Genomic DNA, 72,089 nt, shown 5'->3' on the forward strand with positions numbered 1-72,089 from the left:
ACCAAATCAAACCAACAAAAATCAGATTTTTCTGTCTGGATATTTTTGGGTTCTTCAGGTTGGTTCAATTTTCTCGGGGCTTTTTCATGATAAGGTCTTCATCGCACATAACATGTACTAGTGCTTCAAGTATCCTTTTAAAGATAAAATAATTATAGCTCAACAAAGTATTTATTTCATCAAATATCAAAAGAGAAGAGTCTTACAATGATCGCGAAATAGTGAAAAAGGTTATTGATATTCGGCTTAAAATATGTGTATTTATATGCATGTCGCCTCGCATTTTACTCGTATTTTGTGGAATTTGGATATATAATGTAATGATTTATGCTAATTAGTAGTATTTTTATGTATAGAAATCATCTGGAGGCAATTCGGGACAAAGATGCGTGAATTGAAGCGAAGAGGGGAAGAAATGAGAAAAAACCACAAAGTAGCGCCACAGGTAGCATGGGGCGCTACCTTTAGTGCAGTTTCCAGAAGTGCAAAATTTCTAGCGCCAGGGCTAGCGCCCCACGCTACCCTAGGCGCCGGTGACAGGAACTTGTCCTATTTCGTCCGGGACTTGGTTATTTCGATCCAAGATGGTCCCAACTCGTATAAAAGGGGTCCTAAATCTATTTTGGAGGGGGGAGGACCTTTTTGAGAGGAACTTTGGACCAAGGGAAAGCACAGAGCTGCCGTGGAGGTCGGGTTTCATCTTTTCTTCCACCAACCTTATTAATTTTTATATTTCTTTGTATGATTTATTGTTTTGCTACCATATTTATGTGGAGCTAAACTTCACGTTCTAAGGTTGTGGTTCTTTCATGACTATTTCTATTCGAATAGTGATTTCTTAATTTATCGTATTGATTTATTTATTCAATCTTGAGCTTAATTATTTGATTGCGTGATCACCAATAAAATAATATCTACAAAATCTAGAGTTGAACTCGAAAGTAGAAATTCTAGATTGCATATAGGATTGAGTAGAGCAAATTCTTGAACCTGGGCATCGGAAAATAGATTTGTGGTTAGGATAAGCATATGCTAATTACCTTGCTTGGTTATTATACGGGAATCATAAATGCATTCTTGTTGATTCTGCTTCTATAGATATATAGGTATTAAGTTAACTTGAATAGACGAGGAAAAACTCAATAGATTCTTCTGAGCAATATGAACTTCGTCAACCAATAAACTAGATAAATTATTAATTAGCCAGTTCAATTGAAGAATACAATAGGATTGTTAGATAGCCCATGACCCGAGATCATTTTCATCACATTGATATCATAAAAATTTGCTCTTTCTTTGTCCAGAATTTATATTTATTTTCTTTATTTTAATTAGCTTAGAATCAAATACTTCTCGGTTTAATTCTTGTTGAGATAATTAGTACAGTCTAACTTAGTTAATAGTTAATCACAAGTCGTCGTGGGTTTGACACCCGACTTTTAGTCACTTTATTACTTGACATCCGCGTATACTTGCGTGTGCGTTTGGCCGCAACAGTTAGTCTTCAACCGGTTAGAGCTACTGGAGTTTAGAGCTAAGTGAGCACTATCCCAAAGCAAGAAGCAAAATCTTTGACAAAGTTGGAAAAATGAATATTTTCCAGTAGTGACAGTCAGGCACCTCCCTCGGACTGGCTCAGACCACAACATGCTATTAATGCAATGCAATACTGTAGAAGCTCCCTCCATCAAGTACTTCAAATTTTTGAACTTTTGGATACATCAACCTGGTTTTCAGAACTTTGTCAAGACAACTTGGGAGGAAGATTTTACTGCAATGCAATGTGGATCCTCCAACAAAAACAAAAAAAACTTACTAAATAGTTAAGTGTTTGGTCCAAATATACAATTGGCAATGTTTTGACAAAGTGAAGAGTCTGGAAGTCCGGGTTGAAACAATGTAAGCTATCTATGAAGCTGATGACAATGAGCACAATAGAATCAACCTTCACAGCCTCTATGCCGAGTAGATTTACTGGACTAAGGTCCAAACTAACATCTTAAAGTAAAAGGCTAAAGTTAAGTGGGAGGAGGAAGGTGATACTAATTCAAAATTCTTCCATAGTGCTATTAGACAGAGGAGAAAGAGAGCCTATTTACACAGAATCAAGGACAATCAAGACCACTGGCCATGGGTCCAAGGGATCGATCAGATCTCAAATGAAGCTATCAATTACTTCAGTAAAATCTTCACTCAGCCTGACACTACATCTAATATGGATATTATTCACAGAATTGAGAAGACAATTTCTACTGAGGATAACTACTGGATTACCTCTCTTCCTACTATTGAGGAAGTTAAAGATGTTATTTTTGGCATGGATCCTAATTTCGCTGCAGGACCGGATGGTTTTAATGGTTTTTTCTATCAGAACTGTTGGGATGTCATATCATCAGAGGTGGTGGACATGGTTCATGAATTTTTTGCAGGCAAGAGGTTAACCAAATACTATAGTCACACTTGTCTTGTACTGATCCCAAAGGTTGAATCTCCCTCTAATTTTTCACAACGGCCTATAAGCCTTAGCAATTTCTCTAACAAGATTTTCTCCAGAATCATAACTAATAGGCTCTCTAGCATGCTTCCTAAACTGGTTTCACAAAATTAATCTGGCTTTATGGAAGTGAGATTGATCGCTGAGAATATGCTGTTAACACATGAAATTGTTCATAACATAAAAAGAACAATCCAGGGGGAAATTTTGTTATCAAAGTAGGCATGCCTAAGGCATATGATAAGGTTTCTTGGAGCTTCATCACAACAATTTTGAAGCAAATGGGCTTGTCAGACATGTTTGTTGGCATTATATCTAGGCTAATCTCTGATGTGTGGTATTCTATCCTTATTAATGGAACTAGACAAGGCTTTTTCCACTCTACCAGAGGTCTTAAACAAGGGGACCCCTCTCCCCGACCTTAATTCATCTTAGCTGCTAAAACCTTAACCAAGGCTCTTAACAGTCTCCATGATAGAGAAGGTTATATTGGCTTCTTAATGAACCAGAATGGCCCACAGATCAACTACCTCTGTTATGCTCATCTTCTTCAAGGAATAAGAGATCAATCAAGATGATCATGAATACACTTCACCAATATGAAGAAGTTTCAGGTTAGGAGATTAGCAAGTATCTAGGTTGCCCTATCTATTGTGGGAGAACAAAAAATTCTACTTCAATGATATGGTTACTAAGGTTCAGAACAAGATCAAAGGTTGGCAAGATAACCAATTATCTGTTGGGGGGTAGAGCCACACTCATCAAGCATGTTCTTCAATCCCAATCTCTTCAAATCTTGGCTGCAATATCACCTCCCAAAACTATTCTCAAGCAATTAGTAAAATATTTTGCAGATTTTTTTTTCTTGGGATACAATGACACAAAAAAGAAGTATTAGGATCTACTCGAGGTGGTTCGTCTATGCCTTCTTCTTGTTCTGGTCCCTCTTCTAGAACCAGAGGTTCCCTTTCTCACAAATCTTCTTCTAGGAGTAAAGAACCTTCTGAACCATTACGCGAACCTTTAGTAGAAGAGATAGTCCCTACAGAATTATCTTTTTACCATGATAGGGAATCTCTTAGAAACCAGACTGCCGCTTTAGATCGTGTCGATACTTACCCCACTCAAATTACAGAAGTTTTGACTTCTGTGGTTCGTAAGGACTGTCATTGGAGTAACAATTTTCCCATTATTATCCCTAATCCGAATCAGAGGATAACTTCTTATTTAACTGGGTTTTCTTTTGTTTACACATACCTTTTTACTTTAGGGTTCAGACCAGCGATTGACCCAGTCATTCTCGAATTTTGCCATTTCTTCAACATCTGTTTGGGCCAAATTGGTCTAATCATATGGAGGGTTGCTGCCTGTTTAAGGCATTTAGCCACTAAAGCCGAAGTTCCTTTTACTTTTCCCCACTTGATTCATCTTTACTCACCTAGGCTTTTTCGCAATGGTGTTTTTACACTAGTAGCCAGGAGTAAGAGGGTTTTGGTGAGTCCCGAAGATGACAAAGACTGCGGTTGGTATGCCCGATTTGTTGCTGCCCACACTGTTGGTTTAGTGGGTGAGGATAATGTTCCTTTCCCTGAGAAGTGGAATTTTGCATGTAAGTCTTTTAACCTTCTCGTACCTTTTTCCTTCAAGTTTGTCAACTTCTCTAATTTTGCTTTTGTTGTTTTTTAGCTACCATGGGAGTTGTGGGGGATGTTCCCAACTTCCGTGGTTGGGTAGATAAATTGCTGAAGATCGCACCGATGGACGGTAGGTCTTGGAAAACACTTTCTAACTGTTTTGATTGGAAGATAAAGACTCATGGTAAGAATTTATATTTTGTGCCTTTCGTATCTATATTCTCTTTTATTGCTCTAATTTCTATCCTTTTTTTTCGCCAGGATTTGCTACTCAAGGAGTTACTGCTGAAGCAGTTGCGGCTTCTCGTGTTTCTTCGGGAACCCGTACTCCTTCAGGAACCCGTATCTCTCTAGAAAGAGCCCGGGAAATAGTTTTGGGTTCTTCTTCTGCAAAAAGGAAAGTTGCAGAAGAGGAAGACTCTGAAGAAGAGGGAGATGAGGGCTCCCTGGTGACAAGGCCTTGAGTTAGGAGATGCATCGTATCTGATGACGAAGCTGAAGTGTCGGTTTCTCTTACCGAACTTGTTGAAACTCTAATAATAATTCCTGACGATGACGTCACTCCCCATGATACTCGTGAGTCTATTGACCAACTTTTCATCAGCGGATTTGGCCGTGAAGATGTAGGACCTGTTTTAGACGAAGTACCCTTATATTCTTTTCCAACTCCCGTGCTTGTGGTTCCTTCCTTACCGGCCTCAGCTATTTCCGTTCCTTCTTCTACTGCTTCACCTCTTCTCCGGCTCCTCCTTTGACTATTCCCCCTCATATCGTTCATCATACAGAAGCGGGATCTTCCAGTAGAAGTGCCCCTATGAGGTGGGTAACTATTGAAGTTCCTACCAAAAGCAGCCTTTTGAGAAAGTCAGGTCAGGCAGATGCATGGTTGGAGCCTTTAATCAACCCAATTGAAAAAGCCAAGTTGGAGAGTCATAGTTCCCTGACTTTAATGAATGATATCGTACATTCTACTTTGAAGGTACTTTCCTTCTCTTCCTTTTTTGCTTTATAATTCGACTATCTTTGAGGATTCCTTTCCCCTTTTCAGGCCAACCTTATTGGCACAAAAATGATGAAAAGAATCGCCTCCTTGGAGAAGATAGCACGTGACTCTCATTCGAAAGAAATCAATTGGAAGGAGCAATTTGAGAGTGCACAGATTGATATAGAAGACTTACAAGAGAGCAAGAGTACCTTAGAGCAGCGAGTGCGGGCTTTAACTTCAGAATTGGCGGTTGCAAAAGCTTCTTCAAGCCAAGCAGAAAAAGACAAAGAACGTCTCGAGTCCTCCTTCTCAGAGCAACTATCTAAAGCTAGTGAAGAAATCAGAGAGTTAAAAGCTCTTTTGGACCGAAAGGAAGTTTACGCTGGGGAGCTCGTGCAAAACTTGACTCAAGCACAAGAGGATCTCAGAATCTCTGCTGATAAAATGCGTGTTTTAGAATGCTTCCATGCCTCTCTTCAAGCTTCCCACAACTTCGCTTTGGCTGAAAATGAAGAGCTAAAGAATGAGATCGCTGCTTGGGAAAAGGATTATGAGATCCTTGAAGAAAAATCTGCAGTCGAGACAAGTTGGGCATTTTTGAATTCTCGTCGTGATACCCTACTTGAAGCTGGTCAAGAAAACTTCAACCTGGAGTTGGATTTAGCTAAGATCGACGAAACCATTGAAAAGGCTCAACAAACTCAGGACTTCCCTTCTCCCGTGGCTGAAGCTCCCGTGAATGTTGAAGCTGATATGGGTATCCCAATTCTTTCAAGCCCAATCGAATCTGTTGCTACAAGCCAAATTGAAACCGCATATGTTGATGTAGCTGCCCAAATTGAACCCACTGCTATTGATGCTCCTGCTTCGGTTCCTCAAACTTCTCACTGACCAGTTTTGAACATTCTAGTGATTTTGCTTTTGTTTTGGAAAACTATAATCAGACCCTTAACTTTATTTGAGGGTTGATTTTGAAGTCGTAAGTCCCCAAGTCTTTTATGGGGCAATATATATAGACAATCTCGTAGTTTTATGACTAAGTTTGTCCTTAGTCTTAGATTTTTACATATTAAGAAGTTCTTCGTGTTATTATTATAAACTTCTGTTTTCTTTATTCTTGCCTTAATTTTTAAGGACTTATAGAATAATTTGCATTTTTATTCTTCGAAAATGCTTCTGTTATCCTCATGACTAATTAATTTGAACATAAGTTTTATAAAAGAGGGCCCTTTTATATTTCGACACTTAATGGAGTAGACGTCTTAACTTCATAATGATGTTAATATACGATAAAAGAAATAGGAACACACATATTTTTTTGAAATAACTTTGACAAGTTGTTATTGGAACTTATAATACTTTACATGTATTTGAAGTACATCTATAACTTTCTCGTAACTATTTTTCTTGTAACAGATTTTTACAAAAGAAGAGTAATAGGTACGAGGTTTTTCCTTATAACCCGTTTTAGTAAATGGCCTTTACCCTAATACCCTAACTATAATGAGGTTTTTGTTTCTCTTTAGCCTCAACTCGTGGCTCCATCTCGTAACTTTTACTCTGCACTTGACTCTTTTAGGCTTGATTTTCCCTCAATCTTCTTTTCCTTCTTTATACACATGTCTGTGTATATTATGTAGTCCCCCAAGTGTTTGAGTGTTGTAGTATGAAGCCTCGAGCACTTGATAGTTCCTCTCATTTGGTCCTTTTCCTGAAAAGGAAAAACACACGGGACTCGGAGGGGCGATTATAGATGAAGACTGCATACCCCGTATTTATTTCTATCAGAATAGTTGTAACCCTAGGCCAGGAATTTTAGGCTACTCCGTGTGCCTTACAGGTCGTGACTCATCATTTAGTACGGGATAGCTTTTTGCCTATCATCTAAAATCGTTAGTAAAATTTTAACAATTCAAAAATGAAATATAAAATGGTTATACCTGACTGTGGTTTTCCCTTAGAAATAGTATCTCTTCAAATGAACAACATTCCAATGTGGTACTTTGCCATCCATTGTTTCTAGTTCATATGCTCCTTTTCCTGCAACATCACGAACTCTGTAGGGTCCTTCCCATGTTGGACTTAATTTTCCTGCGTTAGTTGTTTTTGTAGATTGAAAAACCTTTTTAAGCACGAAGTCCCCAATTTTGAAGAACCTGAGGCGTGCTTTTCTATTGTAGTATCGTTCTATGACCTGCTTTTGTGCTTCCATTCTTATTAGTGTAGCTTCTCTCCTTGCTTCGAGTAAATCTAGGTTGACCCGCATCTCCTCGTCATTAGATTCTTGTGTCGCCTGCGTGAATCGGGTACTCGGTTCTCCTATCTCGACTAGAATCAAAGCTTCAGTTCCAAAAACCAATAAAAATGGTGTTTTTCCCGTACTAGTTTTCGCCATTGTACGATATGCCTATAAAACACCAGGTAGCACTTCTGGCCAATTCCCTTTTGACTCTTCTAATCATTTCTTCAAATTGTTGATAATGACTTTATTTGTGGATTCTGCTTGCCCATTACCCACTGGATAATAAGGCGTAGGCGTTATTCTTTTAATTTGCCAACTTTGATGAATTTTGTGATCTGAGCTCCTATAAATTGAGGGCCATTATCACATACGATCTCCTTTGGTACGCCGAATCGACATATGATATTCCGCCAAATAAAATCTCGAACTTCCTTTTCTTGCACCTATTTGAATGCACCTGCCTCCACCCATTTAGTAAAATAATCAGTGAGAACAAGCAAAAACTTTACTTGTCCTTTTGCTTGTGGTAATGGACCCACGATATCCATTCCCCATTTCATAAATGGCCATGGCGCAATGACCGGGTGTAATAGTTCCGCAGGTCTATGCATATTGTTACCGTATCTTTGGCATTTATCACATTTGGCCACGAAACCTTCCGCTTCTTCTTCCATTTTAGGCTAGTAATAACCTGCCCTAATTAAGGTTCTTACCAGTGATCTTTCACCTGCGTGATTCCCGCAATGTCCCTCATGTATTTCTCTCATTACATACTCTGTTTGCGAAGGTCCAAGGCATCTTGCCAAGGGACCTTCGAACATTTTACGATATAGATTGCCTTGTTTTAAGCAATACCGAGCAGCCTTTCTTCGCAGCACATAAGCCTTTTTCTTGTCATCAGGGACGGTTCCATACTGCAAAAAGCAACAATTTCGTTCCTCCAATCCCATGTTAAGTTATTACAATTTACCTAATTCACATCAGGATCAAGAACTGAATGAAATAAATGTATCACTGAGGCATTTGCATCATTTGCCACGTCGGCTGCAGATGCGAGATTAGCTAGGGCGTCTGCTTCAAGATTTTTGTCCTTGGGTATTTGTCTAACTTTCCAATTTTGAAATTGTTTTATCAATTCCCGTACCAAGTACTGCTGCACCTTTGCTTCCCTGGCTGTATAAGTCCCCGGCATCTGATTAACTACGAGTTGTGAATCACTCTTGATTATAATCTGATTTATGCCAAGTTCCCGTGCCAGTTCTAAACCTGCAATCATAGCCTCATATTCTGCCTCATTGTTAGTTATGGAATGACATTTGATAGCTTGCCGAATGGTTTCACCCGTAGGTGGTACCAATACGACCCCTAAACCTGCTCCTTTTACATTAGACGAGCCGTTAGTGAATAAAGTCCAAGTTCCTGGGTTAGCTCCATTGAATACCTATAATTCTTTTTCTGCTTCTAACTGCATTCCCTGGCTAAAATCAGCCACGAAATTAGCTAATACTTGTGATTTTATAGTAGTTCTAGGTTGGTAAGCAATTTCGTATTCACTTAACTCTATTGCCCACTTAGCTAACCTACCTGATAACTCATGCTTATGTAATATGTTATGTAAAGGGAAGGCAGTTACTACAACGATAGGATGACACTTAAAGTAAGGTCTTAACTTTCTAGATGCCATGATTAACGCAAGTGCAAGTTTTTCTAACTGAGGATACCTCGTCTTCGCACCTAAGAAAGATTTACTTACGTAATAGATAGGGGATTGTTTACCTTGTTCTTCTCGGACCAAAACAGCGCTTACCGCCACTTCGAAACAGCAAGGTAAATGAGTAGTTTTTCCCCAGCCTTTGGTTTTGCCAGCAAAGGTGGATTTGATAAGTACGTTTTCAAATTCCGAAGTGCCTGTTGACATTCCTCATTCCATTCAAATGATCCTGCTTCTTAAGGGCTGAGAAGAATTTGAAACACTTCTCTGACGATCTAGAAATGAATCTTCCCAAGGCTGCAATTCTTCCTGTTAATCTTTGAACTTCTTTCTTGTTTGAAAGTATGTCAGGAATTTCCTCAATTGCTTTAATCTGTATAGGATTCACTTCAATACCACGGTTAGAAATAAGAAAACCCAAAAACTTACCTGAAGCAACGCCAAATGCACATTTTTTAGGATTTGGTTTCATATTAAATTTGCGCAAAATCGAAAATGTGTCAGATAAGTGTGATATGTTATCTTTTGAGTACTGAGTTTTAACAAGCATATCATCTATATATACCTCCATTGTGTTTCCTAAATGCTCTTGAAAACTGACCTATGATACGTTGCACCTGCATTCTTTAGGCCAAAGGGCATTACCTTATAACAGTAAGTCCCCCTTTCTGTTATGAATAAAGTTTTTTCTTCATCTCCTGGATCCATTTTAATCTGATTATAACCTGAATATGCATCTAAAAAACTTAACAGCTCGTGACCTGCAGTTGCATCAATCAATTGATCTATATGCGGTAGTGAAAAAGAATCTTTAGGGTAGGCTTTGTTAAGATCAGTGTAATCTACACAAACCCGCCACTTACCGTTCTTCTTCGGAACCACAACATTGTTAGCTAACTAGTTAGGATACTTTACCTCTCGAATGGAACCAATTTTTAGCAATTTTTGGACTTCTTCTTGAATAACCTAATTCTTGAAAGTCCCTTGCTTTCTTTTCTTTTGCTTCACAGGGGGGTATGATGGATCTTCATTTAGTTTATGAGTCATCACTTCTGGTGGTATTCCTGTCACGTCAGAGTGGGACCAAGCAAAGCAGTCCATGTTAGTTTTTAAAAATTCAATTAACTTACCTTTCATCCCTTGGTCAAGATTGGCTCCTACATAGACTTTTTTATCAGGCCATTGAGCAAATAACACGACAGGCTCTAATTCCTCTATCGTTGTTTTGATATTTTCATTCTCTTCTGGTTTTTGAATGGTATCAAGCCTTGAGTCTACGTCTATTTGCCTTTGTTCAGTCGAGGCTTGTGCTGTGAAGTCCTCAACTGCCTTCTGTGATTGCTATTTACCTTCACTTCTCATGCTTGTATTTGCAACGGAGTTGATAGCCCTGGATATATGTTGATCTCCACGAATTTGACAGATTCCCTATGGCGATGGAAATTTAATAAGTTGATGCAAGGTTGAAGGAACAACATCCATTTCGTGGATCCAAGGTCTCCCAAGAATCATGTTGTAAGCCATCTCCATGTCTACTACCTAGAACTTTGTATCTTTGACGACCCCTTCAGCAAATGTGGTAAGTATTACCTCTCCTTTCGTGACAACACTGGAATTATCAAATCCAGATAGAGTATGCGCCTTTGGTATTACTCTATCTTCAGCTTGCATCTCACGTAATACTCTTAGCAAAATAATGTTGACGGAACTACCTAGATCAATCAAAACTCGTTTCACATTAGTATCATGTACAATTAAAGATATTGCCAGTACATCGTTATGAGAGGTTAATACGCCATCTGTATCTGCATCATTGAATGTAATACTGTCTTCCTCTAAAACATGTCGCACCCGTTTTCCTTGGGTAATTGTTACTTTGGAAATTTTGTTAGCTGCAGTATATGATATACCATTGACGTCTTCACCCCCACTTATAACGTTAACAGTTCTTTTGGGAGAAGATGGTTTTGGAGGCTCCTGCCTGTTCTTCATGTAAGCCTGCTTGCCTTTCTCACTGAACAACTCAGTAAGATATCCTTGTTTTAATAAATGATCAACTTCACTTTGTAAGAATCTGCAATCTGCTGTTTTGTGCCCGTGGTCATTATGAAACTCGCACCAATGGTCAGGGTTGCACCTGTTTTGATTCGATCTCATTTCCTTTGGCCACCAAACCTTATCTCCCATGCTTCTCAAACAGCCACGAGCTCAGAGGTGCTGACGTTGAAGTTATAACCACTGAATCTTGCTTTTACATTTCTATCGTCATCTCGTGACTCTCTGTTGTTTCGCTCGTTCCTGAATTTTGATGAAGAACCTAATTCCCTATTTCTTGATCTATGATCGTACCTTTGATTATCCTTCTTTGACCGTGAGTCTTTTCTCGAAGGTCCCATATAAGGCTCGTACCTGTTTTTACCGGACCTTTTTTCGGTCTCCGCCCGTCTCGAACTTATCTTTTCATCTTTTTGGAATTGCGGAACAATATCTTCCTCAATCCTCAACTTCGTGCTATACATGTTATAAACATCATTCCACGTTGTAGTTGGGAATTCTCGAAGGCTTTCCTTAAGTCTCCTCGTAGCTTCCGAACTCTTTTCATTCAAATTACTTGTGAAAGCTATCGCTGCCCAGTTGTCAGGTACGCGTGGCAATGTCATTCTTTCACATTGAAATCTGTCCACAAATTCTCTAAGCAGTTCAGAGTCCCCTTGCTTGATTTTAAAAATATCCTCCATTCTTTTCTCTACCTTTTGAGCTCCCGAGTGTGCTTTGATGAAAGAATCTGCAAGCTCAGCAAAAGAATTTATAGAATTTTTGGGTAAAAGAGAATACCATGTTAATGCTCCTTTGGTGAGTGTTTCACTAAATGTTTTGACTTAGACTGATTCAATCTCCTGCTTAGTCAAATCGTTGCCTTTTACACCCGTTGTGAACGCAGTCACATGATCTCGTGGGTCTGTTGTTCCATCATACTTTGAAATATCAGGCATTTTAAAATTTTTTGGTATTGGGAGTGGAGCAGCACTTGGCTTCCAGGGTTGTTGCGAATATCTATCCATATCTACCCTTTTGATTATGGGCGGCACCCCGGGTATCTGCTCTATGCGCTCACTTTGCTACTTGAGCTATTTCTGCAAGGTTAGTACTAAATTTTCCATATCAGAATTAATTACATTACCTGGTTCTCTCTCCTGTGACTAACTGGGAGTTCCACCGCTACCTGAATTAACAAGTCCAGAATGAGGGTTTTCTATAGTGTTATTATTTGGAGTAGGTGTGGGTGTTGCAACAGGTAAGTGGTTAACGAGTGCCTCAACAACTTTGTTGACCTAAGCAACAATTAATTTCTGCAAAGCTTCATCAACAGTTTTAGCATTTTCAAATTGAGCATACTCGTTTATTTGAGACCCATGAGGAGTACCCTCACGAGATTGCCGTGGAGAGTCTTGCGGAGTAGGAACTTGAATGTTAATATTCTGTGGACCTCCCTGACTTTGTTGGTTCTCTTGGTTTCCTGGGGTGTTGTCATTGTTATTCGACATAATTGATGCAACAAGGAAGGTAAAGTGAAAAGAAAATAGATTATCATATTCCCGGTAACAGAACCAATTTGTTTAACCAAAAAATAGAATTTCAGTCAAAGCTAGAATTTAGAAGAACACGGGTTATTGATAATCAAAAGAATATTCAAAGGAAGGTAATTTGAGGTAATTAGAGTGTAATCAAGAGAAAAAACAAGTAAATCAAAGTATATTCCGATAATATCTCTTGTCCCCACAATTGATCAGATACCTCCCTTTTATAGGTATCTTGAAATATACGTTTTTCCCAAATCATAATGAGGCTATTATGAATAATTAAAAACATTGAATGCTACATTACATAATTATTATAATCAATACAAATTCTCTAACGTATCCAGTATTTAATGCCTGTCAAATTCTGTATTTGCGCTCTTTACTATGGTCAGATCCATTCCTTTTGATTCTCTGATATAAATGACTTAAACAGGTACGACCACCCGTGCCTCTTCCTTTGTCCTTGCTCATTTCTATTGCTGCTCGTGCCTCTTGATTAATTGTAATTCTTTGAGTATTTGACCAGTCCACGTGTCTCGACACGTCATCTTTATATAAATGTAATTTTTCCCAATACAAGAATTCTATCGAAACTCTATCATCAAATCAAAGACATGCAAGGCATGATTATTTAACCAAAAAATAGGATTTCGGTCAAAGCTTTAATTTAGAAGAACTCAGATTACTGATAATCAAAAGAATATATAAAAGAAAGTAATTTGGCTAGCAACAAGATAATCAGAAGAAAAACAAGTAAATCGGTATGTTCAGATAATATTTTGTGTCTCTACAATTGATCTGTTCTCTCCCTTTTATAGCTATTTTGGGGATATGCGCTTTGCCTTTGTCATAATAAAGCCATTATGGACAATTAAATGCTATGTTACATAATCATTGCATTTAATATAGATTCTCTAACATTTTTAATATTTAAGGCTCAATAAATACTGTATCTATATTCCCATGTAGTGTCAGATTCATTCCCCTGATTCTTGGACTTAAATAAGTACGAGCGCTGAGTCTTTTAGATAACCGCTCGTGCCTCTTCCTTTGCCTCTGCTCGTATCTGCTGCAACTCGTGCCTCTTTGCCAGTTGTAACTCTTTGACCAGTCTATGTGTCATGACACGTCATCTTTACACCACTTTAATATAGAAACTCAATTTTTCCCAATACAGATAGTCCCCCCCACTTGCCATTTATTCATCGATTGAATATTTAGGAAGTGGATTCATTAAAAATGAGGATTTTTGTCACCATTAATGCTATGACAAAATCGATGCTTTAATTGTCACTTCTATTTAATGCTCTTCACAGTCACCTTTTCATTAGTTCTGCAGTTTTGCAGCACTTTTTAAGGCTTTTTCACGGCTTCACTATTCATGAAGCGTCAGTTATCATTATTATGGTCCTTCCATCATTGTACCTTTTCCTTTGGCTGTTGCTTATCAGTATAAATATAACTTCCTTCTTTGTCTTTACCACATAAAGTTTTCTGAACATCTAATTTTCTCAAATCTCTATTTGCTTCTTCATTGTATCACCATGTCTTCATCAAACCCTAACCCTAGAAGGGTTCCCATTGTGGATACCTTCCTAATGCCCCCAGTAGGAGCAGAAGAGGAGGTAGGCTCCGTAGTTTAGGATCTGCACGTGGTTCTTCTATTTCTTCACCTAGTTCTGGCCCTTCTTCTAGAACTAGAGGTTCTTTTTTACAAAGATCTTCTTCTAGGGGTAAAGAACCTTCTGAAACTCTTCGTGAGCCTTCAGTAGAAGAGATAGTTCCTGCGAAATGTCTTTTTATCATGACAGAGAGTCTCTTAGAAACCAAGTATCTTATTTAGATCGTGCTGATATCTATCCCACTCAAATTACTGAAGGTTTGATTTCTATAGTTCGTAGAGACTGCCATTGGAGTCATGATTTTCCTATTATCATTCCCAATCCGAATTAAAGAATTACTTCCTACTTAATCGGATTTTCCTTTGTTTATACATACCCTTTCACTTTAGGATTTAAACCAGCTATTGACCCTATTATCCTTGAGTTCTGTCATTTCTTTGATGTTTGCTTAGATCAAATTGGCCCAATAATATGGAGGGTTGTTGCCTGTTTGAGCCATTTGACCAACACAGCCGGTATGCCTTTTACTTTCCCACATCTGATCCACCTTTACTCCCCTAGACTCTTTCACAATGGTGTTTTTACACTAGTAGCTAGGAGCAAAAGAGTTTTGGTGAACCCTGAAGATGATAAAGACCGTGGTTGGTATGCCAGGTTTGTTGCTGCCCCCACTGTTAGTTTAGTGGGTGATGAGAACGTTCCCTTCCCTGAGAAGTGGAATTTTGCACGTGAGTCTTCCGACTTTTTCGTTCCTTTTTCTTCAAGTTTGTTGATTTTTCTTCTAAGTTTGCTTTTCTTTTTCAGCAACCATGGAAGTTGTGGAAGATGTTCCCAATTTCCGTGATTGGGTAGATAAGCTATTGAAGATTGCTCCAATGGATGGTAGATCTTGGAAGACCCTTTCCCAACAATTTGGTTGGAAAGTAAAAACTCATGGTAAGACCCTTTCATCGAAGAGAAAAACCGTTGATGAACAAGATTCTGAAGAAGAGGAAGATGGAGTCTCTTTGGTAACAAGGCCACGGGCTCGAAGACGCATCATTTCTGATGATGAAGAAGAAGCATCCCCCCGCCGTTCTATTCCCCTTACCGAGTCTGTTGAGGCTCCGATAGTGATTCTTGATGATGATGTTGCTCCCGCTGCTGCTCATGACTCTGTTGAGCAGCTTTTTATCAGCGGGTTTGGTGGTGAAGGCTTAGGCCCAGTTTTGGATGAAGCACCTCTGGCTTCTTTTTCTACACCCGTGTCTATGACTCCTTCTTTTCCGATCTCGGCTGTTTCCGTTCCTCCCCAGACTGTCTTTACTACTTCTATTGTCCCTCCTTTAACAATTCCTCCCCCAATCATTCACCGTGCTGAAGTTGGCTCCTCAAGTAGGAGTGGTGCTATGAGGCAAGTGATCATTGAAGTCCCCGAGGGTGATGTATGGCTAAAGCCCTTAGTTGGACCAATTGAAAGAGCCAAGCTAGAGAGCCATAGCTCCTTGACTTTGATGAATGATATTGTGCACACTTCTTTAAAGGTATTCCTCTTCTCTTTTTTCCTTTGTTGTGCTTTAAAATTTTTCTATCTTTGAGATTCTCATTTCCCTTCCTTTTCTCTTTTTTTATAGGCCAATCTTATCGGCACGGAGATGATGAAAAGGGTTGCCCTCTCAGAGCAATTAGTGCGTGATTCTCAATTAGAGACGTGCAATTGGAAGGAACAGTATAAAAGCCTTCAGATTGATGTGGAGTACTTAGAAGAAAGTAAGAGTACCTTGGAGCAGCAGGTACGGGCCTTGACTTCAACGTTGGCAGTTGAAAAGGCTTCCTCAAGTCAAGCAGATAAAGAAAAGGCTCATCTTGAAACCTCTTTCTACGAGTAGTTGTCCAAGGCAAGTGAAGAGATTAGAGAGTTGAAGGCTCTCTTGGGTGAGAAAGAAGATTATGTTGGAGAGCTCGTGCAGAATTTGACTCAAGCACAAGAAGACCTCCGAGCTTCTTCTGATAAGGTTTGTGCCTTGGAAAGTTCCCATGCCTCTCTTCAAGCTTCTTACACTTCTGCCTTGGCTGAAAATGAGAAATTAAAGAATAAAATTGTTGACTGATAAAGGGATAATGAAATCCTTAAGGATAAATCTGCCATTGAAGTGAGTTGGGCGTTTTTAAATTCTCGCCGTGATACCCTAGTTGAAGCTAGCCAAGAGACTTTTAACTTGGAATCTGAGTTAGCTAAAATCAATTAAATTATTAAGAAGGCTCAGCAAACTCAAGATTTTCCTTCTCCCGTGGCCGAAGCTTCCGTAAATATTGAATTGATATAGGTATCTCAACTCCTTCAAGCTCAGTTGAGCCCGCTGCTGTAAACCAAGTTGAGCCCGTTGCTGTTGATGCACCTATTTCAGTTCCTACATCTTCTTAGTGATAAGTTTAAGTCATTTGAATTTCTTTGTGTTGTTTTGTTTTTTTGGGAAAATTGTTGTAAAACCCTTGGTATCATTTGAGGGTTTGTTTTGGAAATTCAAGTCCCCGGACCTTTCATGGGGCAATTTGTATAAACAATTCGCAGTTTATGACTAAGTTCGTACTTAGTCTTAAGCTTTTTAATATTAAGAAGTTTTCTCGTTACTATCTTGAACTTCCGTTTAGTTTATTCTTGCCTTTATTTCTAAGGACTTATAGAATAATTTGCATTTTTATTCTTTAAAAATGCTTCTATTAACTTCATGAATATTTACATTAATCATGAATTTTATAAAAGAAGGCCCTTTTATATTCGACACTTAATAAAGAAGACGTCTCAACTTCATAATGGTGTTAACATACGATAAAAGAAATAGGAATACACATGTTTCTTTGAAATAACTTTGACAAGTTTTTATTTGAACTTTGTCTAGTTTTAAATAACACTTTACACGTATTTGAATTACATCTATAACTTTCTCGTAACTGTTTTTCTTGTAACAAATTTTAAAAAAATAACCACGAGGTTTTTATCTATAACCCGTTTCAGTACATAGCCTTTACCCTAACTATGGTAAGGTTTTTCTTTGGCCTTAGCTCGTGACTTTGCTCTGCACTTGACTCATTCAATGAGTGAACTTTTCAGGGCTTGATATTCTTTGCCTTCCTTATACACATGCCCGTGTATATTATGTAGTCCCCCAAGTGTTTGAGCATTGAAGTATGAAGCCTCGAGCACTTGATTGTTCCTCTCATTTGGTCCTTTCCCTGTAAAGAAAAACATACGATACTCGGAGGTACGATTATAGATGAAGACTGCTTAACCCATATGAATTTCTATCAGAATAATTGTAACCCTAGGCCAGGAAGTTTAATTTATTCCACGTGCCTTGCAGGTCGTGACTCATCATTTAATACGGGTTAGCATTTTGCCTATCATCTAAAATCGTTAGTAAAATTTTAACAATTCAAAAATTAAATTTTAAAATATGGATACCTGGCCGTGGGTATTCTTCAGAAATAATATCTCTTCAGATGAACAACATTTGAATGTGACGGTAGTATCTTGCTATCCATTGTTTCCAGCTCGTATACTCTTTTACCTGCAATATCATGAATTCTATAGGGTCCTTCCCATGTTGGACTTAATTTCCCCGAGTTAGCTGCCTTCGTAGATTGAAAAATCATTTTGAGCACGAAGTCCCCAATTTTAAAGAATCTGAGGCGTGCTTTTCAGTTGTAGTATCGTTCTATGACCTGCTTCTGTGCTGCCATTCTTATTAGTGCAGCTTCTCTTCTTCCTTCAAGTAAATCAAGATTTACACGCATTTCCTCGTCATTAGATTCTTCTGTCACCTGTGTGAATCGTGTACTCAGCTCTACTATCTCAACTGGAATTAAAGCTTCAGCTCCATAAACCAATGAAAATGACGTTTCTCTTGTACTTGTTTTTGTTGTTGTGCGATATGCCCATAAAACACCAGGTAACACTTCTGGCCAATTACCTTTGGATTCCTCTAAATGCTTCTTTAAATTGTTGATAATGACTTTATTTGTTGACTCAGCTGGCCCATTAACCACCGGATAATAAGGTGTAGACGTAATCCTTTTAATCTGCTAACTTTGAAAGAATTCTGTGATTTGAGTGCCTAAAAACTGAGGACCATTATCACACACGATATCCTTTGGCACACCGAATCGACATATGATATTCCGCCAAATGAAATCTTTAACTTCCTTTTCTCGCACCTGTTTAAATGCTCATGCCTCTACCCATTTAGTAAAATAATCAGTGAGTACGAGCAAAAATTTTACCTGTCCTTTTCCTTGCGGTAGTGAACCCACGATATCCATCCCCCATTTCATAAATGGCCACGGTGCAATGACAGGATGTAATAACTCAGCGGGCCTATGCATATTATTACCGTACCTTTGGTATTTATCACATTTAGCCATGAACTTTCTGCTTCTTCTTCCATTTTGGGCCAATAATAACCTTCCCTAATTAAGGTTCTTACCAATGACCTTCCTCCTGCGTGATTCCCACAATGCCCCTCGTGTATTTCTCTCATTATGTATTCCATCTAAGAAGGTCCGAGGCATCTTACCACCGAAAATTTTTCGGTAAAGATTGCCTTGCTTTAAGCAATACCGAGCAACCTTTTTTCGAAGCGCATGAGTTTTTTTCTTATCATTAGGGACGATATCATACTGCAAAAAAGCAGCAATCTCGTTCCTCCAATCCCAAGTTAAGTTATTAAAATTTACCTCATTCTTATCGAGGTCGAGAACTGAATGAAACAAATGAATAATTGAAGCATTTTCATTGCTTGCCACATCTGCCGCAGATGCAAGATTAGCTAGGGCGTCGACTTCAACATTTTCATCCCTTGGTATTTGTGTTACTTTCCAGGTTTGAAATTGCTTTATCAAATCCCGTACCTTCTCTAAGTATTGTTGAATCCTTGCTTCCCTAGCCATATAAGTCCCCATCATTTGATTAACTACGAGCTGTAAATCGCTTTTAATTATAATCTGATTTATGCCAAGTTCTCATGCCAGTTCTAAACCTACAATCACAGCTTCATACTCTGCCTCATTGTTAGTTATAGAATGACATTTTATGGCTTGTCGAATGGTTTCGCCCGTAGGTGATACCAAAACAATCCCTAAATCAGCACCCTTTATGTTAGATGAACCATCAGTAAACAAGGTCCAAGTTCCTGGGTTAGTTCCATTGAACACCTGTAACTTTTTTTCTGCTTCTAATTGTATCCCTTGGCTAAAATCAGCCACGAAATTAGCTAACACTTGAGATTTTATAGTAGTTCTAGGTTGGTAGGTGATATCATATTCACTTAATTCTATAGCCCATTTAGCTAACCTACCTAACAATTCATGCTTATGTAATATATTGCGTAATGGATAAGCAGTTACTACAACAATAGGATGACATTGAAAATAATGCCTTAATTTTCTAGATGCCATGATTAATGCAAGTGCAAGCTTTTCCAATTGAGGGTACGGTGTCTCCGCATCTAACAAAGATTTGCTAACATAATAGATCGGAGATTGTTTACCTTGTTCCTTACGGATTAAAACAGCACTTACCGCTACTTCTGAAACAGCAAGGTAGATGAGCAGTCTTTCCCCAGCCTTTTGGTTTTGCGAGCAATGGTGGATTTGATAAGTATGTCTTCAAATTTTTGAGTGTCTGCTGACATTCCTCGTTCCATTCAAAGTGATCTTACTTTTTAAGAGCTGAAAAGAATTTAAAGCACTTTTCTGATGATTTAGAAATGAATCTTCCCAAGGCTGTTCTTCCTATCAACCTTTGCACTTCTTTTTTGCTTGAACACATATCAGGAATTTCTCCAATGGCCTTAATCTGTGCGGGATTCACTTTAATACCACTGTTAGAAATAAGAAAACCCAAAAACTTACCTGACGCGACACCAAATGCACATTTCTCCAGATTTAATTTCATATTAAATTTGCGCAAAATTTGAAATGTATCAGACAAGTGTGATATATGATCTCTCGAATGCTGAGTTTTAACGAGCATATCGTCTATATAAACCTCCATGGTTTTTCCCAGATGTTCTTGAAACATTTTAGTAACCAGCCTTTGATATGTTGCACCAGCATTTTTGATACCAGAAGGCATTACTTTATAACAGTAAGTCCCCCTGTCTGTTATGAATGAAATTTTTTCCTCATCTACCAGATCCATTTTGATCTGATTGTACCCTGAATATGCATCTAAAAAACTTAATAGTTCATGCCCTACAGTAGCATAAATTAGCTGATCTATATGTGGTAGTGGAAAAGAATCTTTAGGACAAGCTTTATTAAGGTCTGTGTAATCCACACAAACTCGCCACTTACCATTCTTCTTTGGAACTATAACAGTATTGGCTAACCAATTAGGATACTTTACCTCGTGGATAGATCCAATCTTTAGCAATTTTTGAACCTCTTCTTGAAAGTTCCCTGCTTTCTTTTATTTTGTTTGACATGAGGGTACGTTGGATCTTCATTCAATTTGTGAGTCATTACCTCCGGTGGTATTCCTGTCATGTCAGAGTGGGACCAAGAAAAACAGTCCACGTTAGTTTTCAAAAATTCAATTAACTTACCTCTCATGCCTTGGCTTAGATTGGCCCCTACGTAGACTTTCTTATCAGGCCATTGTTCAAATAACATCACAGCCTCCAGTTCTTCAATTGTTGTTTTGATATTTTCGTTTTCTTATGGTTCTTGAATGGTATCAGGCCTTGAATCTATATCTGTCCGCCCTTGTTCAGTTGAGGTTTGTGTTGTGGTGCCCTCAACTGTCTTCTGTGATTGCTATTTTTCTTCTTTTTTCGTACTTGAATCTGCTACAGAGTTGATGCTCTTGGATGTAAGTTGATCCCCGCGGATTTGACATATTCCCCATGGTGATGGAAATTTAATAACTTGATGCAAGGTTGAAGGAACGACATCCATTTCATGGATCCATGGTCTCCCAAGGATCATATTGTATGCCATCTCCATATCTACTACTAACTTTGTATCTTTGACAAATCCTTCTGCGAATGTGGTGAGTGTTACCTCTCCTTTCGTCACAACACTAGAATTGTCAAATCCAGATAAAGTATGCGCCTTTGGTATTAATTTATCCTCAGTTTGCATCTCACGTAATACTCTTAGCAAACTAATGTTCACGGAACTACCTGGATCAATCAAAACTCGTTTCACATTAGTATCATGTACAATTAAAGATATTACCAAGGCATTATTATGAGGAGATAATACACCATCCGCATCAACATCATCAAATGTAATGCTGTCTTCCTCTAATACATGTTGCACATATTTCCCTTGGGTAATTGTGACTTTGGAAATTTTATTAGTTGCAGTGTACGTTATGCCATTGATGTCTTCTCCCCCGCTTATAACTTTGACGGTCTTTTTGGGAGAAGGTGGTTTAGGGGGTTCCTACCTATTCTTTGTGTAAGCTTGCTTACCTTTCTCACTGAATAACTCGGTGAGATACCCTTGTTTTAATAAATGATCAACTTCACATTGTAAAAATCTACAGTCTGCTGTTTTATGCCCGTGATCATTATGAAACTCACACCAATGATCAGGGTTGCGCCTGTTTGGATTCGATCTCATCACTTTTGGCCACCTTACCTTGTCACCCATGCTTCTCAAAACAGCTATGAGCTCGGAAGTGCTCACATTGAAATTGTAACCGCCAAATCTCGCCTTCAAATTTCTATAATCATCTCGTGACTCATGGGTGTTTCGATCATTCCTAAATCTTGACGAAGAGCATAACTCTCTATTCCTTGATCTGTGATCATGCCTTTGATTGTCCTGTTTTGACCGTGAATCTTTTCCCGCAGATCCCATGTATGGCTCGTACCTATTTTTACCGGAACATTTTTCGGTTTCCACCCGTCGCGAACTTATTTTTTCTTCTTTTTGGAATCGTGGAACAATATCTTCTTCTATCCTTAGCTTCGTGCTATACCTGTTGTAAACATCATTCTATGTTGTAGCTGGGAATTCATGAAGACTTTTCTTGAGTCGCCTCGTAGCTTCTGAGCTCTTTTCATTCAAATTACTTGTGAAAGCTATAGCTTCCCAATTATCAGGTACACGTGGTAATGTCATTCTTTCACGTTGGAATCTGTCCACGAACTCCCTAAGCAATTCTGAGTCCCTTGCTTGATCTTGAAAATATCTTCCATTCTTTTTTCGAACTTTTGAGCTCCCGAGTGTGCTTTGATGAAAGAATCTGCAAGCTCAGCAAAAGAATTTATATAATTTTCAGGTAAAAGAGAATACCATGTTAATGCACCCTTGGTGAGTGTTTCACCGAATTTTTTGACTAATAGTGATTCAATCTCCTGCTTGGTCAAGTCGTTGCCTTTTGCGCCTGTTGTGAATGCAGTCACGTGGTCTCGTGGGTCTATTGTTCTATCGTATTTTGGAATATCAGGCATTTTGAATTTCTTTGGAATTGGGAGGGGAGCAACACTTGTCTTCCAGGGTTGTTGCGAGTATTTATCCGTATCTATCCCTTTGATTACGGGAGGCACCCCGGGTATTTGCTCTATGCGGTCACTTTGCTCCTTGAGCTATTTCTGCAATGTTAGTACTAAATTTTGTAAATCAGAATTGACTAAGTTACCTGGTTCTCCCTCCTGTGATTCGTTGGGGGTTCCATCGCTACCTGAATTAACAAGCTCGGAACGATGGTTCTCCAAAGTGTTGTTATTTGGAGTGGGTGTGGGTGGTGCAGCAGGTAACTAGCTAGCAAAAGCCTCAAGAGCTTTATTGACCTGTGCAACAATTAGTTTCTGCAAAGCTTCATCGATAGCTTCAACATTTTCAAATTGAGCGTTTCCATTTGTATGAGATCCATCAGGAGAGCCTTCACGAGACCGCCGAGGACAGCCTTGTGGAGAAGGGACCGAGGTTTGATTACCTTATGGATTTCCCTGAAGTTGTTGGTTTTCTTGAATGTTGTCATTGTTGTTTGACATGGTTGATGCAACAAGGAAAGTTAAGCTAAAAGAGGATAGATTATCAGATTTCCGGTAACGGAACCAATTTGTTTAACCAAAAAATGGGATTTCGGTCAAAGCTTTAATTTAGAAGAACTCGGGTTACTGATAATCAAAAGAATATATGAAAGAAAGTAATTTGGCTAGCAATAAGATAATCAGAAGAAAAACAAGTAATCGGTATGTTCAGATAATATTTTGTGTCCCTACAATTGATCCGTTCTCTCCCTTTATAGCTATTTTAGGGATACGCGTTTTGCCTTTGTTATAATAAGGCCATTATGGACAATTAAATGCTATGTTACATAATCATTGCATTTAATACAGATTCTCTAACGTTTTTAGTATTTAAGGTTCAATAAATACTGTATCTATACTCCCGTGTAGTGTCAGATTCATTCCTCTTGATTCTTGGACTTAAATAAGTACGAGCGATGAGTCTTTTAGATAACCGCTCATGCCTCTTCCTTTGCCTCTACTCGTATCTGCTACAACTCGTGCCTCTTTGCCAGTTGTAACTCTTTGACCAGTCTATGTGTCATGACACATCATCTTTACACCACTTTAATATGTAAACTCAATTTTTCCCAATACAATGATTCAATCCCTTTAAGTTACAGTCCAACATTATTATAGAGAAGCTAACTGTAACGACCAGGCCGATCGGTTTGAGAGTTGTAGTCTCGTTTCCCCATTTACTTCTTATTTTGTACTTTATAGACGTTATGAGACTTGTCGGGGTAGTCAGTTCGGGTCTGGAAGGATTTCAAAATGAATGGAGACACTTAGTCTCAAGATTGGAAGCTTAAGTTGAAATGGTTTGATCGGATATTGACTTATATGTGAACAACTCTAGAATGGAGTTTTGATAGTTCCGTTAGCTCCTTTGGATGATTTTGGACTTAGGAGCGTGTCCGGATTGTGATTTGGAGGTCCGTAGTATAATTAGGCTTGAAATGGCAAAAATAAAAAATTTAGAAGTTTGACCGAGAGAGGACTTTGTGGTTACCAAGCTCGGATTAGAGTTCCGAGAGTTAAAGTAGGTCTGTGGTGTCATTTGTGACTTGTGTGCAAAATTTGGGATCAATCGGACGTGATTTGATAGGTTTCGACATCGTTTGTAGAAGTTGGAATTTCCTTAGTTTTAATAGGCTTGAATTGGGGTGCGATTCGTGTTTTTATTATTGTTTGATGTGATTTGAAGGTTGGACTAAGTTAGTATTGTGTTTGAGAACTTGTTGGTATATTTGATAGAGGCCCGGGTGCCTCGGGTTAATTACGGATGGTTAACGGATCGATTTGGAATTTGAAGGAATGCTGAAGCTGACTAGTTCTGGTGCAATCGCACATGCAGAGTGGTGATTGCAGGTGCGAGCTCGCAGAAGCGAGAAAGGAATCGCAGAAGTGGCCTGGAAGGAAGTGGGCAGAGGTCGCAGGTGCTAGGTTATTTCCGCACCTGCGTGGTCGCAGATGCTGGCCAGTTGGGGAGCTTGCGTAAGTGCGATGGAAATTCTGTACATGCGATTCCGCAGATGTGGAGGCAGGACTGCAAAAGCAGAGGTAACCTTGGGGAATGTCCGCAGAAGCGAAGGATTTACGCAAAAGCAAAAATGCAAGTGCGGTTAAGTGATCCGCAAAAGCAAAAATGCTGGGCAGTGTATTAAAACGAGTGTTCCGTGTTTTTCACCATTTTAAACATTTCAAGCTTGGGATTGGGAGATTTTTGAGAGGAGGGGTTTCTTGAGGTAAGTCACTTGTGCTCATTTTATTCGATAATCTTATTTCCCCATTGAATTTCCCACCTAGTTTGTGTGTATTTAATGTGGAATTTGGGGGTTTGAGGCTAGGGATTTGGAGAGTTTGATTTGAGGATTTTAGTGACGATTTGGTATCGAATTTTGGTAAATTTGGTATGGTTGGACTCGTGGTTGAATGGCCTTTCAGGTTTTGTGACTTTCATTGGATTTTGAGTCGTGGGCTTGGGGGTCCACTTTTGACTTCTGATTAATAACTTAGTATTTTCTTATGGAATAGATTTCTTTAGCCTGTGTTGATTGTATCGAACTGTTGTGGCTAGATTCGAGGCATTTGAAGGACGATTCGTGAGGCAAGGGCATATTGGAGTAGGGATTTGTGCGATTTGAGATAAGTAATAGTTCTAAATTTGATTCTGAGGGTATGAAATCCCGTATTATGTGTCATGTGATTTGTTTTGAGGTGACGCACATGCTAGGTGACGGGCGTGTGGGCGTGCACCGTAAGCATTGTGACTTGGTCAAATTCTATGGAACTGTATAGTTGAATAATCTGTTGTTGTCCGTATATTCGTCATGTGTTATAGAAATTTAACTGCAAATCATGTTTAGGCTATGTGTTGGTACTGTAGGGACCCACAAATGTCATGTTACATGTTGAATTATCTACTAATTGCTGCTTGTACTCAGTCACAGTTTTACTTGCATATCATATCCTAGTATTTATTATTCTTTATTGATGCATTATACCATCGTTGTTTGGACTGATTATCATGATTTACTGAGAGCCTGAGAGACTGGGGAGGTTGATGACTGAGTGAGGCCGAGGGCCTGATTGTGAGGATATTTATGGGATCGGGTTGCACGCCGCAACATATTTTACTGATCTATGCCATGATTGGTTTGTTATAACCATTGGGCTGAAGGAGCCCCTCCGGAATCTGTACACACTCCTAGTGAGCGCATGTACCTACTGAGTGCGAGTGCCGAGTGTCGAGCGACTGAGAGGAATTGCAGACTATGAGGAATAAGTGACTCTGAGGTTGGAGTGAATGGGAGGAATGAGTGACTGTTGCTCTGAGATTATGCACTTGATTTTCATTACTGTTGTACTTCAGCTGGTATGTATCACTGTCATAAAGTTTCTGTGAGATATTATATTCTGTTTCAATGAACTTAACTTGAATTAACTGTTTTGGCCTTAATTGTTGAATTTGAAAGCATGCATATCTTCCTATGTTGTAATTTCTGTAATTGAACTATAACCGTGAAGCTCGTCGCTGCTTTCAGTCTTTTATTTAGTCTTGTTACTTACTGAGTTGGTTGTACTCATGCTACACCTTACACTTCGTGTGTAGATTCAGATGTTTCCGGACACGGTGGGTGTTGATTTCTTTGCAGCTTGATCGTTTGGAGATTCCAAGGTAGCTGCCCAGCGTTTGTGGACCTTGTCACTCCTTCCCTATCTTTCAGCTTTATGTATTTAGTTTTAGTCTTTCATAGACAATATATGCTTATGTACTCTGTGACATTCCGATGTTGGGAATTTTCGTATTGGGTTTTGACCTTTTATTCAGTTTTATTTAAAATTTGATGACTTAAACCTGTGTTATTTTATTTTTCATTTAAAAGTGTTGAAAGTATATATAAGTGTCGGCTTGCCTAGTACCATATTAGGCGCCATCACGACCGGTTAAGTTCTGGGTCGAGACACTAACTCTATAGCAGGTGCTCTGGCTAAGTTTAGTCGCAAACTTCAACAACATAATGAGGCGATCTTCTCAACCTTATCAGAACTTCCTAGGGAGGTCAGAAGACGTTCCATGATGGATCAAATGGAGGTGCCTAACTTCAGAATCAGGCAGGCTAAGAGAAGAAACTCAAATGTTAAATGACTCTTTATTTATGATTATTAGCATAATCTTTGTGCAGTTCCTTATGGCACATGAGGTTCCAAGAATCTTTGTAATACAAAGGGTTTCTTGCGTAAAGGACTCTTACTAGCATTTACTCCTTCCCTTAGTCTAGCACTAGGAAAGCACTTATGTGCTGTAGGAACAAACTTCTAATTAGAATTTCTATATTTTGGAAGTTACTCTTTTCTATAATGTTGATTATATCCAGCACAAGTGAGGAGGTAAGGTTACCTATGTCCCCTCCTACGTGTACGCTTTTTTAGTCCCTTAATAAACAAGGTAGGGGTCAATGCCTAACCCCCTCCTCCCCCTTCCCCCCTCCCCCATCACCATGAGAGGTAAAAACTTGGGTGAATGGAGTTTAATTTTATTTGTTACATTAGTTTTATTTAATTTTAATTTTGGCTCAATTTAAAACCGATTTGGACCAGAGGAAAAATCACTTTTATGGACTATAAAATCTATTGAATGTTACAATACAAATTCTTTTAAAAAGTTTAATAAATATTTATAAATTATATTCTGATAAATATTTTTATGTATAAAATACTTAAAGTATATAAATACACGTGTGTGTGCGCGTGTGTAATATCGGGTTGGTTTGGTTGTAATTTGATCTTTTCAGTTAATATCAAATCAAATTAATTATGATCGTGCTTTTTTTAACACCAAACTACTAGTCGATTTTTTTTCCTCAGTTTGATTCGGATTGTTAATTTAGTGCGAATTATCGATTTTCCGTACTCCTAGCTGTAGTATTAGAAGCTCCAAAAACTCTCATATTTTAACTGAGTGTGTTCTTATATTTTTACGGAAATACTTTATGTTAGATTGCATGGAAAAAGTACTTGAGAAAAATCTTCTCAATATTTTAACAAATTACTTTTTGCATTCTCTTTTGTTCACAAGAACTTGCTAGTACATTTATGTAATGATTCGATCGGTCGTTTTGAGCTTTAACGTTCCGTTCAGCAGTTCGAGGTCTTGAGTAGTTTCATATTATGTATTATTACTTGCGTGTATGGTCGGATTTGATTTTATGATATTTTGAGATAGATTTGGATGAGTGATCCTGATTTTAGAAGCTTAAGTTGAAAATGTTGACCGAGGTTTAACTTTTGTGAAAATGACCCCGGAATGATATTTTGATGGCTACGATAGGTTCGTATAGTGATGCGCGGAATTAAATTTGGAGCTCCCTAGGTTGATTTGGCATGTTTTGCCGAAACTTGATAATTTGACGGTTTAGAAATTTCATAGGTTTGACTATGATTTGACTTTATAGCTATCGGGTTTAGATTTCATTTTTGAAATATAGAATAGGTCTGTTATATTATTAGGAACTTGTGTGCAAAGTTTGGCATCATTCCGAGTTGATTTGATAGGAACCAGACGCGTGATTGTGTTTTTAGAAATTCTTAAGTTTCAATGTAAATTTCATGCATTTTTTATGTCTGATTCATGGTTCTAGCTGTTATTCTAATATTTTAATCACGCGAGCTAGTTCATATGATACTTTTAGACTTGTATCGATGTTTGGTGTGGAGCCTCGAGGACTCGGGTGAGTTTCAAACCCGTTCCGGAGAGTTTTGTAGAAGGTTCTGATTTGTTGGTGTTTCTGATCTCGCATTTGCGAGAAAATGGCAGCATTTGCGAATAAACCGCCACATTTGCGAAGAAGTTGGGACGGGCAGGGTTCGCATTTGCGAAGCCAGCCTTGCAAATGCGATGGTGGACTGGGCCGTAGGAGGTTGTTTTTGCGACTAACTGGTCATTTTTGCGAAAGGCCAGGTTTCGCATTTGCGACATATATTGTCGCTTTTGCGATGTGTGCAGAACAGTCCAAGCTTCTCTTTTGCGAAGTAATCTCCGCTTTTGCGAGGGTTCGCATTTGCAAACTCCAGATCGTAAATGCAACATCTACATTTGGTTACAAATTTTGGTAAGACGAGATTTTAGCCTCATTTTTTATATTTTGAGCTCTAAACTCGGTGGTAGGCAATTTTGCGGAGAGATTTTCATACCAAACTATTGAGTAAGTGATTTAATTAATTTTTAATTATATTTCATGATTATATATGAAATTTAACATCAAAATTTATGGGAATCAAAAAGAATTGGGGATTTTTGTCTAAGTTTTGAAAGATGAAAATTTAGGATTTAAGAGTCGAATTGGACTCGGATTTTAAAATAAAAATATATATATAGAGAGAGAAGGGGGGGGGGAGAGAGACTCGTGGCGTTATGGGTAGTCAAGATCAACCCTTGGACTCGGGTTTTAATCGGACGGGCCTGGGGTTGACTTCTGAGGAATTGTGCAAAGATCATAGCTTTATCTATCGTAATTGATTTTTCTTGCATTGTTTGATGTTATTAAGTTAATTTTGGTTATATTTGAGCCGAGCGATGGCAATTTGTAAAGGAAAAACTATTGTTAAGTATTGATTTGGCCTAGTTAAGATAAGTATCATGCCTAACTTTGCGTGAGAGAACTACTCCGTAGGGATTGGTTTGATTGCACTATTTGAATTATGTGAAAGACGTGTATACGAAGTGACGAGTGTGTACACCCCCTTATATGTGAAGATTTGATCAGATTAGACTCTTAGGTTTCTTATGTATATTAAATTGAAGTTGTATCATGTTATATCCTTCATTGTTAAATTTGCTCTTACATGCTGTATTTAAAGTTACTAGTACATGTTCTATCTCTTATTACCAAATATACTCTTATATGCTTAAATTGAGGTTGTTTCCTCTTTTATGGACATGTTATCTCTTTCATTGTTAGTTTATTCTTATATGAAGTCGTTGTTACATATTATTTCTTTCATTGTTGATTTATTCTTATTTGAAGTTGATGTTGCATGTTATTCCTCTCATTGTTGAGTTATTCTTATTTGAAGTCATTATTACTTGTTATCTCGTTCATTGTTAAGCTTATTCCTCTGTTTTATTGTGTTGTTGTAATTTTTGTATTGATTTACTTGTCGTACTCCCATATTATTATTGTTGTTATACTCAGTGTTGTTGAGCCGTGGGCTATGTGTGGTTGCGGTTTGGAATTATTGTTATGGAAATATTGTGGCATATGGGCTCATGTGGTGCGAGTTGTTATATTGTATTGTTATATTTTTGGCACATGTGGGATTATTGAGAGGATTGTCGAGGTGTTTTGCATGTGAGTTGTTCGTGTTGTTGCTATTATTGATATTTTCATATGCGGCGAGACAAGGCTAACTATATATATGTTGGGTTTGCGCATGTGGCGAGATAAGGTGGGATATTATTGATGCACGTGTCGCCAGATAAGGCAGACATTTTCTTTATATGTTACGCACGGGGTGAGACAAGGTGGACTATGTCAGGAATGATTTGTGATGGCCTGGGGGCATTGTTATTATTGATATTTGTGTAGTAGTGTGACTTTCTTGTGGTGTCATGCATATTTCATATTTTGTTGTGTTATTTCCAATGTACTACTCGTTGTCCCTGATTTTACCTGTTGACTTGAGCTGTGATAGTATACTTGCACAAGCATACATTGTAACATGTCACCTATATCAGTCCAAGAGTATAATCTTGATGTTTATTAATCATGTACCTGTATTCTTGTATACCTGCCTTCTGTACATGGCTTGGACTGTTGGCACATGAGTTTTCTATGCGGATATGAGGTATTATTACTATTGGTACGTAAGTTGTCCGTGGAGATCAAAGGTATTAATAGTAATGGCACGTAAGTGATCCGTGTAGCACGTGAGTTGTCCATGCGGTTGTGATTGGTAATGTAGGCACGAGATGCCATGTGATTATGATTCGTGATTTGGAACCTGTAATTTGTGATTTTAAGGTGTGGTACCTCGGGGTGATTCTTATGTAAACCTTGTGTAAGAACGGTTGATTATTTGGTTGTCATTGGTCATCCTTAATTGATTTCATTAGTACTTTAACTATATTCTGATTACTTTGCAGAAGTTATCACCTGTTACTCCTTGTTACTATTTGTTGCTTCTACTTTTCATTTGCTAGTGTTATATTGTTATTCTTTCCATGTTTAGCTTTATATTGATATTCGTTCCTCTGTTAGTTTATACTAGTACTTGAACAGGTCAATATGTCTAGTAGGAGTTTTAACTGTACCTCATCACTACTTGACCGAGGTTAGTCTTGATATTTACTAGGTATCGCTGTGGTGTACTCATGTTACACTTCTGCACATTTTTGTGCAGATTTAGGTACCTCTAAGCGTGACGGTCGTTAGCTAGATGTTGGAGATTTGTTATGGAGACTTCAAGGTATATCTGTCACTACGCTCGCAAGCCTCGGAGTCACCTTTCAGAGCTTTAAATTGTTATTGTTTAGTTCTATTCCATTATTACATTGTGATGTATTTGATATTCATAGTTACTCTTAGAAAGGCTTATGACTTCGTACTATCGGTTTTGGGAATATTGTAAATCTATAGATGGTTGTTATGTATGGCAATTAATGATTCTTGTTTAATGGTTAAATGATTTAAATCTGTTAATAACTTAGCATGAGTTAGACTTACCCAGTCTTAGGGACTAGATTCCATCACAACATTTTAAGGTGGAAATTTGGGATCGTGATAAGTTGGTATCAGAGCTCTAGGTTCATAGGTACTATGTGTCATAAGCAAGTTTAGCAGAATCTTGCATATCGGTACGGAGACATCTGTACTTATTTTTGAGAGACTATCACTACTAGAAAATTCACCTATGGCTACACATGGAAAACCGTTGCAACAGATAGTTAAACTGTTGCCATAGATGTATTGCAACGCTTCAGCAACCGTTCCACAATCTGGCGTGCCTATAGAGCTTATGGAACGGTTTTTGGAACGGTTCAGATAACCGTTGCTATAGTATAGTCTATCGCAACAGTTTCCCTCGTCTTACTGGAACGATTATTCTTATCTACTGCAACGGTTGATTTCCGTTATCATAACGTTAAATACAACAGTCATTAATCGTAACTATATCTATTAAACTGTTACAACTATTATAGAAATGGCAACGATTTCCTTAAGATATTGCCATAGTTGAGCTACCTACTGCAACGGTTTTTAGATTATTTTGAAACGTTTGCATGTCCTATGGCAACGGTTCTGTTAGCTGTTGTAACAGTTTAATTGAATTGAAAATATTGCCCCTTGTTGTGAATAAAGATTTACATATATATACAATAATCTATAGAACACTAAAATTCATATAAAAAATAAAAAGAAACTATTTTTAATCCAAATTATCCAACAAGCTATAATAATAAATCCATAGATAATTGTTACCAAGTACATACATTTGATATTTCAAGAGTTAAAAATTTTAAAATGTTTTGATAACAAACATTCCTAGAAACCGCCACATGCATCTACAACAATCAACAATTCAAAATTCTCTTAAATAGGTCTAGATCTTCATCACTGCCTCTGTCTTCCATTTCTTCATCTACTCTACCTACAAAAGAGTATAAATAAAATCATTATCCTTGAGAAAAGTATTAGAAAGAACAAGTAGACTATAAGCAGACTAAGTGAAGAATATCTCTATAGGAGATTTCCTTATGCTTATCCTCTGATTAAACCCGCTAGTTACATATTCCTTACTTGACGAATGTTTGTTGTAAGTGACATCCTAGTTTGGAAACATGGTGATAAATGACTAAGAAGAGTAGAACTATTAATATTAGTGTTTATGCAGGGCTTTAAATCCCAGTTCAATCAAAATTCAAAGTTCTCTGAACATTAGAAGCATGCACACAATATAATATATACTCTCTAAAAGAAAGCGAGAGAGGGAAACAATAGGGAAGGCAATGATATAGTGTACCAAGCCAATCGAGAGATGTGCTCAGATAAAAATTATTTTTTCTCATTACTTATGATAAACGTCACATTCCCCTTTAGCTATTCCATCCATTGCAGAGAACTATGGCAACGTGAATACGGTTTGAAAAAAGTTGAGATGTAATCATTATGTAATTTTAGTGAAGAACATGAAAATGCCACTCAATCCTAAAGTGTCTTTAATTAAGACTTGATTGTGAACTACTTGGTGTTTGCAGATTAGCCTCAGAAATAGAAGATACTATCAGATTTATGGTCTGGCTACTTAAAATGCTTACCCGAGTGAGGTGCTTGGGCTAAATCCTAAATCTCCCACAAAACAAACACCTCCACCCACCCCACACACACCAAAGAAACTAAGCATCCATGTTTGTTTTCTATTACTCCTACTTTTAGACCATATCTAGCAAAATCCAGAATCTCAAACCTTGACAATTAAATAAGGGCAATTCCTCAAAACCGAAAACCAACGTGAAACCCATCTCCAATCAACCCCGAAACAACTCCAAAACCCATCCAAAACTCCCTTAAAATGACTTCACAAACAACCTATTCTCCATTATAAATATCCTTTAAAACTAGTAAAACATTGCCGAAAAGAGAGAGACCGAGAGAGCGCACAATGGTAGAGAAGCAACATAAAAAAATAGGAGAAGAGGAAAGAGAAGTGTGTAACCTTTGATACGGACTAACCTTGATTGTTACTGCCAGCGGATGGACGATTGATTTGTTGAATAGCAGCTTATTGTGTAGAAGAAGCTTCACCAGGTGCAAGAGCACTGAATATTAGCATGTCAGATCAAGTCTTCAAATCGGGGTTGAGACGTTGAAGTCATGTAACGACGTTCATCATAATATCTTGTTCCATAGCTTCCTTTTGTGCATTCAACTTTTCTAGCAATCACTGTAACCAACCCCATCTCTTCGACAGCTTGATTTCAACGAACACAAGTTCTAATCATTTTCAGTTGCACACGACTTATATCATCCTTTTAAACAACAAGCTCTTTTCATTCACTATCAAAATAATGTGAAGGAAGCTTACAAAAACACCGAAATTTAAACAAAAACACAAAAAACCAACCCACGAGCAACCAACCCAGAAATTTAAACAAAAACACAAAAAACAACCCAGAAATTTAAACAAAACAAATTAAAAAAGCTGCTAAAAATTAAGCCTTCAACACCCACACGAGTTAAGATATCAAACTAGATTTGTGATGGCCATTATGCATACTTAATTGCAACAAAGAACAAGAAATTAGAAATCAAAACTCGAAAGAAGAGAGCTGTTTACCGATTTTTAGATTTGGAGAAACTCTAAAGGATTAATTAGCACGCCGCTCTGTTGTTGAGCCTGGAGTCCGAAATTAAGCCTTCCAATTAACAATTTTTAGATTTGAAGAAACTGTTGATGGATGAGCTTGGATCGAGTCCGCAATTTCCTGGACAAGATCGAGTCTGAAATCGCCTCTGTATCTCGTTATATCCGATATGAAAACTAAAATTAGGGGTTTATTAGATATAAAAGCTAAAAACTAAAAAATGAAAATCAGATTGTGGGCCCCTTTAATTTTAGTGGGTATAAAAAATTTGGGTGAAAAATAAGGAGGGAATTAATGACCGTAACAATAGATATAACTGTTACCATAGATAGATTTATTGCTACTGTTATACAAAACGTTGCCATAGATACCTCTATTGGAACAGTTTTAAGACTATTGCAACGGTTTGGTTGCTAAGTGTCCCGATAGTTCCAATAATTTTTTGTAATGGTTAAAACCGTAACAATATGCCATCTATAGCAACGGTTACTGATCCGTAGCAATAAAAAGCATTGCCATAGCTCCAATTTCTGGTAGTGTATGGAACTATTAGGAAACTTCACTTCTTTCATTCTTATTCTCTCATAGATGGTAATGACACGAGCTGTAGTTACCGATTATGCTGCCTTCAAAACCGGTGTTGTTAGAAGCCGGGGCAGAGGCCAAGGAGGAGCACATGCTAAAACTAGAGCACCTGCTAGAGCAGTAGCTGAGGAGCCACCACTAGCTCCGGTCGGGGGACGGGCACCAGAGGTGCCTAATGCTACCCCTGGACTTCAGGAGACTTTCGCGTAGTTCCTGAGTATGTTTGGTACATTGGCTTAGGCATGATTGATTCCGGCTACACCAGCTACTTCACAGACTAGGGGAGGAGCTCAGACTCCGGCCGCCCATACTACAGAGCAGCGGACTCATGTTGGTCAGACTTTGAGTGTTATAGAAGTATAACCTGTTATCATGGTTTAGCCTAAGGTCAGGCCAGAGGCATTGGAGGAGGAGTAGAAGATGCTTTAGAGGTTCAAGAAGTATGACCCTCCTACTTTCAGTGGCGCTTCTACTGAGGATGCGCAAGGTTTTCTAGATAAGTGCCACCGTATTCTCTACACCATGGGCATTGTAGAGGTGAGCGGAATTACTTTTACTACATTTCAACTATTAGAAGCAATGTATCGATGGTGGCAGGCTTACGATAAGGGTAGGCCAGTTGATGCAGTCCCACTTACTTAGGCTCAATTTTCAGAGATGTTCTTCAGAGAGTTTGTTTCTCAAACCCTTCGGGATGCGTGGGGCACATAGTTCGAGCAGCTACAATAGGGAGCTATAAAGTGTCGGAGTCGCCATCATATTCAGCAAGCTATCCCAACATGCACCTACCTTGGTTTCTACAGTCAGATAGCAAGTCCGTAGGTTTATCGTAGGGCTCAGTTATGGTATTAGATTTAGCATGGCTTGAGAGATGGAGACAGATACCATATTTCAGCAGGTTGTAGGAGATCGCTCGAAGGATAGAGGGTGTGTGGGGCCAGGAGAGGGAGGACAGGGAGGACAAGAGGCCTCGTAGACTGGGAGGATCTACTGATTCTTATTTAGGAGGTAGGGTGCATCATGGTAGAGGTTTTGTGGGTCAGCCAATTCAGTTTGTACTTCAGGTTTCACGTGGTGCTTCAGATATCCATGGGTCCCAGAGTACCCGTTTAGGGCAGCTTCCACAGCCACATCAGCGTAAAGGTTACTTTGAGTGTGGGGATACTAGGCACATGATGAGTGATTATCCCAGACTTCGGGCGAGTGTACAATAGCAGAGTATTCAGTCTATGGGTTCCGCTGTGGTTGCTGCTATACATGCACTGCCAGCTAGGGGTGGAGATCATACGGGTAGAGGTCATCCTAGAGGGGCAGGCCAGGCCCATTGTTATGCTTTTCCTGGTTGGATTGAGGCTGCTACACCATATGATGTCATTACATGTATGGTTACGGTTGGTTATAAAGATGCCTTAGTGTTATTTCGATCCGACCCCATTTCTTGGTAAGATTCCTCCTACCTTGCTTCATGTATGGTTGTGTTTAGTGATTCTTGTACTCTGCTTATATGTTCACGCTAGTTGAGGAATTCTATTATGATAACCCGTGTCTATAGTTTTGGTTTGGTCGCTATTGAGGGTCACGAGGCTTGGGGTGGACTTCCTGCTAGTGAATACAATAGGTTTTGATGTGATTTCTAGGTGGTCTGACCACGACTTGTGATTTGGGTGCTCTACAGGTATGGGAAGTCTATTACGTGTTGTGGTTTTGGTTCCACGGGATTGAGTTAGTAAAGTGTTTTAGTTGTTGAGATATTTATCTTACTTGTGATTCCGAGTTGAGGATGGGGATTTGGTGTTCTTTGTGGATAGGTGTGTTTGTACTGGGCTATGTGCCGTCGTGAGGTTATGTTAGGGTAAGATTTGTTACAGTTGTTGTGTGTGTCTTGTTTCTTCCTTGTGGATTGGATCCGTAGTATGATATCGATGGGGAGTGATACTTGTTGGACTTGTTTGATAGTTCTCTTATATGTTTCTTCTTTCATGTTCAGTCATATTCGGGTTGTGCTTTTTGGGATTGAATTGCGTTTGATGTGGCTTGTTGGTCGGGTGAGTAGTTATGAGCTTCACATGTTTCTCGCATCATTGTCAGTGTTGGAAAGGTTTGGAACAAGTTTCTAGTTGATATTAGAATATTTTACGGGTTTGGTAATGGACAGGTATTGTGGTCGGAGTTATTGCTATGGCCATATGGGTGGTGTGTTATGTCGTGTGGTTATATATTATGGATGTATGCATGAGTCATTACAACTAGTTGAGGATTTTACAGTGTGTTTATGTGAGAATAGGGCCCTTGGTGGATGTTGAGATTCGATTCTAAGGCTTATCAACATGCTTGGAAGGAATAATCTTCGATTGAGATGATGTTGTCAGGCTTATGTGGATTGGGTTGACAAAGGATCACCCGCGTGTATGAGTATGAAGAGTTTATACGGTGATTTGATGGCTTGGGAAAGACTCTTGGCATATTCGAGGACGAATGTGTGTTTAAGAGGGGGAGGATGTAATAACCCTACTGGTCGTTTTGAGCTTTAGCATTCCATTCAGTGGTTCGAGGTTTTGAGTGGCTTCATATTGTGTATTATAACTTGCGTGTATGGTCAGATTCTATTTTCGGATGTTAAGAGATAGATTTGGATGAGTGATCCTCATTTTAGAAGCTTAAGTTGGAAATGTTGACCAAGGTTTGACTTTTGTAAATATGATTCTGGAATGGTGCTTCGATGGCTCCGATAGGTTCGTATAGTGATTTTGTACTTGGGCATATGCCCAGAATTAAATTCGGAAGTCCCTAGGTTGATTATGTTTTGCCGAAAGTTGGCAATTTGAAGGTTTAGAAATTTCTTAGGTTTGACTATGGTTTGACTTTATGGCTATCGGGTTCGAATTTCAATTTGGGGACTTGGAAAAGGTCCGTTATATTATTTAGAACTTGTCTGAAAAGTTTGAATTTATTCTGAGTTGATTTGATAGGAATCAAACGCGTGGTTGTGTTTTTAGAAGTTCTTAAGTTTTCAATGTAAATTTCATGCATTTTTTATGTTTGACCCGTGTTTCTAGATATTATTTTGGTATTATAATAGTGCAAACAAGTTTGTATGATGTTTTTAGACTTGTGTCGATGTTTGGTGTGGAGCCCCGAGGGCTCGGTGAGTTTCGGACGTGTTCTATAGAGTTTCGTAGAAGGTTCAGATTTGCTGGTATTTCTGATCTCGCATTTGCGAGGAAAGGGCCGCATTTGCGACTATCACTTTTGTGAACAAGTCGTCGCATTTGCGAAGAAGTTGGGGACTGGCAGGCTTTGCATTTGCGAAGCCAGCCTCGCAAATGCGATGGCGGCCTGGGTTGTGGGGAGGTCGCTTTTGCGACCAACTGGCCACTTTTGCAAAAGGCCAGGTTTCGCATTTGCGACATATATTGTCGCATTTGCTATGTGTGCAGAATTGTCCAAGCTTTGATTTTTGTGACGACCCGGCCAGTCATCTCATGAGTTACCGCTCCGTTTTCCCCATTTCTGCTTCATTATGCTTCGTTATCCGTGTTTTATGTGATCACATTGAGTAGTTTGCGTTCGGAGTGGATTTGGTAAGAAATGAGACACTTAGTCTCTTTTAAGAAGGTTTAAGTTGGAAAAGTCAACCAGATGTTGATTTATGTGTTAGAGGGCTCGGATATGAGTTTCGATGGTTTGGTTAGCTTCGGGAGGTGATTTATGACTTAGGAGTGTGATCGGAATTGGTTTTGGAAGTCCGGAGTAGAATTAGGCTTGAATATGCGAAGTTAGTATTTTGGCGATTTCCGGTTGGTTGGCGAGATTTGATCCGAGGGTCGGAATGGAATTACGAGAGTTGTTGTTGCTTCGTTATGTCATTTGGGATGTGTGTGCAAAATTTCAGGTCATTCGGACATGGTTTGGTTGGGTTTTTGATCGAAAATGTATTTCGGAAGTTTTTAGAAAACTTAGGCTTGAATTCGATGTGAAATGATGGATTTGGCATTGTTTGAGGTGTTTTGATGATTGGAACAAGTTTGAATGAGGTATTGGGTTGTGTTGGTGCTTTTGGTTGAGGTCCCGGGGGCCTCGGGGTGATTTCGAATGGCTAACGGGAAGTTTGGAACTTGAGGGATTGCAGATTTTTTTGCTGCTTCTGGTGTTTTCACACCTGCGGTTTAGGGACCGCATGTGCGGTATCGCAGATGCGTTGATTGGATCGCAAAAGCGGAAAGGCTGAGGAAGGCCTGGAACTGCAGATGCGGAAGGGGGACCGCACCTGCGGAGCCGCAGAAGCGGCTAGTGGACCGTAGATGCGGTGTTTGTCCATTAAGTGAAATTCCGCAGATGCGGAGATATGACCGCAGAAGCGGTACTGCAGAAGCAGCTATTTGACCGCATATGCGGTTATGTCTGGGCAGAAGGTATATATGTTTTTTCTTCGCGATTTTTGAAGGGTTTAACCATTTTTAACTTCGGACTTAGAGTTTTTGGGCAATTTTGAAGAGAGATTTCAAGTGAACTTCGATAAGGTAAAGATTTTGGACTTAAAACACACTTCTATGGTGGTATTTCATGAATTAGGACTGAAATTTAAGGAATTAATGGACTAAAAATGGAGGTTTAGGGCTTGAGTTTAAGAGGGCTTAAATTAAGGATTTGAGGGGTTAATTGAACTCCGATTCTGGTGTTTTTGATATGTATGAACTTGTGGGGAGAGAAGGAATCTAATGATGTGAAAATTTCTGAGTTTCGAGAAGTGGTCCCGGGGCTCGGGTTTTGCTAATTTCAGGATTTTTGATATTTTCGATTGTTTTCGCTTGGGCTTTGTTCTCTTAGCATATTGTGACGTATTCGTTCTGGTTTTGGTCAGATTCGATGCGCGAGGAGGCCGATTTGAGAGGCAAAGGGGTCGCGAGCTAGAGATTTAGCCGGATTGAGGTGAGTAATGAATGTAAACGATATCCTGAGGGTTTGAAACCCCGAATTTGTATATCGTAGTGCTATATTGAGGTGAGACACGCGCTTGATGATGAGCATGGGGTCGTTTACAATTGGGGATTGTGACTTAGTCCGTCCCGATTGATGATTTTACCGCGTATTTGATTGAAACTTATTTGTTATTATCATTATTTGGACTGATTGTTATATTTGGGCTTCGTGCCAACTATTTGAACCCTCCGGGGATTTTTATCATTATTTCCTCACTGTGTTGTGATAATAGATTAAATCTAGTTAATTTGGCGATTGTTTATGCCCCCACTTGATTATATTCCAATATCATAATATGGTTAATTGATGAAAAATAGGCTCTAATTGTAAATTGTATACCTTGCAGGATGAGGAGCCTATGTGATGCCTTAAAAAGTTGTGATTGGAACCATTTTGGAGCAAGAAAGACCCCTTAGAGCTGAGTACGCTTGAAGACGAGGAAAAGAAGTGATGAAACACAGAACAGGACATGCACGCCCAGGTGCGCGACTACGCTCCTTTTAGCGCGTCCATGACAGAATCTCAGCCAACTAGCACGGCCAGATGCGCGTCCAGGTGCGCGGTCGTGCTAGTCCAAAATCCGGGAAGAGTTATTTAGGGGCAGAATTGGAAATCTGGAGGAAAACTTGCTTAACCTATATAAAGTCAAGCTCTCCCAAGGAACAAAAGGGGAGGTTTTCAGAGTCTAGTGCAAGAAATAGAGAGGCAAGAGGCAAGGAGGAGATTTGACCATCAAGTTCTTCTTTTCTTCTCTTGATTTTTGCTATTTGTGATGAAATTGAACCTATTTGTGATGAACACTAGTATGAGTGGCTAAAACCCATTGTTCTAGGGTCATGGGTGAAACATGAATGTTGTTGTTTGAAGTTTAATTTGACAAAGTTGGTTTATCATATTGGGTTGTTTATTTAATTCTGTTTTTAATTATTTTGCTGAGTAGTTAATAGTGAAATACTATCTACGAATCTTTAGTTGAACTCGAAAGTGGAAACCTTAGATTGCATATAGAATTAAATAGAGCAAGTTCTTGAACCCGGGCCTCGAGGAATGGATTAACAATTGGGATAGACATATACCCAATTGCCTTGCTTGGTTGAAATACAGGAATTGTAAATGCATTCTTGTTAATCTTAATTCCATAGACATATAGGCATTGAGTTAACTTGAATAGGTGAGTAAGAACTCGACAGATTCTTATGAGTAACATTAACCCTATCAATCAACAATCCAGATAAATCGATTAGTCATTTTAAGCCAAGAACATAACACGATTGTTAACTAGCATGTGACCCTGGAATATCCTCTCCTACTGTTTGTTACTTGAAATTGTTATTTGTTTGGTTAATTGCTCTAGTTAGATTATTGCTTGGTAGTTTAGGTAGTAAAACAATTACATCTCTATTTTGTAAAACACCTCTTGGATAGACAAATTAATTGAATTTGAATTAGTCAACAGTTAATCATAAGTCTTCGTTGGAACGATACTCTACTCACTACTTTATTACTTGATGATCACGTGCACTTGCGTGAGTGTTTTTGGTCGCAACAAGTTTTTGGCGCCGTTGTCGGGGACTTAGAAATTAGCTACTTGACTGGGTTGAGCTTTTATTATTTATTTATTCAAGTTTTAATTTTCAGTTCACTTTGTTTGTGCTAATACAGGTTTTTTTTCTTGAATGCGAAGAAGTAGAAGCGCAAACAATCTCCTTCCTCTTGATCCCGAAATTGAACAAACACTTCACAGATTGAGGAGGGAGGTGGATGCTAGAACTAGAATTGAAAGAGAGTTGGACATCATAGTTCAACCACAGTCAATTGAGATGGCAGGTAATGAGGAACGCGCGGTGATCGAAGCCGCAAGGCCCAGTCTGGCTAATATGACTTAAACTATTGTGAAGCCTGATATCACTGGGCACTTTGAGCTAAAACAACACATGGTGCAGCTGATCCAATCCACAGGGCTATTTGTGGGCTTACCTCATGAAGACTCGCAGAGGCACATTCAGAATTTCTTGGAAATTACGGACACTTACAATTATCCGAACGTTTCCAAGGACTATGTCAGGCTGACACTTTTCCCCTTTTCACTGATCGGGGAAGCTAAGGAGTGGTTGAATAAGGAACCAGCAAATTCAATCCGCACTTGGGATGATCTGGCAAGGAGATTCTTAATCAAGTTTTTCCCCACTAAGAAAACAAAGATATTGAGGAGTCAAATTCTTGGGTTCGAACAACGAGCTGGCGAGACACTTCGTCAAGCATGGGAAAGGTACAAGAAGATTCTCAGAGACTGTCCTCATCATTGCCAGACGGACGAGGTATTGGGTCACACTTTTGTAGATGGGTTAGATGATGCTTCAAAGATGAATCTTGATTTAGCTTGTGGGGGTAGTTGCATGGCCAGACCGTACAGTGAAATCTAAATCTTGCTGAATAACTTCACTGCTAATGATAATAACTGGCAAGGTGAGGGTGATTCACGAAAGGCAGTTAAGCAAAAATCAACTGGCTTACTTGAGCTCGACGAAGTGTCAGCCATGAGCGCCGATATTGCAAAGCTGGCCAATCAGATGACTAGGATGACAATGCAGCAGCCACAGACAATGCAACATGTACAACAAATGACTATTTGCTACGAACTCTGTGGCAATAGTCATATGAGTGATATGTGCCCCACGAATCCAGAATCCATCTATTATGTGGGGCAACAGAACAGAGATCCACCGAATCAGCATACACAATACGAGAATTCTTACAATCTAAATTGGAGGAATCATCCCAACTTTTCATGGGGTGGAAATCAGCAGAATCAGAATCAGCATAGACCCCAAGGGAGTTTCAATCAGCCTCAAAGACCACCCCAACAAATGAAAGAAAGTACCAATGATTTGCTAAAGAAGTTGTTGATTGACAATCAGCAACTCAGGACCGACTTCAGAAATCTTGAAAGGCAAATGGGGCAGTCAACAACAAATCAAAACACTTGACCTGCAGGCGCTCTCCCTAGTGATACAGAAAAGAACCCTCAAGTGAATGCAGTTACACTTAGAAACGGGAGGGAGCTAGAGGAAGTGCCAAAGAAAAAGAAAGACAAGCCCATACCTGAGGGAGAGTTCATCCCTAAAGTGATTCACGAGCCAAAGAATGCTGCTGAAATTCCAAAGCCAGTGGAGGCCCCAAGGCCACCACCACCTTTCCCCTAGATATTGCAGAAAAAGAATGATGATCGCATGTTCAGAAAATTTCTCTCTATGTTGAGCTAGGTTCAATTGAATATCCCACTTGTTGACGTGCTTCGTGAAATTCCAAAGTATGCTAAGTACATAAAAGATATAGTGGCTCACAAGAGAAGATTAACTGAATTTGAGACAGTGGCACTTACTGAGGAGTGCACTTCGAGGGTCCAAAATAATCTCCCTAAAAAGCTTAAGGATCCTGGCAGCTTCACGATTCCTGTGCGCATTGGTAATATTGATGTGGTCGTGCTCTTTGCGATTTGGGGGCGATCATAAATCTGATGCCCCTATCTTTGTTCAAGCAATTGGGCCTGGGAGCTCCAAGGCCCACTACTGTGTGTTGCAGCTGGCTGATAGATCGATAGCACACCCTGAAGGGGTGATTGAAGATGTGTTGCTGCAGATTGGGAAATTCATTTTCCCTGCTGATTTCATTATCCTCAATTATGAGGCTTATGAACTAGTTCCAATCATATTGGGGCGACCTCTCTTAGCTACTGGTGATGCAATATCAAAGTGAGAGAGGGAAAGATGATTTTGAGGGTAGATGACGAGGAAGTAGTTTTTAATGTCTACAAAGTAATCCAACTTATCCGCCACTATGAGTAGCTCTCAATGATATCTGTTGTTGAGGCTGATGAGCAGATTCATGATTCGAGTGTATATCTAGACGATTCTGTAGAGAAAGCACTTATGTTGCTTAATAGCCTGGGGACTGATGAGGAGGTTGAGGAGATGATGCACATCCTTGATACATCTTGTGCGTACATGCAAGGGATATACCCCTTTGAGCCTTTGAATAGGCCAGAGGGACCTTCTCCAAAGCCGTCAATTGAGGAAGCCCCAAAATTGGAGCTTAAACCTCTTCCACCTCACCTACAATATGCTTATTTGGGTGACTCTGACACTTTACCCGTTATTGTTTCTTCTGACTTGTCTAAATTGCAGGAAGAAAAGCTGTTGAGAGTGCTACGTGAGCACAAGCGAGCACTTGGGTGGACGATGTCTGACATTAAGGGCATTAGTCCAGCCTTTTGCATGCACAAAATCCTCATGGAGGACGGACACAAGCCCAGTGTAGAGCAACAACGCCGACTCAATCCAATCATGAAAGAGGTGGTAAGAAAAGAAGTGATTAAGTGGCTTGATGCAGGTATAGTATTTCCTATCTCATACAGCAAATGGGTAAGCCCCGTTCAATGTGTACCCAAGAAAGGGGGGATGACTGTAGTAGTTAATGAGAATAATGATTTAATCCCTACAAGAACTGTCACCGGGTGGAGAATTTGCATTGATTATAGAAAATTGAACAATGCCACCCGGAAAGACCACTTTCCCCTCCCCTTTATTAACCAAATGCTTGATAGATTAGCTGGCCAGGAGTACTACTGCTTCTTAGATGGTTACTCAGGGTATAATCAGATTGTTATAGCCCTAGAGGACCAAGAGAAGACTACATTTACGTGTCCTTATGGCACGTATGCGTTCAAGAGAATGCCCTTCGGTCTTTGTAATGCACCTATGACTTTTCAAAGGTGTATGATGGCCATTTTTACTAACATGGTTGAGAGGTTTGTGGAAGTGTTCATGGATGATTTTTCTGTGTTTGGATGTTCTTTTGATAACTGCCTGATGAACCTTGACAAATTACTTGCTAGGTGTGAAGAAACTAACTTGGTGCTAAACTGGAAAAAGTGTCATTTCATGGTACATGAAGAAATAGTTTTGGGGCACAAGGTGTCAAAAGATGGTTTGCAGGTAGACAAGGCAAAGGTGGAAGCGATTGAAAAATTCCCCCCACCGATATCTGTCAAAGGCATTCGCAGTTTCTTGGGCCATGCAGGTTTTTATCATCGTTTCATTAAATATTTCTCGAAAATTTCCTCTCCCTTGTGCAGGTTGCTTGATAAGGATGTCGCCTTCAAATTTGATGTTGCCTGTCTGAAGGCATTCGAGGAGCTGAAGGGAAGGTTGGTGACTGCACCAATCATAATTGCTCCGGATTGGGAGCAACCATTTGAGTTGATGTGCGATGCGAGTGACTTGGCTATTGGAGCTATTTTGGGGCAAAAGAGAAATAAAATCTTCCACTCCATCTACTATGCGAGCAAAACTCTGAATCCAGCTCAGATGAACTACACAGCCACTGAAAAAGTGTTGTTTGCCGTGGTGTGGGCATTTGACAAGTTCAGGTCATATCTAGTAGGGACCAAAGTCATCGTCTACACAGATCATTCAGCTATTAGATACCTGTTTAAGAAGAAAGACGCCAAGTCGAGACTGATTCGGTGGGTCCTCCTCTTGCAAGAGTTTGACTTAGAGATCTGAGATCGCAAAGGAACATAGAATCAAATGGCTGATCACTTGTCTAGATTAGAAAATCGGAACCATGTAGCTGAAGGGGGTGCAATCAAAGAAACATTCCCTGATGAGCAACTATTGGCAATCACCTCAAGCACAGCCCCGTGGTATGTAGATTATGTGAACTTTATTGCAAGCGGGGTGACACCACCAGAATTGACACCCGATAATAGAAGAAAGTTCCTGCATGATGTGAGTCTTTACATGTGGTATGAGCCATTCTTATACATGCTATGTACAGATCAGTTAGTGCGGAAATGTGTTCCTGAGGAGGAGATGAATGCCATACTTCATAGCTGTCACGCCTCGCCATACGGAGGTCATCATGGTGGAGACAGGACCTCCCAGAAAGTGCTACAATCAGGTTTCTATTGGCCAAAATTGTTTAGTGATGCACACGCCTTTGTTAAAATGTGTGACAGGTGCCAAAGAACCGGAACGATCACAAAGAAGCACGAGATGCCGCTGCAAAATATTCTGGTAGTGGAGCTTTTTGATGTTTGGGGAATTGACTTCATGGGACCGTTTTCGTACTCCAATGGTCATAGGTACATCTTGATGGCAGTCGATTATGTGTCTAAGTGGGTGGAGGCTATTGCTCTTCCCACTAATGATGCAAAGGTGGTGGTAAGCTTTGTTAAGAAGCACATCTTCACACGCTTTGGAACTCCCAGAGTGTTGATCAGTGATGGAGGAACGCATTTCTGCAACAAACTGCTGAATAATGTTCTTGCAAAGTACGGAGTCAAGCACAAAGTTTCCACTGCCTATCACCCCCAGACGAGTGGTCAAGTGGAGGTGTCAAATAGAGAGGTAAAGCGGATTCTTGAGAAAACAGTGAATGCAAATAGAAAAGACTGGGCAGGAAAGTTAGACGACTCATTGTGGGCATATCGAACTGCATACAAGACTCCCATAGGTGCTTCTCCGTATAAGTTAGTTTATGGGAAGGCATGTCACTTGCCCGTCGAACTTGAACACAAGGCTTATTGGGCAATTAAAAAGCTGAATATGGATGGGGACATGGCTGGCGAGAAGAGGTTGCTGCAACTCAACGAGCTTGATGAGTTTCGTTTGCACGCATATGAAAATGCCAAATTGTATAAAGAGAAGACTAAGAGGTGGAATGACAAGCACATCCAACATCGAGAGTTTGAGCCAGGACAAGAAGTTCTTTTGTTCAATTCGAGGTTGAAGCTTTTTCCTGGAAAGCTTAAATCTCGTTGGTCAGGACTTTTGTTGTGGTAAGTATGAAGCCTCATGGAGCTGTGGAGTTGCAGGATATGAGTTCAACTGGTACTTTCTTGGTGAATGGTCAAAGGATAAAACATTACAAGGGTGGTGACTTTGCACGTCACAAGACCTCGGTGGACTTGACGGATGCTTGAGAAGGTGTTGAGTCGTGCCGCGACGTTAAATCAGGCGCTGGTTGGGAGGCAACCTAATGACAGTAGTGTAGACACCGGATATTTGACCCTCCTCGAGGATTTTCACATTTTTAGCGTGAATATGTAAAATTGGGGCTAATATAGCCATTTTAACTATTTTACTTTATTTCGTTGCAAAAAGAAAGAATCACAAAAATACATATATAAATTTTAGTTTATGTATTTCTCATAAACTTGAAAAAAATACAAAATTGCACTTTATTTTGGTACTTTATATAATTTCGAAAATAACCAAAAAATGTAGTTCTATTAATGTTTTGTAGTCATCTTAATTTCTTAAAAATACAAAAAATATTACTTTATATTTTTTACCTTTATACAAAAACGAAAATTAAAAAATAGTTTTATTGATATTTTGTAGTTATTTTAAATCTTGAAAAAATATTAAAAAAAGATATAGTTTTGTTTTAAATATTAGTCTTATTTTTGTAGTTATTTTACTTACATAGGATTAGTAAGCAACGTCGTGTTCTTATTCTCGGATCCGGGCAAAAGAATAATATTCGGGTTCAAACTACCCGCTTTTAGGCCTAATTTTCGGACCTAGCCCATAATAATCCGAGTCCGCCACACGTGGGGAACACGGACGGAATCCCATACACGGGGAACCCCACCACGCGTGGGGAACACAAGCCTCGAACCCCACCACGCGTGGGGCTCATTTTTCTGGACAAATGGGCTAATATACACGGACAGAAAAATTGAAAAAGGGGACGGACAAAAAAAACATTTCAAAGGGAGGGAATTTATGTTTCCACTGTTCATCTTCTTCTTCAAAAGAAGAAGAACCGAAGAACCCTAGCAAACGGACCACCAAACGACCACTCCTTCTTCCTCCGTGAATCCGCCATTGTCACCGGCCCCTACTCCCCCACGTCCAAACCCACCGACCAAACGACCCGCCATAACCATCGCCTTCACCAGTTTCATGCCCAAACACCTACACTAAACGGACCCTTCCACCACCAAAACCACCCTCGACACAGTCCAAACACCACCACCCCTCACGTCCAAAATCACCAGCAACCCGACGCCTGAACCACCGGCCCCGTCGAGCAGCAGCTTCTGCTGCTGCGCCACCTTCCCTACTGTCCAAACATCACTCCGTCACCTTCCCGACTGACCAAACAGTCCACCAACCATTACCGTTACCAGCTAGGCCACCAGCTCCCCGCCACCCGCGAAATCTCTCCAGTTCGACAGCTCCACGCACAGCCCGAACGAAAACCAGCCGTTTCACCATTTCCAGTCCAACGAGTAGCTATCGCTGCGTGCCAAGCAGTCGTTGCTGCGTTTCTAGGCAGCTGTTGGTTGCCGCGATTCTGCCTTGCCGAGTTTTCTGTTTTCCGTCGAGGTCGACTTTGGTCCGAGCTTTCTGTTTTTCCGGTGAGGTTGCTTTTGCTCATCGAGGTGTTTGTCCGAGGTTTCGTCATTGTTTCCTCGTTTAGTGAGGTCAGGTTCGAAGTTCCGTCGGGGGCGCTGTTTGTCGTTCTAGGTTTGTTGAGGTTCGAAGGTTAGTGTTCTTCGTCCTCTGTTTCATTTCGTTCGATTCGCATATTATGGTTTAAGATGAATGTCAACAATGCAATCTTTGTCGTTTTTGTTAAAAAAGTTCATCTTATGATTAGTTACTACATATGCTTAAAGTGAATGTGAGAACATATTGTGAACTTAAGTTTTTGTACGAGAATGTCTACTTCTATGCATATATTTGTGTTTATTAAGGGAACAATTTGACATCCAGTGATTTGTTGCGAACATATGTGCTCGCATATATTATGTACTCTCGTTGTAATAGGTATGTGAACGTCTGAATGAAAAATCATGACTACTAGCGTTTAAACCTTATTTCTCATTTGTTAGTAATAGAAGTTGGGTTTAATAACAATAACAATACGTTAGCAAAGTTAGGACTAATAGGAACCTTATTAAAATTCTTAGAATTCGGGACAGGCCGCTTAGCGAATTTCACGGCCTTTCCCAAAATAACAATACGCTAGTTGCTTTAAGCGCGTATTTAATAAGGTTACCTTCTTAACTCGGGTGCACATTTATGTGACCCAAATCCGAGTCTCAACGGAGTCGAAATGTGTTTCTAATCACGGGTACATTGATTGTGACGTGGTCTGAGATGCATTTCCATGACGTTGCAAATACATTTTTTAAAAAATAATAATAATAAAATGAGGTGAGCCTCGCCAAATAAAAGGGACAAATTGCGGGGCCCTCACAAAATATATGTATTAAATACTTAGATTCCGGGACAGGCCGTTTAGCAAATTTCACGGCCCTACCCCAAAATAATAATGCGCTAGTTGCTTTAGGCACGCCTTTAATAATGATATCTCCCTAAATTCGGGTGCACATTTATGTGACCCAAATCCAAATCTCAACCGAGTCGAGATATGTCAATAACCACGGGTGCATTGATGTAACGTGGTTCGAGATATGTTTTCACGACGTTGCAAGTCCTATAAAAATAACAGTGAATGATAAAAGCGGTTAAAAGATAAAATTGGCACATAAGTTCACATTTGTATAAAATCAGATAATCAAGCCGAATATAACAGTTGAGCGACCGTGCTAGAACCACGGAACTCGGGAATGCCTAACACCTTCTCCCGGGTTAACAGAATTCCTTATCTAGATTTCTGGTACGCAGACTGTAATATGGAGTCATTCTTTTCCTCGATTCGGGATTAAAATTGGTGACTTGGGACACCCTAAATCTCCCAAGTGGCGACTCTGAAATAAATAAACCAATCCCGTTTCGATTGTCCTTTAATTGGAAAAAAACTCCCTTGTACCCTCTCGGGTACGTAAAAAGGAGGTGTGACAGCTCTGGCGACTCCACTGGGGACGATGACCCAGAACCACTGGTTCAGGGTTAAGAATTCGAGCTTAAAATAATTGTTATTATTTGGCTTCATTTATTATCTGATTTTTTACGTGTTTGAGCCTAATGTGCTAAGTGCTGCTTTTACTGCTTTGATATTATTTGAACTGTACATATAAACTGTGCCGAAACCTCTCTCTTCTCTCTCTTGAGGAGTGCACGCTGGTCGTGGCTTCTTTCTGTTAGTGTCATATAACAAAATAGAACGAGGATTCGGAGGAGTTGCAAAATCGGATGGCCTTTTGGTTACCGGTACACAGCTCCCATCCTCGGCTCGGGTTGTCCGCTCGGGTAAGCCAAGTCTAGAACAAATACCCAGGTTATGAACTTAGTATAACAAAGCCACATGCCAGATCCCTAGTAGGAACGTTTATTCGCATCATGTGCATTTGACTTAGGGGACTCAACACAGGGGTTGGGTCCGTCTAGGACAAGCAACCTGAAAATAATAGACCATCTTATGGCATTCTATGTGCTACATGTTGTATTTATTCAGGGGTGAATGTGTCATTTGGCGGACCAATGATATTTGCGGACAAATGACACTCCTTACCATGCTGATCACGTTAAATAAGAAAGTTGCACTACTTTTGAATAAGCATGCTATTATGTTAATTAAGCACATGGGGAACATTGTGGAATTCAAGAAGCCTTGGTATTCCACATGTCCCCCACGCTTCATATTTTGGGAAGAGCAAATGAGGAACATTTGTGAAATCCAAGATGTCTTGGAATTCCCTATGTCCCCCATGCTTCATTACGGGGAAAAGCACATGGGGAACATTTGTGGAATCCAAGAAGTCTTGGAATTCCCTATGTCCCCCACGCTTCATATTTTGGGAAGAGCAAATGGGGAACATTTTTGAAATCCAAGATGTCTTGAAATTCCCTATGTCCCCCATGCCACATTTTTGAAAATATAATAAATATAAAAAATAAAATATATATGTATATATATATATATAAAAACATTGAAAATTAAAAAAAAAAGATTGTGTATGTTTTCATCATCATCCACAAATTAGAAAATTGTGGAAAAGAGGAGAAAATAACAGCGTGGAGAAAAAACCAAGTAGAGTCGAAGCTCTGTCGAAATTTTGAGAAAATGAAAAAATGTCTTATTAGTTTGTTTATTAGCAGTCTTGTTTTGAAAAAATGTCAAAAAGTCCAAAAGTTTATTTAGGTTATAAAAAAAAAAAGTCGGGCGTTGAAAGGGGTTTTATTATTGCAAATATATGTATATATAACAAATCCAAAAAGTTTTTCTTTATTTCCAAAAAAATGTATATATATCTTTATGTGTTGCAAGAACATTTGTCTTGCCAAAGGTTTAGAAAAGTTGTTAGAACCCCAATTTTCAAAAACAACAAAAATCTGAATATATTTTCCATTATTGACTTCTTTAGAAAGTCTTGCTAATTGTGTAAATAATAATAATAATAATAATAATAAGTAAAAATAAAAAAACAAATCCGAAAATATTTTGATTCTTCTTTCAAAATTGAAAAGAAAATTCAAAATTCAAAAAAACATTTTTTTTAAAAAAACATTTCTTTTATTAAAGGTAAAATTCCGAAAAATATTTTCTTCTTCTTTAGAATAAAAAAAAAAGCAAATGAAAATTCAAAAATATATCTTAGAAGTATTTCTTTTTAAAAGAAAACCAATCAAATAGTTTTTAAATAGTTCTTAAAGCAGTTCTTTCACAAATTCACAAAAAAAAAGAGTTAGTTTCTCTACTCATTCTTGATTGCCCGAACTACGCGGGTTTGATTCTCACCGGATGTGAGATACGTAGGCAACCCTCATCGGGTCCAACCCCACCTTTTGCTAAAAAAGCCAAAAACAAATAAATAATAAATAATATGTCAAATTTTAATTTTGTTATAAATAAGTCAGGTGATGCTGTTTTGTCATAAATAGCCGAATGTTCCCGAAAGGGACGCCGGAAGGCTGACTTTGCATAAACAGCCACCTTTGGGTCATTTTTAAGACTTGGTCCAGTTGACCCCCACAGCCTAAAAATCTTCGTCCCCGAGACGTTGAAAGGCCATGTTTGCAATATTGACTTTTCTAATTTGAAAAACGATAAAAAGAGTTATAAATAAGTCAGGTGATGCTGTTTGTCATAAATAGCCGAATGTTCACGAAAGGGACGCCGGAAGACTGACTTTGCATAAACAACCACCTTTGGGTCATTTTTAAGACTTGGTCCAGTTGACCCCCACAGCCTAAAAATTTTCATCCCCGAGACGTTGAAATGTCGTGTTTGCAATATTGACTTTTCTAATTTGAAAAACGATAAAAAGAGTTATAAATAAGTCAGGTGATGCTGTTTTGTCATAAATAGCCAAATGTTCCCGAAAGGGACGCCGGAAGGCTGATTGGGCATAAACAGCCACCTTTGGGTCATTTTGAGATATGGACCCACACAACCTTAAAAATCTTCGTCCCCGAGGCGCTGAAGGGCCGTGTTTGCAACACAAGGTTTTTATCGTAATTTGAAAAAAAAACAAAAAGTCAACGGTAAGGTGAATGCCGTTTGGATGTTTAGTCAAAAAAAAATGAAAAAATAAAATTAGTCGAGCCAGCTTCGGCCGTGTCTTAAACCGTTCTTGCCGAAATAGCCTTAGAGTATCTTTCAGTTGTCGAAAGGCTATTTTCGTAAAAGAATGGACAAGTGTGTAAAGTGTCATAAAATAATCCTCCCCGGCCTCAAAAAATTTCATGTGAAATTTAGAAGGGGCCACATTTGCAAAATATAACCATTTGGTTGCATTTGTCGAACATAGGGAGCTAGTCTTTTGTCTTTGATTTCATAAACCTCTTGATTAGAATAATGTGGGTTGTTTGATTTCCATGTTTGTAAGTCATCTTCAAACCTTTGAAACTCAGTTTGTTCTAATATGAAAATTGAAAAATGTTTACTATTGTTTATCTTATATTGGTCCGAACTACGCAAGGTCTGATTCATGCGGCGTCATGATACGTAGGCAATCTCCATAAGATTCGACCACAACAAAAAGAAAAGTAAAAAAAAAATGAAAAAAGGGAATAAAAAAAAAGAATGAAAAAAAGAAAGAAAAAAAGGGAAAAGAAAAGAAAAAAATGAAAAAAACCGAAGAAAAATGAAAAAAGAAAAAATGGAAAAAAAAACATCGAAAAAAAGAAAAGAAAAAAAGATGTTGTCAATAATGAGGACCGACTGAGTCCATTCTAACCTGTTTTGTTTTGAATCACAAAGAAAGAAGGTGGTTGGTTTGTGGTAAGCCGGACAATGACACCCAGAATCCTTTACTTGCACCTCATGATACACACTCTGCGGGGATCAGGCCTGATAACAGAAGCACTCGAATCCTATTGGGAACTTGTTGACGGAGGATGATGATATTAAAGCTGGTAATGGTCTTGGCAGTATTAATGCAAAGCTCAAGTGGCTAAGATGCCAGTTTTGATAAAGTGGGAGGACGCTCCGTTCCTTGGTTAACAAGAGAGAAGCTTGTGGTGGTTTATTTTGTTGTCATTTCTATTGTTCGGATCATTAGGATTGTAATTCAAATTTTGTCCTATGTCAAACCTTCTTATCTTTCCATTTTTGTCATAGCGGTTTGTTTAAGTTGTGTCCAGGTTGTTTAGGATTTTATTCCGGTTTGTTTTTGTTTTTTTTTCAAACCATTTCACCGGTAATCTAATGCGAATTCCGGTCTTCTATTATTTCCAATTTTCTTTTGTTTAGTCCTTTTATCATTTTTATTCAACACCGTTTCTAGTGACATGACACGCACACACACTTTGGGCCTAATCTTAAAAGTTAATCATAAAACCCTGAAAAGGTGATCAGACCATTTAAAGGAAATAAGGACGGCTGAGATTATTCAGAGCTCGAGTCATGTGGAACTGGGGCAAGTAAAATATGAATAAAACCGTTAAAAGCAAGATTCGCCAAATTGGCATGAGGGTCGTTCATGATAATGAGAGTGTCGCCCAACGGTGCTTTAGAGATGACAAAGGAAAAGCAAATGTTTAACACAATTGTCAAGACCAGCACCATCGGAAGAGACTATAAATCTGTGTTCAATTGTGTTGTTTGCACTTGGCATGTTTTGAAGACTGGAATGACGAAGGCGTTTTGTTCTGCTACCTAAACACTTTATCCTTCGTTAACCCCTTTTGAGCCTTATTGTTTTTTCTTTCATACCCCTCTTTCGGAATCATTAGAAACGACTAGAAAACGCAAACATGACAGGTAAACAAAAAGAAAAAAAAAAGAAGAAAGAAAAGAAAAAAAGAAAACAACAAAACGGAAAAGAGAAGAACAAAAGAAAAAAGAGAGAAAGAAAAGAAAAAAAACGAACGACAAAAAGAAAGGAGAAATGAGAAAAGAAAAGAAAATGATAACGAAAAAAGAGAGAAAGTTAAATGAAAAAGGGGAATTGGGAACTACGTTTGACCTGATTCCTCAAAGAAGATACGTAGGCGCTTCACGGCTCGGTCATAGTTTTGAAAAATGAAAAAATCAAATAGGATATCCCCAAGCAAGAAACTGGGGCAAAGGTTGCGTTTATTGTGAATAAATCTAATTCCGAAGGTTGTAACTAATAACCCAAAATTAATGCATTTTTTGAGCCTTTAATATCCTTTCTTTCTAGCCCTATCCAAAACCCACATTACGGTCCAAAGAAAGACCTCCTGATCAGTCTTCAAAAGATGCCAAGTCAGACAAATGAAGGGTCTTACCGGCGAACATAACATTCTCTTCCACCGTAGGAAGGACTCTAATCTCCAGCAGAAAGAGTCATACCGGCGACACTTCAAATCCCCAGCTGGAAAGTGATACAAATAAGAGAGTCTTATCGGTGAAAACCTTCACAGGCACCATAAGGCGATGAAAGCTGAGAGAAAACCCAAAAATGAGAGAGGCTTGATAGTGAAAACCCTTCGGGCACTACAAGTCGAATAAGATTGGGAATCAGATGGGGAATGGCCAATTGAAGGTCTAGAAAGATGATTAACGACGGAGGATGGGCCGCATATGCATGTCATGACCATTAGAGTCGGTATCTGCGTTTGATAGGTTTTTATTTATAGTTTCTTTTGTTAAAAGGTCATCTTTTTCCTTTTGTCCTTTTATTTTGTTCCCTTTTATCTTTTTTCCTTTCATAGAAAAATCCCCAATAGAGTCTGTTTGGTCAGAACAAGTGTGAATTAACTTCAAAATAGGCCATCAGCTTTCCAAAATGAGATCTGACTAGTACATCCAAGTGGTATAGTCAGCAGGGAACAAACGCGAGGCCAGTGGCAAAAAGATATCCCCAGCAAAAGGGAATTGACAGAAGGATTGACGAGTGTCAAGAGGGATATCCTTGCCGAAATCAAAGGATATAAACTTCAAGGCCAAGGCCCCTAAACAAAGCAAAGAGAGCAGTGAGCCTGATTTGGGAAATGCCAGTTCCCGAACTATGCCACAAAAGAAGAGGGATATCCTCAGCAGAAAAGGATTATCCCCAGCAAATAATGTCATCCCCAACAAGTTGTGGAACGCAGAGCAAGGAAGGAGAAAGGGAAAACCATCCCAGTGGGAGTATCACAACCAACCACCGTGTTTTAAGCTAACAGGTAAATGAAGTGGCATTGATGACAGAAATGCATGCCACAAGGGATTATCAGACTGGGGCAGAAAATTTTCTTTTCGTTTAGAAAATTTTCTAAAAGTCAGATACCCATTCGGGGAGGAATAAAGATAACATCAGCCTCAAGGGAAATGGTCTTAGAACCAGTGTTTCCCCCAACAGCAAATGGATGAAACTTGAGCTCAGTGAAGCACTGGTTCTGAAGGAATCAGAATTCCCCAGCAGTATTATCCACGACAGCGTTATCCCCAGCTGATAACGTTTTACCCCCCAGCAGGTAAGTAAATAATCCCAACAGTGTTATCCCTAGCAGGTTTGAGGAGTCCAACACAAGTTTGGTGAAAATCGGTATCCTCAGCGGTTCCTTTCAGGTTAAGGAAAAACAAGTCTCAAAGGAGTTAGTCTTCAAAAGAAGAAGCTAATAATAATAATGATAAAAAAAAAGAATAATAACAAAAAATAAAAAATAAATGGGGAAGGTAGAAAGGGAAAATTCATCCCAATCCCCAACAAGTATTCAAGGTAAGACATCTTCAAGTCTTAAGGATATGTCGGGTTCATCCGCGCTCGAATAGGATATGTCGGGTTCATCCGCCCTCGAATAGGATATGTTGGGTTCATCCGCCCTCGAATAGGATATCTTGGGTTCATCCGCCCTCGAATAAGATATGTTGGGTTCATCCGCCCTCAAACAGGATATGTTGGGTTCATCCGCCCTCGAATAGGATATGTCGGGTTCATCCGCCCTCGAATAGGATATGTTGGGTTCATCCGCCCTCAAATAGGATATGTCGGGTTCATCCGCCCGCAAAATATGATATGTCGGGTTCATCCGCCCGCAAAATAGGATATGCCGGGCTCATCCGCCCTTGAATAGGATATGTTGGGTTCATCCGCCCTCAAACAGGATATGTTGGGTTCATCCGCCCCCGAACAGGATATGTCGGGTTCATCCGCCCTCAAAATAGGATATGTTGGGTTCATCCGCCCTCGAATAGGATATGTCGGGTTCATCCGCCCGCAAAATAGGATATGTCGGGTTCATCTGCCCGCAAAATAGGATATGCCGGGTTCATCCGCCCGCAAAATAGGATATGCCGGGCTCATCCGCCCTCAAATAGGATATGTTGGGTTCATCCGCCCTCAAACAGGATATGTTGGGTTCATCCGCCCTCGAACAGGATATGTCGGGTTCATCCGCCCTCAAACAAGATATGTCGGGTTCATCCGCCCGCAAAATAGGATATGTCGGGTTCATCTGCCCGCAAAATAGGATATGTCGGGTTCATCCGCCCTCAAATAGGATATATCGCGTTCATCCGCCCTCGAACAGGATATGTCGGGTTTATCCGCCCTCAAATAGGATATGTTGGGTTCATCCGCCCTCAAACAGGATATGTTGGGTTCATCCGCCCTCGAACAGGATATGTCGGGTTCATCCGCCCGCAAAATAGGATATGTCGGGTTCATCCGCCCTCGAATAGGATATGTCGGGTTCATCCGCCCTCGAACAGGATAGGTCGGGTTCATCCGCCCTCAAATAGGATATGTTGGGTTCATCCGCCCTCGAATAGGATATGTCGGGTTCATCCGCCCTCAAATAGGATACGTCGGGTTCGTCCGCCCGCAAACAGGATATGTTGGGTTCATCCGCCCTCGAATAGGATATGTCGGGTTCATCCGCCCTCGAATAGGATATGTCGGGTTCATCCGCCCTCGAATAGGATATGTCGGGTTCATCCGCCCTCAAATAGGATATGTCGGGTTCATCCGCCCTCAAACAGGATATGTCGGGTTCATCCGCCCTCAAACAGGATATGTCGGGTTCATCCGCCCTCAAATAGGATATGTCGGGTTCATCCGCCCACAAACAGGATATGTCGGGTTCATCCGCCCTCGAATAGGATATGTCGGGTTCATCCGCCCTCAAATAGGATATGTCGAGTTCATCAGCCCTCAAATCCGATTTTATTTTCAAAGTTGTGGTTCAAACAGGCGCCCACCTGAATAACGAGAGGAACACTTTTTGTCTGTTCATTTCATATTTTTAGGCGCCCACATGTATAACAAGGGAGTACATTTTGTGTCTTTACTATTAGGCGCCCACCTGTATAACAAGGGAGTACATTTTGTGTCTTTACCATTAGGCTCCCACCTGTATAACAAGGGAGTACATTTTGTGTCTTTACCATTAGGCGCCCACCTGTATAACAAGGGAATACATTTAAGTTCTAGGTCGCCCACAAGTAAAATGCGGGAATACATTTATGTTCTAGGTCGCCCACCAGTAAAATGCGGGAATACATTTAAGTTCTAGGTCGCCCACCAGTAAAATGCGGGAATACTTTTAAGTTCTAGGTCGCCCACCAGTAAAATGCGGGAATACATTTAAGTTCTAGGTTGCCCACCAGTAAAATGCGGGAATACATTTAAGTTCTAGGTCGCCCACCAGTAAAATGCGGGAATACATTTAAGTTCTAGGTCGCCCACCAGTAAAATGCGGGAATACTTTTAAGTTCTAGGTCGCCCACCAGTATAATGCGGGAATACATTTAAGTTCTAGGTCGCCCACCAGTAAAATGCGGGAATACATTTAAGTTCTAGGTCGCCCACCAGTAAAATGCGGGAATACATTTAAGTTCTAGGTCGCCCACCAGTAAAATGCGGGAATACATTTATGTTCTAGGTCGCCCACCAGTAAAATGCGGGAATACTTTAAGTTCTAGGTCGCTCACCAGTAAAATGCGGGAATACTTTTAAGTTCTAGGTCGCCCACCAGTAAAATGCGGGAATACTTTTAAGTTCTAGGTCGCCCACCAGTATAATGCGGGAATACATTTAAGTTCTAGGTCGCCCACCAGTAAAATGCGGGAATACATTTATGTTCTAGGTCGCCCACCAGTAAAATGCGGGAATACATTTAAGTTCTAGGTCGCCCACCAGTAAAATGCGGGAATACTTTTAAGTTCTAGGTCGCCCACCAGTAAAATGCGGGAATACATTTAAGTTCTAGGTCGCCCACCAGTAAAATGCGGGAATACATTTAAGTTCTAGGTCGCCCACCAGTAAAATGCGGGAATACTTTTAAGTTCTAGGTCACCCACCAGTATAATGCGGGAATACATTTAAGTTCTAGGTCGCCCACCAGTAAAATGCGGGAATACATTTATGTTCTAGGTCGCCCACCAGTAAAATGCGGGAATACTTTTAAGTTCTAGGTCGCCCACCAGTATAATGCGGGAATACATTTAAGTTCTAGGTCGCCCACCAGTAAAATGCGGGAATACATTTATGTTCTAGGTCGCCCACCAGTAAAATGCGGGAATACATTTCAGCTCTAGGTCGCCCACCAGTAAAATGCGGGAATACTTTTAAGTTCTAGGTCGCCCACCAGTAAAATGCGGGAATACATTTAAGTTCTAGGTCGCCCACCAGTAAAATGCGGGAATACATTTAAGTTCTAGGTTGCCCACCAGTAAAATGCGGGAATACTTTTAAGTTCTAGGTCGCCCACCAGTATAATGCGGGAATACATTTAAGTTCTAGGTCGCCCACCAGTAAAATGCGGGAATACATTTATGTTCTAGGTCGCCCACCAGTAAAATGCGGGAATACATTTCAGTTCTAGGTCGCCCACCAGTAAAATACGGGAATACATTTATGTTCTAGATCGCCCACTAGTAAAATGCGGGAATACTTTAAGTTCTAGGTCGCTCACCAGTAAAATGCGGGAATACTTTTAAGTTCTAGGTCGCCCACCAGTATAATGCGGGAATAAATTTAAGTTCTAGGTCGCCCACCAGTAAAATGCGGGAATACATTTATGTTCTAGGTCGCCCACCAGTAAAATGCAGGAATGCATTTCAGTTCTAGGTCGCCCACCAGTAAAATGCGGGAATACTTTTAAGTTCTAGGTCGCCCACCAGTAAAATGCAGGAACACATTTAAGTTCTAGGTCGCCCACCAGTAAAATGCGGGAATACATTTAATAGGTCGCCCACCAGTAAAATGCGGGAATACTTTTAAGTTTTAGGTCGCCCACCAGTAAAATGCGGGAATACTTTTAAGTTCTAGGTCGCCCACCAGTAAAATACGGGAATACATTTATGTTCTAGGTTGCCCACCAGTAAAATGCGGGAATACTTTAAGTTCTAGGTCGCTCACCCGTAAAATGCGGGAATACTTTTAAGTTCTAGGTCGCCCACCAGTAAAATGCGGGAATACTTTTAAGTTCTAGGTCGCCCACCAGTATAATGCGGGAATACATTTAAGTTCTAGGTCGCCTACCAGTAAAATGCGGGAATACATTTATGTTCTAGGTCTCCCACCAGTAAAATGCGGGAATACATTTCAGTCTAGGTCGCCCACCAGTAAAATGCGGGAATACTTTTAAGTTCTAGGTCGCCCACCAGTAAAATGCGGGAATACATTTAAGTTCTAAATCGCCCACCAGTAAAATGCGGGAATACATTTAAGTTCTAGGTCGCCCACCAGTAAAATGCGGGAATACATTTAAGTTCTAGTTCGCCCACCAGTAAAATGCGGGAATACTTTTAAGTTCTAGGTCGCCCACCAGTATAATGCGGGAATACATTTAAGTTCTAGGTCGCCCACCAGTAAAATGCGGGAATACATTTATTTTCTAGGTTGACCACCAGTAAAATGCGGGAATACATTTCAGTTCTAGGTCGCCCACTAGTAAAATGCGGGAATACATTTATGTTCTAGGTCGCCCACCAGTAAAATGCGGGAATACTTTAAGTTCTAGGTCGCTCACCAGTAAAATGCGGGAATACTTTTAAGTTCTAGGTCGCCCACCAGTATAATGCGGGAATACATTTAAGTTCTAGGTTGCCCACCAGTAAAATGCGGGAATACATTTATGTTCTAGGTCGCCCACCAGTAAAATGCGGGAATACATTTCAGTTCTAGGTCGCCCACCAGTAAAATGCGGGAATACTTTTAAGTTCTAAGTCGCCCACCAGTAAAATGCGGGAATACATTTAAGTTCTAGGTCGCCCACCAGTAAAATGCGGGAATACATTTAAGTTCTAGGTCGCCCACCAGTAAAATGCGGGAATACATTTAAGTTCTAGGTCGCCCACCAGTAAAATGCGGGAATACTTTTAAGTTCTAGGTCGCCCACCAGTAAAATGCGGGAATACATTTAAGTTCTAGGTCGCCCACCAGTAAAATGCGGGAATACATTTAAGTTCTAGGTCGCCCACCAGTAAAATGCGGGAATACTTTTAAGTTCTAGGTCGCCCACCAGTAAAATGCGGGAATACTTTTAAGTTCTAGGTCGCCCACCAGTAAAATGCGGGAATACTTTTAAGTTCTAGGTCGCCCACCAGTAAAATGCGGGAATACTTTTAAGTTCTAGGTCGCCCACCAGTAAAATGCGGGAATACTTTTAAGTTCTAGGTCGCCCACCAGTAAAATGCGGGAATACTTTTCAGTTCTAGGTCGCCCACCAGTAAAATGCGGGAATACATTTAAGTTCTAGGTCGCCCACCAGTAAAATGCGGGAATACTTTTCAGCTCTAGGTCGCCCACCAGTAAAATGCGGGAATACATTTTGTCTGTTCATTTCATATTCTAGGTCGCCCACAAGTATAAGTGCAGGCATGTCATTACCAATAGGAGACGCACTTCCTCAGTTTAGTTTTACCATAGGAGACGCACTTCCTAAGTTTAATCTTACCAAAAGGAGACGCACCTAGAACACTACGGCTTCCGGAATTGAGATTTCACCCTTAGGAGATGCACTTCCTAGTTTGATTCATTTTAAGTTCGACCATAGGAGACGCACTTCCTAGTTTAGTTCATTCTGATTCGACCATAGGAGACACACTTCCTAGTTTGAGTCATTGAGGTTTTATTTTAGCAGGCGCATTTGCTAGCAAAAGTTTTGGTTTTACTCGTAGGAGATGCACATCCTAGCCTAGTCTTTAGTTTACTCATCATTGCATCAGTAGTGTAAATGAGTTACAATTTTGCTAACGACTCACAAATCTTCCCAGCACAAACTGGGTTAGGAAATTTTGTTTGTTTTGTTTGTTTTGGTTGTCAGGGACCCGCCTGTATAACGGAGGTTGTTGTATGTCAAAGAAAAGAAGTAATCAGGCGTCCACTTGGAGAACAAGGACAAAGAAAGGAAGTAATCAGGCGTCCACCTGGAGAACAAGGACAAAGAAAGGAAGAAATCAGGCGTCCACCTGGAGAACAAGGACAAAGAAAGGAAGTAATCAGGCGTCCACCTGGAGAACAAGGACAAAGGAAGGAAGAAATCAGGCGTCCACCTGGAGAACAAGGATAAATAAAAGAAATAGAAATCAGGCGCCCACCTGGAGAATAAGGGAATACAATTGAAGTATTGAAGTCAAAGGTCCGCTCATATGACAAAGGAGCACCCTTAGAATCAATAAAGTAGAAGGCTACAACAGAAGTCCCCAGCATTCAACCAAGCTAGAAATAGTAGAAGCTCGCCTCAAGAATGCGAGTCAACAGTCTGGGATGATCAACAAAAGCTGGTCACGAAAACAAAAGCAAGAGGAGAAAAGAGGGGGAAAAGAACCCAAAGTACGGAAGTGGAGAACAGATGTGGTCTGCTCAAGAACTAGCACCTACAACTAGCAGTATCAAGGTTCAAATCTGAAGTCTGTATGAAGCACCATTCAAGACTCAAGACCAAGTTTCAGAAGACTTACAGATAGGAATCCTTGTAACTAGTAGCTGATAGGCTTAGTTAGTCTTTTTCAGTTTTCATTTTTGTTGTAATGACATGACCGCGGACCGGAACCTCAACGGAACGGCACCTCGCTCGGCTCTTCACCTCAGTACACTTTACCATCTCTCTCATTTCCGAACTACACGTGGCCTGATTCCTGTATAACCAAGGATATGTAGGCAGCTCAGATACCAGGGCTCGGTCACATTCCCTCCCTTTCCTTAGTGTAGTCCGTCCAAGTAATGGTCGGGTCAAAAACATGTCTAGTCGTTCTTTGTCGGAAAACTCTTCGTGTTTCCAGTCAAAGAGGGGCAGCTGTAGACACCGGATTTTTGACCCTCCCCGAGAATTTTCACATTTTTAGCGTGAATATGTGAAATTGGGGCTAATATAGCCATTTTAACTATTTTACTTTATTTCGTTGCAAAAAGAAAGAATCACAAAAATACATATATAAATTTTAGTTTATGTATTTCTCATAAACTTGAAAAAATACAAAAATTGCACTTTATTTTGGTACTTTATATAATTTCAAAAATAACCAAAAAATGTAGTTCTATTAATGTTTTGTAGTCATCTTAATTTCTTAAAAATACAAAAAATATTACTTTATATTTTTTACCTTTATACAAAAACGAAAATTAAAAAATAGTTTTATTGATATTTTGTAGTTATTTTAAATCTTGAAAAAATATTAAAAAAAGATATAGTTTTGTTTTAAATATTAGTCTTATTTTTGTAGTTATTTTACTTACATAGGATTAGTAAGCAACGTCGTGTTCTTATTCTCGGATCCGGGCAAAAGAATAATATTCGGGTTCAAACTACCCGCTTTTAGGCCTAATTTTCGGACCTAGCCCATAATAATCCGAGTCCGCCACACGTGGGGAACACGGACGGAATCCCATACACGGGGAACCCCACCACGCGTGGGGAACACAAGCCTCGAACCCCACCACGCGTGGGGCTCATTTTTCTGGACAAATGGGCTAATATACACGGATAGAAAAATTGAAAAAGGGGACGGACAAAAAAAAAATTTCAAAGGGAAGGAATTTATGTTTCCACTGTTCATCTTCTTCTTCAAAAGAAGAAGAACCGAAGAACCCTAGCAAACGGACCACCAAACGACCACTCCTTCTTCCTCAGTGAATCCGCCATTGTCACCGGCCCCTACTCCCCCACGTCCAAACCCACCGACCAAACGACCCGCCATAACCATCACCTTCACCAGTTTCACGCCCAAACACCTACACTAAACGGACCCTTCCACCACCAAAACCACCCTCGACACAGTCCAAACACCACCACCCCTCACGTTCAAAATCACCAGCAACCCGACGCGTGAACCACCGGCCCCGTCGAGCAGCAGCTGCTGCTGTTGCGCCACCTTCCCTACTGTCCAAACACCACTCCGTCACCTTCCCGACTGACCAAACAGTCCACCAGCCATTACCGTTACCAGCTAGGCCACCAGCTCCCCGCCACCCGCGAAATCTCCCCAGTTCGACAGCTCCACGCACAGCTCGAACGAAAACCAGCCGTTTCACCATTTCCAGTCCAACGAGTAGCTATCGCTGCGTGCCAAGCAGTCGTTGCTGCGTTTCCGGGTAGCTGTTGGTTGCCGCGATTCTGCCTTGCCGAGTTTTCTGTTTTCCGTCGAGGTCGACTTTGGTCCGAGCTTTCTGTTTTTCCGGTGAGGTTGCTTTTGCTCGTCGAGGTGTTTGTCCGAGGTTTCGTCATTGTTTCCTCGTTTAGTGAGGTCAGGTTCGAAGTTCCGTCGGGGGCGCTGTTTGTCGTTCTAGGTTTGTCGAGGTTCGAAGGTTAGTGTTCTTCGTCCTCTGTTTCATTTCGTTCGATTCGCATATTATGGTTTAAGATGAATGTCAACAATGCAATTTTTGTCGTTTTTGTTAAAAATGTTCATCTTATGATTAGTTACTGCATATGCTTAAAGTAAATGTGAGAACATATTGTGAACTTAAGTTTTTGTACGAGAATGTCTACTTCTATGCATATATTTGTGTTTATTAAGGGAACAATTTGACATCCAGTGATTTGTTGCGAACATATGTGCTCGCATATATTATGTACTCTCGTTGTAATAGGTATGTGAACGTCTGAATGAAAAATCATGACTACTAGCGTTTAAACCTTATTTCTCATTTGTTAGTAATAGAAGTTGGGTTTAATAACAATAACAATACGTTAGCAAAGTTAGGACTAATAGGAACCTTATTAAAATTCTTAGAATTCGGGACAGGCCGCTTAGCGAATTTCACGGCCTTTACCAAAATAACAATACGCTAGTTGCTTTAAGCGCGTATTTAATAAGGTTACCTTCTTAACTCGGGTGCACATTTATGTGACCCAAATCCGAGTCTCAACGGAGTCGAAATTTGTTTCTAATCACGGGTACATTGATTGTGACGTGGTCTGAGATGCATTTCCATGACGTTACAAATTCTTTTTAAAAAAAAATAATAATAATAAAAAGAGGTGAGCCTCGCCAAATAAAAGGGACAAATTGCGGGGCCCTCACAAAATATATGTATTAAATACTTAGATTCCGGGACGGGCCGTTTAGCAAATTTCACGGCCCTACCCCAAAATAATAATGCGCTAGTTGCTTTAGGCGCGCCTTTAATAATGATATCTCCCTAAATTCGGGTGCACATTTATGTGACCCAAATCCAAATCTCAACTGAGTCGAGATATGTCAATAACCACGGGTGCATTGATGTAACGTGGTTCGAGATATGTTTTCACGACGTTGCAAGTCCTATAAAAATAACAGTGAATGATAAAAGTGGTTAAAAGATAAAATTGGCACATAAGTTCACATTTGTATAAAATCAGATAATCAAGCCGAATATAACAGTTGAGCGACCGTGCTAGAACCACGGAACTCGGGAATGCCTAACACCTTCTCCCGGGTTAACAGAATTCCTTATCTAGATTTCTGGTACGCAGACTGTAATATGGAGTCATTCTTTTCCTCGATTCGGGATTAAAATTGGTGACTTGGAACACCCTAAATCTCCCAAGTGGCGACTCTGAAATAAATAAACCAATCCCGTTTCGATTGTCCTTTAATTGGAAAAAAACTCCCATGTACCCTCTCGGGTACGTAAAAAGGAGATGTGACAAGTAGTAGTGTTAATTTTGAGTTTTAGGAAGAGCTAACCAATGCAGGTGACAAAGGGCAGGTGCTAAGGCCATCGAACGGGGTAAGAACAGGTGAAAAGTTGAAGAAACAAATCACCCAGGTGCGCGCCCGCGCTACTGGACGCACTACTGGGCGCGCTAAACTGCAAAGTTTCTGCTGTGGCCGCGCACCTGGTCGCGCTGTTGAACGCGCTACTGGACGCTCATCTGGGCACGCTAATAGCTCTTGGGTTCTGTATTGGCACGCTAAATCTAGCGCGCTCGCGCATCTGGGCGCTCTAGTTCCGTAAAAAAAATCTGGCGTTTTTCAAGTGTATTTTAAGTTTTTCGTTTTTTTTTATTTTGTTTATTCTTTAGACTAAATTACCCCTTGCCCCCATCTAATAACTGCCCACCCCCCGTACCTGAACCCCCCATTCAACAAAAGAAAACCCCTACCCTTCGTCTCCCCCATTCCAACTCAAACGAAAACAAAACCTTCCTCCAAACACTCCCAAATCCCAAACCCTCCTGTCCCCCATCTCACGACCCCCCCCCCGAGTTTACTAGCATCTTCCCCATTTTCCTTCACCACAGGTATGAGCCCTAGTTTCTTTCTTCTCTTTTTTTATTCTCTCTCTATTTTTCAGATTTCTTTGGTTGTATTCTTATGCCTGTGTTGTAGTAGTTGTACTTACATTTTGTAGAGAAATTGGTGCAAGATGTTGTAATGTTGGTGGATGATAAGTGTGGGGTGGAATCCCACTTGATATGTGATGTTGGTGAGTGTAAGTGGGTGATTCTTGTTCTAAAAAGTTTAAAAAGGGGTTGTGAAGGCCTACTGACCACAAGGTGTTTGTGGAAAGGTCCCAATGATCGTGATTATATAGTTTGTGACCCCTTATGCGTGTGAAGTATGAGTAACCGCATTGAGTCACAAAATTTCTGTTGGGCTGTGCTAATGTGTCTCTGTTTTGCAGGCATCATGACTCCATCTAGGAAACGACGTGCCATAGGGGCCTCATCGAGCAGCCAAGCTGGTTCATCTAGGTCACGAAGGGCTGCACCTGCACGCTCCTTTGATAGTTCCAAATTTGTTTCGGCCAATGCTCAGGCCCGCTTTGCGGAAAAGACTCGTAAAACGCCAATTCCGGAGAGAGGTATTAATGTCAGACAACTCCAGAGACACTGCCCTCACATGTATGAGGAGTTGGTGAGGCGGGGGTTGCACACATTCATCAATGAGCCCAGTGAGGGCAATGCAATGGTTGTGCGGGAGTTTTATGCGAATGTGCCGGAGCATGATAATGGAGTAGTCACGGTATGCCGAAGGGCAGTGAATGCTTCTGTTGAGGCGATACGAATGGCCTACCAGCTGCCTCCACCTCCGGTTAGTTATGATGACTTCTATGAATACTGTCGCAACCCAACGTACGAAAAATGGGCACGATTCTTTGAGACAATTTGTGCGCCCGGGAAAGAAGTGGTCTGGATGGACTATGGGGAGAAGTTTCACTCCTTCGCACTCACCTTTGAAGGGAAGTGCTAGCTGTACCTCATAAACAACCGCTTGCTTCCGTCTCACAATACTACAGAGGTCAATGGGCCCCGCGTTGCGTTGATTTGGTGCTTTGTAAATGGTCACGACTTCGACGTGGCCAAAGTGATGCATGAAGAGATATTCGTCCGCAGCCAAGTCAAAAGGTATGGGTTCCTTTTCCCTTCTTTAGTTACTCAACTATGCAGGGTTGCTCAGGTGCCCGAAAATCCAGCTGTGGATGGGTTGGTGAAAAAGGAAGGCCAATTTCGTGCTGATAAGGTGACCACAGGCAAGGAGCCGGAAGTAGTAGAGGAGAAGGCGAGAGGTGGCCGGTTTGCGAGTAGTAGCTCTGATGATTCTCATGACGGAGAGGATGCTAAGGAGAACATAGGGACAGCACCGCAGGCTCAGGAGCAAAATGTGGTAGCAGTAGGACCATCTGGGATGGAAACATCGTTAGGAGCTGCTAGGGTGTCCTGTTTTACTACGATGGAGGCGGAGATGGCTGGTTTGCAATCCTCCATGACTTATTTGGGCACTCAAGTAGACACGGTAGCTGACCAACAAGTGAAGTCGGAAAAGAAATTCATGGGTTGGCTGCGAGCTTTGGGTTGTGTATGCCACGTCAACCCAGACACCGTCTCCGACCAGGAGTGAGCCTTCAGGGAAGTTCCTTTACCTCACTGCTCTTTCAATTTTTAAGCCATGGGGACATGTCTTCATTTTTAAGTGTGGGGTGGGGATTCCTTCATTGTATGTATGTGATTGTATCAATTGACTATTGGTTTTGTTTTGTTTCATTTTGCTTTGATAATTTTGATGCTGTTAAGTAGGAATCGTTAGTTTAAAATAGATATATAGATCATCTCGACGATGGATCCCTGTCGACGGGGTTCTTGAGGGACTGAGTCGAGAAAAAAAAAAGGCAAATAGGTAGACTCTTCCTGACGACGGATCCTTTAGACAATTTTCTTGAGGGAAGTTAGTCTAGAGAAAACACCAAAAAGATTTTTTATTTTTTATTTTTTTCTTATATAGTGTAGCAACTCCCCCTTGGTTTTTCTTTAGGACACGGTTCTTTTCCAAGGGTTTAACTTGAACCGGGTATAGGTAGTTTTCTTTTTAATTTGTAGATTAGGTTAATGGGCTACGAGTTAGAGAATCAAAAGATAACCAATAGCGTTGACACGCCTGAACACAATAGACCCTAGAGTCTAACGCTTAGTCTTATTTGTTGAATCTCACTAAAGTGCCTTAATCTGTATGTTTGTTGCTAAATTGAATGCTCATAACGGAGCGTCTTGGTGAGTTGATCTGGAATGAGTCCTATGCCATGTGTGGTGAGGCTTTTGTGTAGTCCATGTATTGTACTTGTGTCTAGAACTTTCCCGGTATGTGAGTTGAAGCAAAATTTTAGGTGATGCTCGGTTTGAAAAATGATTTTAGGCTTTCTTTGATCTTTTTGAGCTTAATTGCTTGTCACAAATAAAATTTGTCCCTAGTTAACCCTTTTGAGCCTATGGACTTTTGTTTGGCACCCGCATTACGAGCCTATACCCTTTTTGTTCTTAATTGACATTGTTTCGATCCTTTTACCTCTTAAAGCACTTTAATTGTGAGATGAGCGCTAAAAGGAGTAAGAAGGAACTAAGTGTGGGGTGGCTTTTGAGTGAAACCAATAAAAGGAAGAAAGGTGCACTTGTTTTGTAAACTAATACACCACTAGCGAAAATTGAGTGAAAAGAAGAATAAACTGGAAAAAAAAGGAATACATTGTGTCTTGTTCCAGCTAGTGGGTATGGATTAATATAGTGCTTAAAGAAGAAGAAAGTATTTGTAGGGTGATATTGTTTGTGGAAGTGAAGTCGGTTGAAGAATTTGCGCCAAAGTTGCTCATGTGATGTGTTAGAGTGCTTAGGAGGGTTAATCAATATTCCTAAGTATATCATACCCGTCCCTTAGCCCACATTACAACCATGAAAAAGTCCTAATTGATATTGGGTCGAGCAAGCCTACATCAGTAGAGATTTATATTAAGGGCAAGCTTATGGTACCAGTTGCATGCATGTGACTTCTTTTGTGAGGGTGAGTGATTTCTTTGATATATGTGAGCATATGATGCGAATGTGTGGATTGAATTCAATTTTCGTTGATGTGATTGTGAGGGCATATAATTCGTGACGGAAAAGCAAGTCTTGACTTCTGTGTAGAGTACGTTGAGGAAGTATGAATATTGCATTGCACTTGAAGAGTCGACTTTTGAGGCTAGGATTGTTCACTGCTAGGCGTAATGTATGTAAATAGTTCTGGGTGTAGGGCGTTAGGGGAAATGGTTGAGTGAAGGAACCTTTAGAATGTATAGTTTGATTGCTCGAGGACTAGCAATGAAGTAAGTGTGGGGTGTTGATAATAGGTTAAATCTAGGTAATTTGACGATTATTTATGCCACCACTTGATTATATTCCAATATCATAATATAGTTAATTGATGAAAAATAGGCTCTAATTGTGAATTGTATACCTTGCAGGATGAGGAGCCTATGGTGATGCCTTAAAAAGTTGTGATAAGAACCATTTTGGAGCAAGAAAGACCCCTCAGAGCTGAGTACGCTTGAAGACGAGGAAAAGAAGTGATGAAACACAGAACTGAACATGCGCGCCCAGGTGCGCGACCGCGCTCCTTTTAGTGCGTCCATGATAGAATCTCAGCCAACTAGCCCGGCCAGATGCGCGGTCGCGCTAGTCCAAGATCCGGGAAGAGTTATTTAGGGGAAGAATTGGAAATCTGGAGGAAAATTCACTTAACCTATATAAAGTCAAGCTCGCCCAAGGAAGAAAAGGGAGAGGTTTTCAGAGTCTAGTGCAAGAAATAGAGAGGCAAGAGGCAAGGAGGAGATTTGACCATCAAGTTCTTCTTTTCTTCTCTTGGTTTTTGCTATTTGTGATGAAATTGAACCTATTTGTGATGAACACTAGTATGAGTGGCTAAAACCTATTGTTCTAGGGTCATAGGTGAAACATGAATGTTGTTGTTTGAAGTTTAATTTGACAAAGTTGGTTTATCATATTGGGTTGTTTATTTAATTCTGCTTTTAATTATTTTGCTGAGTAGCTAACAGTGAAATACTATCTACGAATCTTTAGTTGAACTCGAAAGTGGGAACCTTAGATTGCATATAGTATTAAATAGAGCAAGTTCTTGAACCCGGGCCTCGGGGAACGGATTAGCAATTGGGATAGACATATACCCAATTGCCTTGCTTGGTTGAAATACAGGAATTGTAAATGCATTCTTGTTAATCTTAATTCCATAGACATATAGGCATTGAGTTAACTTGAATAGGCGAGTAAGAACTCGACAGATTCTTATGAGTAACATTAACCCTGTCAATCAACAATCCAGATAAATCGATTAGTCATTTTAAGCCAAGAACATAACACGATTGTTAACTAGCATGTGACCCTAGAATATCCTCTCCTACTGTTTGTTACTCGAAATTGTTATTTGTTTGGTTAATTTCTCTAGTTAGATTATTGCTTGGTAGTTTAGGTAGTAAAACAATTACATCTCTATTTTGTAAAAAAACCTCTTTGATAGACAAATTAATTGAGTTTGAATTAGTCAACAGTTAATCATAAGTCTTTGTGGGAACGATACTCTACTCACTACTCTATTACTTGACGATCACGTGCACTTGCGTGAGTGTTTTTGGTTGCAACATGTTGACTTACTACTTGAACCCAGTCGTACTGTTTTTCCCCTGTTTTACAACTCCTACACTTTTTACTCGGTTTTGGAACTAAGATGATATTTTAAATGATGTTTTGGGCTGAGGAGTACTATTTTACTTATGCCCGAGGGGCTTATGTGATTTCTGAACTGAGTATGGCCGAGGGCCAGATATGAGGATACAATGATACTGATATGAGGCTGAGGGCCTGAGATACATATATATACGCCACGAGGTGGCTGTTATTGATATGAGGCCGAGGGACTAGATTTGATGCCACAAGATGGCTTGATATTGCGCTTGGCCCGTAAACGGCCCCTCCCAGAGTCTGCACACCCCCAGTGAGTGCGGGTACCCAGTTGTGATATTAGAGAGAGAGAGAGAGAGCCCGAGGGGCTGGTACTGTTTTACGTGTTTATTTTTCTTTAACTGCCTATCTCTTACTGCTTATCTGTTGTAGAATATCTTATTTCGCTTTTCATTGGTTTATCGCTTTTATACTACTTGTTTAACTGCCACATTATAGATTACCCTGTGTATACATGATTTCCTACTCTCAGTCATTATTTATGCTTATTACTCACTGGGTCGGAGTACTCACATTACTCTCTGCACCTTGCGTACAGATCCAGGTGTTCCAGAGGATGAGTGAGAGCTTTCTAGTCGATCAGCATTATCCGAGAGTATTGAGGTAGCTGCATGGCGTCCACAACACTGATTTCTCCCTTCTTTTCTATTATATTCCGCATTCCTAGATTGTTTGTGTAGTAGGCTATTGAACTTGTATTAGAGGCTCGAGACTTGTGATACCGGATCAGTGTGGGCTATGTAGTAGTATTATCTTTTGACGTTCCGCATATTTAACTTGCTATTTCAGAACCTTATTATGTTAATTTGATAATTAAACTGTGTTAGCTGATATTGGATTTTATAAGAAAATGGGTTGTGGTTAATTGTTGGTCAGGCTTGCCTAGCAAGGTGTTGGGCGCCATCACGACCGGGGTTGGGGTCGTGACAAGTTGATATCAGAGCTTAGGTTACATAGGTTTCGCAAGTCAAGAGCCAGTTTAGTAGAGTCTCGCGGATCGGTACAGAGACGTCTGTATTTATCCTCGATAGGCTGCAGAAACTTTAGGAAAAAAAACTTCATCTTCTTGAAATTCTTGTCGTGCGAACTTGTTGGTTCGAGTACTAAACTTCTGTTATTCTATTCTCTCACAGATGGTGAGGACACGAGCTACCGGACGAGGTGGACGACCACCATTGCCACCCATTGAGACCACCAGTATCTGAGGACGCGGTCGTGGTTGCGACAGAGGAAGAGCAGCGAGGGCAGCACCTGTTGATCCACCAGCTGCCCCAGCTCAGGATCAGGCTCCAGCTATGGATGCTCCAGCAGCACCAGTTCAGGCACCAGCTGTGCCCATCGTGATCCCGAGTCTTCAGGAGGCCTTGGCACAGATCTTATCAGTTTACACTGGCATGGCTCAGGCCGTTTCAGCCACTACAGCAACAGATACTTCACAGGCTGGGAGAGGCAATCAGACCCTCACTGTTCGCACACCTGAGCAGGTAGTGCAGGAACTTCAGACGCCGGGGGCACCTCTAGCCCAGCTGGTTGCACCAACTCAGGAGTTTGTGGTGCCAGTTATGTCGGATGATGAG

At 40.1% G+C, this 72,089-nt stretch overlaps 2 protein-coding genes and 1 long non-coding RNA gene across 3 annotated transcripts; 1 reads left to right on the forward strand and 2 right to left on the reverse strand.

The window, feature by feature from the left end:
- Nucleotides 1–7,070: 7,070 nt before the first annotated feature.
- Nucleotides 7,071–7,508, reverse strand: LOC138870556 (uncharacterized). Its single transcript, XM_070148374.1, has one exon. It carries the CDS (start codon nt 7,506–7,508, stop codon nt 7,071–7,073), a length of 438 nt encoding a protein of 145 aa, XP_070004475.1.
- Nucleotides 7,509–32,151: 24,643 nt separating this feature from the next.
- LOC104241691 (uncharacterized) lies at nt 32,152–34,310 on the reverse strand. Its single transcript, XR_011400404.1, has 3 exons — nt 34,114–34,310; nt 33,510–33,833; nt 32,152–32,427 (listed from the first exon to the last, which is right to left on the reverse strand). It is a non-coding gene; the product is annotated as an uncharacterized lncRNA (long non-coding RNA).
- A 7,330-nt stretch (nt 34,311–41,640) lies between these two features.
- Nucleotides 41,641–42,909, forward strand: LOC104249561 (uncharacterized). The gene is made up of 3 exons (XM_070148375.1): nt 41,641–42,094; nt 42,173–42,583; nt 42,701–42,909. Exons 1-3 carry the CDS (start codon nt 41,641–41,643, stop codon nt 42,907–42,909), a joined length of 1,074 nt encoding a protein of 357 aa, XP_070004476.1.
- The last annotated feature ends 29,180 nt before the right edge of the window (nt 42,910–72,089 follow it).

Source organism: Nicotiana sylvestris, chromosome 6, assembly GCF_000393655.2.
Source record: "Nicotiana sylvestris chromosome 6, ASM39365v2, whole genome shotgun sequence".
NCBI classification, from domain to species: domain Eukaryota; kingdom Viridiplantae; phylum Streptophyta; class Magnoliopsida; order Solanales; family Solanaceae; genus Nicotiana; species Nicotiana sylvestris.

What these genes read in the sequence shown, in the direction of transcription:
- LOC138870556 (XM_070148374.1), bottom strand. Translation starts at nt 7,508, where the DNA reads ATGGCGAAAACTAGTACGGGAAAAACACCATTTTTATTGGTTTTTGGA.
- LOC104249561 (XM_070148375.1), top strand. Translation starts at nt 41,641, where the DNA reads ATGGTGCAGCTGATCCAATCCACAGGGCTATTTGTGGGCTTACCTCAT. An exon ending in TCTTGATTTAGCTTGTGGGG is followed by an intron (nt 42,095 to 42,172) that starts GTAGTTGCATGG and finishes ATAACTGGCAAG; the next exon opens with GTGAGGGTGATTCACGAAAG. An exon ending in ACCCCAACAAATGAAAGAAA is followed by an intron (nt 42,584 to 42,700) that starts GTACCAATGATT and finishes CTTGACCTGCAG; the next exon opens with GCGCTCTCCCTAGTGATACA.